We start from the raw sequence: 72,089 nt of genomic DNA on the forward strand, positions 1-72,089 counted from the left end.
ACGAATATATGCACATATTTATCTATGCTATGTATGTATATTTATGTATATATACACGTGTGTACCTACATATATGAGATCCTATACATATTTATATGTATGTATTCGTCCATGCGTATGCGTATGTGCGTGTATCTAATGGTATGTATATACCCATATACTTTGATGTGCGTGTTTGAGCGCGTATGTATAGGTGCGTATATATATATATATATATATATATTGGAAGTATGTATGTATGTATGTATGTATGTATCTGTGTAAGTATATGTGCGTCTAAGCACATATATATACATATATGTATGTATGTATGTATGTATGTATGTATGTATGTATGTATGTATGTATGTATGTATGTATGTATGTATGTATGTATCTGTGTAAGTATATGTGCGTCTAAGCACGAACACACACAAAAAATTTTCGTCTAAGTATTATCTTCCTTTCAACTTTTGCATCCTTTTCTCCCTCTCTTAACGCTTACTACAATGAAGACTCATTAAGTCATTTTCTCTAAACTAGAATGTTCCATATTCATATTTTTCCTTGTTTTTTACTCATTCGCGAAGTTGATGGACATATAGCGGTACGTAAAATCGAATGAGAAAATCTCTAGTAAGACCTTTTACTGATGTACCTGAAGAGACCCATAACGGGTCGAAACAAGTGTCGTACCCAATAAAATGTTTTACTCAATCCATCTATTTTATTAATACTGTTACCCTAACCGCCACTACGAAGTTCCTGCAATAAATCTACGGATTACAACATATAAACAAAACTGTACCGGTGCTTTACTCATCTTTTTATACATTTTGTATAATTTCTCCATTATAGGTAAACATATATGAGAGGTATTCGTATCTAGAAGACCCAAAGAGTAGCATTAACGCTACGTAAATGCTATGGACAGACCGTAGTTAAACTCTTGGTTCGATAATGATACGAGTGAGGAGTCTAAGATGGATCTTGTACTAGCATGCATATATATGTTAGATAGAATGAGATAACAAAGCAAAGTTGTGAGTTTTCAGGACATGTATAATAGAAGTCTTACATATACACACACACACACATATATATATATTCACACACACACACATATATATATATATACATATATATATATATATATATGTATGTATATATATATATGTGCGTGTGTATATATGTATGTATATGTGGGTATATATATATATATATATATATATATATGCGTCCAATAATACCATAATTGACCCACGTCCTCGCGTTGTGCTTTCTCTTTGTTCATGTTTGAAGTGACTATATATATGTGCGTGAGTGTGAGTGTGTGTGTGTATGTGTGTGCGTGTGTATGTGTATGTGTGTGTGTGTGTGTGTGTGTGTGTTTGTGTGTTTTCATCAACGAGATGTCCAATAGATGAGACTGCGACCTCATGCTTTTTAGCTAATGAGAAGAACACTTTCGGGTTGGCATTTATTTAATCATTGGTCCATTTCTTTTCTGCTTTTCTTTAATCGTCAATAACATTTCTCATAAAGGTTTGGTGATGGTGTTTCCTTGATTCTAGTGAGCCTATATCCGCCGTGTGGAAGTGTTCCAAATAGCAATATCTTAGGCGGTTCATTTTTTGATTCGTTCTCTTTATCTTTCGTATGAGTGATTTTCTGGGACGTGTTAGTCCGTATTTTGTCTTGTTCATGAACCATAGTGGGGTAAAATCATATGTTTGTGAAAATGTCCATAAATTGCAGCCATGATGAATCAATGCTTCTTGTTGTAAAGTTGTCTGCGAAAGGCCAATCAATGAGTGAGAGCTCGTGGTTGATTGCAGACCAGTTAGCATTGTGAAGATCCATGAGATTGAAGAGGTGTGAGTGATTGAGATCACTCGGATACGCAATTGGCTGCCAGAATCTGAGGTGACAGAGAACCATAGAGTGGTCGGAAAAAAACGTTTCCACTGTAATATCGTGGATATTGTTTGTGTGGTTGCTTGGCACTAAATCCAGAATGTTCTTGTTGAATCTCGTTGGTACGAGCACGAGTTGCGATAGGACAAATTCATCCATAAATTAAAATAGGTATTCCACTGCGTCTTTGTCTGAAGTGAAACTGTACGCACCGGTTTTCAGGGTATGAGTAGACCAGTTAATACAGGGGAAATTGAGATTGCCCATCATTAAAATATTATCAGGTTGACATTGTTGAATGAAAGACTTGGTGTTCGTGAGGCAGTCCTTGAAGCACAATAGCGGTGCATGAGCTGACCTGTAGAGCCCAATTATTTCTAAATCATTGTGATACTGATTCACAATAGCCCTTGGAAAATGTGACATTTCTTTCTGCAGTAAATGAGTCTTGTAGGAAAATGACACCTCCTACCATTTTTCTACCTATGCGGTCTGCTCTGATTGTGGTGAAATTCCTTACTTTTTACTTTCAGCTTCCAAGTGGGAGTTGTTAAGGTAGGTTTCAGTAAGGAAGAAGAAGGGAATGTGCTGAGTGTGGTCGGTAACCCAATCCTCAATGGATTGCATGGAAGGGTGTGCATATGCCTTGAACATTGGGTAAGAATGTTGAGACTGGAGTAGTGGCCTGGTCAGACCTTTTTAGAGGTCTCGGTAGAAATTTATGGGTTAATGACAGTGACGAGGATAGGTTTTGCACGGAAGATGCAGCAGAGGTTGATTCCGTGTGATAGCCATGATATTCTTCTCGATCTCTTTGGGTCTCTTCTGGATCTCTTTGGATAAAAAATAAGAATTAACCTGGTTAAGGAGAACTCCGTGGCTGGAGTTGTGTCTACATTCACAGTTATGTTAATTGCTTCGGTCCAGATGGAGGATATGTAAACGGAACCCTTTTCCTCTTAAATTTCTTTTTTCACGGAAGCCCACGTTTTAGGCTATAGAGATATTCTAATATCCTTTGAGTAAAATCCAAAAGTCCAACAGGGTTTAATATGAGTCCTTCCAAATATAGAGTTTATAAGCAATGTAAGATTCCATTATGATTGAGATCCATCAGATTTTTAAACTTGGTCATTCCCAGTAGGAAATTTATATAGATTTCTGCAGAGTCAAAGATTTGTGACTTAACTTTCATCTCACACCGTCTCCGATGAAGGGATATTATTAATTAATAACTCAGAAACAGCTGTAAGACCTTCTAGCTATAAATGCTCTAATATCTATACAGCCTTGGTTTTTTTATCACATTACGCAAAAAATTATAATATACACACGCTGACATAGAACCAACATTGAACACTTAATTCGCAATTTCACCGAATCTGGAACATAACTATGGTTTGTCAATAGCACTTATTCAGCATTACCGGATACGTTTGGGTCTCAATGATACCATTATCTCTTAATGTGTGCGTGTGTGTTTGTTTGTCTGTGTTTGTCTCTTCATCATCGCTAGACAACAGACGTTGTTGGATTTATGTCCCCGTAACTTAACAGTTCAGCAAAAGAGACCAATAGAATAAGTACTAGGCTTACAAAGACTAAGACCTGGGGTCCATTTGTTCGACTAAAGGCGTTTTCCACCATGACCGCAGTCAAATGACTGAAATAAATCAAAGAAAAAAGAATAAACAAACGTACAAATATATATATATATAAGTTCAGCAAAATTTACATTCAGATGAATATGGTACCAGAATTTTGTATGGTATGATCCATATAAATCTAATGGGGTGATTATAATCAAAATAAGCAACAAGTATATCCAAAGTAGAGTAGTACAATTGTTTCCTGCTACTTCATTTTATTAAACACTGTAAGTATTACATCAGTTTTAAAATGTCGAGCAATCTTCAGCCAGTTATAGAATATTCCAATCAAACGGACAATACGCATTCTTATCTCTACTTCATTTGCCAACATTATAAAGAGGGTAGATATATAGACAGAGTGGTTAATTTCATTCTTAAGAACATGAAAGCAGTATATTCACTCTCTGACTGTAGATTTTATCATTGAGTTCACTTTGTTATATAGATCTGTCAGTGGGGAGAATGATTTTATTTTTGGTTGGATGGAAACAAAGAATTTTTTCTATTTAAAGATATATGAAGGGGTCGTAAAAATGTCAAAACCATAAACCTATTCCTATTTTGAGGAATTCGGTTTAGATACATTTGAATGTATTATAGCAAAAAGCTGGTTGGGTGAAGTTAGAGGGGTAGGGGAACATAGACTACTAGTGCTCTAGAGGTTTTAATGTTCCTTACCATTTAACATCCAGATTCCATATTAAGAAATTTAAGTAAATATTCTTTAGATAATTTTCTAAAGAATTTCAATAAATTTAGTAACTTATATAGAGATAGAAAATATAGAAATCATTTCATATTTATATAAATATATATATATATATATATATATATCCATTTCTATTAATATATAATCATAATTAGCAAGTAAATGGCGATTTTTTATTGAGTTGAATTAAAAGAAAATTTTGTACATAATATTTACTAACTGTGGTGAAAAACTTTATCACTTTAATAAATATATCAGGAGTCAATAAGATATATTAAAAAGTAATGGAAGGGGGGTACTCGAGATGAACGAAGTACTTTCTCTAGATATATAGAATTTTTACAATTATTTCATATTTATATATATCCATTTCTATTGATATATAATCATAACTAGCTAGTAAATGGTGATTTGTTTTATTAATGAGTCGAATTGAAAGAATATGTTATACATAATATTTACTAACTGTGGAGAAAAACTTTATCAATTTAATAAATATATCAGGAGTCAATAAGACAATATTAAAAAGTAATGGAAGGGAGGTAATCAAGATGAACCAAGTAATTTCCCTAGATATATAGAATATTTTTACATCCTATATAGTATGGTATATTCATTTTTTACCAACAAACATTATCATCTAGCAATGAAATTTTTAATTCTCACTCAAATCATTATAATGTTGCTTTATCTGGAGCTGGATACGACCAGGAAATCACCTTCCTAGTTCTTGATAATATAAATCTTTCAAATGAATAAATGAATGACAACAGCGCAAATAATATAGACTCTTCTATTTAAAAAAAAATATAAATCTATTAAAACGAGTAACCTAGTATATAAACCTGATACAAGAATTAGAAATGGAAAACAGATCATAAATAAGTATAAAAAGTTTAAGCTAGATCAAATATTTATAAATAATAATTTTAAAAATTCTCTCCCACAGAAAAAAAAAACTAATAAACATAAATATAAGACTAAAGAGAATAACGAATCTCTAAAGGATACAAATAACATTAATCTTCCCACCCTTACTCAAATAAAAGAAATTCAAAAGAAAAAATTTTGTATCGTTAAATATCCCCTTCAACTGTAGGATTTCTACGAACATATACGGCGAATTTAGGTCTATACTAGAAAAAACTTCCCTGCTTCCCATAAATATTATAAAATAATTTCTAATATATCAGTAGGAATATCATACTCTACTCTTCCAAATATAGGTACCATAAAAGCTAGACTAAATTGAAAAAAATATCAAGTTAGCTAGAAATGGAATAAATAGTAACAACAACAAAAACAAGAACAATAATAATAATAATAATAATAATAATGATGATAATAATAATAATAATAATAATGATGATAATAATAATAATAATAATAATAATAATAATAATAATAATAATAATAATAATAATAATAATAATAATAATAATAATAATAATAATGACGAAAACAAACTGTTCCCAGAAGAGCAGAAAGGATGCCGCAAAGGCTCATATGGCTGTAAAGATCAACTAATGATTAATAAAGCCATAACTGAAGACAGCCACAGAAAGTAGAAAGGCCTCAGTATGGCCTGGATTGACTACAAAAAGGCGTTTGATAGCATCCCCCACACATGGATCCTCGAAACACTAGCCATTAACAAAGTAGCACCAACAATCATAAAATTCATAGAGCACTCTATGAATAAATGGCAAACAGTCCTACACCTCCAAACAAAAGAGAGACTCATGAAAACCAAAGACATCCCCATTAGAAGAGGATTATTCCAGGGAGATACGCTCTCTCCACTCCTTTTCTGCTTAGCACTGTCACCTCTATCTGATATGCTAAATAGAACTGGATGCGGATATAAATGTTACGGCAAAACGATCAGCCACCTTTTATATATGGATGACCTAAAACTATACGCTGCAAATGACAAACAGCTGGAAACACTATTAAAGACAGTTCATGGATTTACCAAAGAAATAGATATGAAATTTGGATTATAAAAATGCGCCAAAGTAACCATGAAAAGAGGAAAACTAGTTAAGAGTAACATCATCACACTAGATGAAGCAAATGAAATAAAAGAATTAGACCAAAGCCAAACTTACAAATACTTAGGAATCCATGAACTAGATAAGACACAACACACACAAATGAAAGAGAAAATAAAAAAAGAATATTATAGACGAGTTAGATCAATACTAAACACAGAGCTCAATGCTAAAAACAAGATAATAGGTATCAACACTTTAGCTGTCCCAGTTATAAGTTACAGCTACAATATCCTTAACTGGACACTAAATGAACTGACCAAAATAGACAGGAAAACAAGAAAAATAATGACAGGATCTAGGATGCATCACCCAAAATCTGACATAGAAAGACTATATATACAACGTATAGAAGGTGGTAGAGGCCTTATACAGCTGGAAAACTACTATAAAATAACCACCATAGGACTGCAAAAATATCTACTTCAGAAGGAAGGAAAACTGATCCAGATAGCGGCAAAACATGAGCAAAACAAAAAACTGTTCTCAGTATTTAAGGAAGCTGACAAATACAAACAAGAAATCATACCACCTAATAAACATGAAGAAGAAGAAGAAGATGAAGAAACAACAAAAGCTATAAAAAAATGAAATCCAAACTAAAAATAGAACAGCAACGAACCATGATAAAACGATGGCAAGAAAAGCCCCTTCATGGTAAATACTGGACTAAACTAAACGCAAAAGAAATAGACAAAGAAAAATCCCAGCAATGGTTGAGAAGCTCAGGACTCAAAGCAGAAACAGAGGGATTTTTAATTGCAGCACAAGACCAAAGCCTCCCCACCAGAAATTACCAAAAACATGTAATGAAAAGAAATATTACAAGTAACTGCAGAATATGTGGAGATGGACAAGAAACAATAAATCATATTATCTCTAGCTGCCCAGTCCTGGCTAAGAAGGAATATATTCACAGACATGACAGAGTTGGAACTTACATACATTGGAAGCTATGCCAACATTATGGAATAACAACAGAAAAAAGATGGTATAGGCACACACCAGAAAAGGTCACAGAAAACGAGAAAGCAACCATACTCTGGGATATGCCGATACACACAGATAGAGAAATTAAGGCCAACAGACCAGATATAGTTGTCAGAGACCATGAAGAAAAAAAATGCTTTCTAATTGATGTATCAGTACCGGCAGATGACAACGTGTCTCTAAAAGAAATGGAGAAACTCTCAAAATACAAAGACCTGGAAATAGAGGTAACTAGAATGTGGAATCTGAAAACAGAAACAATTCCTATCATAGTAGGTGCATTAGGCATGATAAAAAAATATTCAGACAAATACATAACAAAAACACCAGGACTTACAAACACATATAACATACAGAAAATTGCACTACTAGGCACTGCACACATCCTACGCAGAACACTTTCCATACAATAACCATCAGAGCATCACAACAAATCACAGCACATACCCAAGGCACACAGAGCTGCGCTCGGTAGTGAAGTGAAAGCACGCTATAAAAATAAAAATAAAACTACTGAATAATAATGATAATAATAATAACATTAATACTAGCAATAATAATGATAACATCAATAATATAAATGATAAAAATAGAAATATGGAATGTGAGGAAATTGGGAAAAGATTAATAACAAACAACCCTAACTTACATAACAATATAATTATAGTACGTTTATATATTTGCTGTGCAAGATTTTTTATGTGAAGTCGTGTGTTGAAACAGATATTGTTATATTTCGGAATGGTAATTTTGCCAGTTTAGCCAATATAAACACACGCATTATATATTTGGTGTTACTTTGCTTCAGTGTTATTTATTTTTTACATTAATCTTAATATTATTTCGGCCAGAGTTCTTTCGTCACACTCCTGTGACCGCAATCACACTAATGCTAAAAACAGCTCTAGTAATGAAAATGAAAATAGCTTGTTCCTAAATAATACTAATACCAGGAATCATAAAAGCCAATATGGTATATAAAAGCTAGTATGGTATATAAATTTTTTATTTGGTTACAAAATATTAGGATTTCAAAATTTAGGTATGATCAGAATGTTATTATTTAAAATACTTAAACTTACGGGTAGCACAATGTATACAATATTCCCCTAGTTCGGAACGGTTATTCGATAAGTTTTTATTATTCCTATGTTTAAATCAGCCGAAACGTTGTGGTAACATCAAACATGATGACACATATCCGTCCAGTGTAAATAATGTAAACACAAGTTTTCTTCCTTTCTTAAACTGCCTGGAACCCTATTTTGTATTTTTTCGATCCAAAAATGCACATCGGCTTCTCCCGATTGAACTTTCTCAAGAAGATTACCAAAGCTTCTAGACCAAACTAAATATTCACAATTTTAGCAGGTTTTTTTCATTATTTTTTGTTTACGTATGAATAAATTACTGGGAATTCAAACTTACATTATATTTCAAAATATAATCACAAATTCTCATAACAATCAATCTGTTTTAAAATTCTTTAAAATTGATTCTTCTTTTATTGTTTATTCTTCCACTACCGTTTTCAAATCTTAGATCACAGGCAGAAGTTATCGAAAATGGAACGGATTTTCACAAAAGTCCATCCATTGAAGATTTACTTGATAAACCTTATTACATATTGATATTAATCTATCCGTTAAGGCAACGAGCTGGCAGAACCATTAGCACACAAGGCAAAATACTTCGCAGCATTTCATCCGTCTTTACATTCTCAGTTCAAATTCCCTTACGACCCCTCCTCGGAAATTGTTACCTTTTTGCCAAAATTTGGAATCAATATTACTCTATTGGTTCTTTCATATTTCCTTTCACTTAGCTACCGATTGCTCCCAATATCGACCATTTTGCATTTGCATTTGACTCTCTTCTTCTGTGTGTATACCAGTGACCGTATGTACGATCATATATGCATGAAAAATACATATATGTGTGTGTTTGTGTGTGTGAGAGTATTCGTAAAACTTTACACGCCATACATATTCACTTATAGACCTAAACATCTATACCTACACACACAAACACACACACACACCAGCACATACATACAAAGATACAGGGCAAGCATGAAGTCTATACACAGGGGAAACACAGCTTACTCATTAATATCGCTAATAATGATTGTGTAGAGCGGGTTTCGTCGCTCATATGATATTAGTTCGTTTCACGTCTTTTTCTGACGTATGATGGAGAAGGTGTACTCAGTGAAAATCACAGATGAAAACCATGTTGAAAATGTTATTCTTTAATGAAGTTCAATAATATTATTGAATAATATTATTTTCGCTCATGTATGTAGACTTAACGTTCACACTTTACATGCATAGATGAATAAATAAATAAATAAATTTCTGATTGAACAAACAAGAGAAACATAATTCAGTATATGAATATATCATATTTTTTATTTTCAATCGCAAGAATGTTACAAAAGTTACTCAAAGGCTGAGAGCTTCGTAGGCGGTACATAAAACACTGACTTCAAATCAGAGGACTCGTTACATAAAAAGAGAATATTTCGTGAAGTCTAATATTGGTAGATCACGTGGATATAATGTAATTGTTACAATAATACTCATTAGTATTAACCCTATGCTTGCTAAAAGCAGAATATCATCTGTTCCATCTATGGTATTACGTGTCACTCTATGGGTACTCTTTTACTTGTTTCAGTCATTTGACTGCGGCCATGCTGGAGCACCGCCTTTACTCGAGCAACTCGACCCCGGGACTTATTCTTTTTAAGCTCAGTACTTATTCTATCGGTATCTTTTGCCAAACCACTAAGTTACGGGGACATAAACACAACAGCATCGGTTGCCAAGCAATGCTAAGGGGACAAACACAGACACAGAAACATACACGCACACAGATATATATATACGATGGGATTCTTTCAGTTTCCGTCTACGAAATCCACTCACAAGGCTTTGGTCGGCCCGAAGCTATAGTAGAAGACACTTGCCCAAGGTTCCACGCAGTGGGACTGAACCCGGAACCATGTGGTTGGTAAGCAAACTACTTACCACACAGCCACTCCTGCGCCGGTTATAAAGGTTTCGATATAAATTAAATTCGCTGTGTGCTATTGGATTCCTTACTCGCTTCCATTAATAAATGAGTTTCGCCTCAGTTACTTCCCTTACACTAGCTTCCGTAAATTCACTATTGTTTTTCACTATTAGCTCTAACCAAACAGAAAACAGATCATTATTTCATTAGAATCATTCATATTATGACGTACCTTATCCGTTTAGTTATCATTTTACAAGTCGTATTATTATTATTATTATTATTATTATTATTATTATTATTATTATTATTATTATTATTATTATTATTATTATTATTATTATTATTATCTTTTTTCTTCTTCTTCTTTCAAATTTGCTTCCATTTCTTGCCGAGTGTTTTCCCGACTCCTAGGGCAAAGAAACTCATAGTATACATTGGTAGGCCATTAACCTAAACTCACTAGTTCGTTCATTTTTTTTAAAGTGAAATTAAAATACATGGGTAGTAATAGTTATCACATCGACAATGCTCTTCTCAATATGTGTGATGTACCAGTTAAGACAATCTTTTGCACTTCTTGCAGGGATGGTAAGCCAGGGATATTTCTCATATGATTTTCGGTTCCCTTCTTGATCATTCCTAGTGCTCCTACGATCACTGGTATTGTAACCTCCTTGAGATGGCACATATTCTCAATTTCAATGAGCAGGTCTTTATATTTTCTGAGCTTGTCAAACTCTTTCGCCGAGATATTATGATCACAGGGGATGCTCATGTCGATCAATAAGCAAACCTTATTGTTTTGGTCTTTCACAACAATATCTGGCTTATAGGCTTTGATGGTTCGGTCTGTATGTACTGGAAAGTCCCACAGAATCGTTACAGTTTCTCCTTCAGTTACAGCTTCAGGGTGGTGATTATACCACTTGTCGGCAGTTTTGATATAGTAATGCCGACTTATTAACCAGTGTAGATATTGGCCAACTCTGTCCTGTCTTAATTTATACTCCACTGGTGCTAAGACTTTACATCCAGAGATTAGGTGGTCCACTGTTTCAATCATGTCGTTGCAGAATCGGCATTTTGGGTCTGCTCCATTTTTCATCACATTGGCCTGGTAGTTCCGGGTTAATAGGCTTTGATCTTGAGCAGCCAGGATGAAACCTTCGCTCTCTGCTTTAGCCCTGAGCTCCGTAGCCACTGATGGGTTTGCTTCTGGTCAACATCAGCTTGTTTGCTGCGGGCCACATATTTGCCTTGCAGAGGTTTCTTCTCCCACCGATCAGCCAATTGCTCGTGCGCTTTTTTTGTTGCCATTATTTTCACCTTCTTTGCAACAATAGTTGCCGTACTTCTCTTGGGTTGTTCAGTTTGGGTATCCTGCACGAGATCAATAGCAAATTTTTGCTTTCCCTTATGATAGAATGAAGCTTCTTTCGTCTCTCGTGATTTTCCAAGAGCTTTAGCATCCAGTCATTCGTTATTTCGAGATATTTGGCCAGTCCAATTGTGGTTGTTTTGTAAGCTAGTTCGAATTGGATCAGGCCTCGACCTCCTTTGGCTCTGGGAGGTTAAAGGCGATCTACGTCTGCCTTTGGGTGGTGCATCCTATTACAACTCAGCAGCTTGCGTATATTCCTATCTATATTCTTTACTTCACTCATATTCCAGTTCAACACTTGTAGCTATAAGTAACAACTGGAACTGCTAAGGAATTTATAGGTAACACCTTGTTACGTGCATTTAGTTCAGATTTCAGGACTGCACGAACTCTCCTATAACATTCCTTCCTGATCTTCTCTTTCATGCTTGCAGTCTGAATACCAGAGCCTTCATTTATGCCTAAATATTTGTATGTTTGTTCTTGCTCAAGCTCTCTTATGACCGTGTCAACATCTAACACGACTGAATTTGTGGTCTTCACTTTCCCTTTCTGGAAAGTGGCCTTGGCACACTTCTCAAGCCCAAACTCCTGAATGCTTTCACAGTGCGCAATTGGCCTTCAAGTTCATTATCGTCTTTACCATAGAGTTTTAGGTCATCCATATAAAATAGATGGCTTATTTTTTATTAGCAATTTTATACCCATACCCTGTTCTGTTTAATTCACTTGTAAAGCGTATTAGGGCTATGCAGAATATTAAAGGTGAAAGTGAGTCACCTTGAAAAATTCCACAGTTGATGTTTATATTTTCTAAGGCAAGAACTCCATTAGAGTGGTATAATTGGAGATTCGTATACCACAACGACATATTGTGCTTCAGGAAGCTTGAAATCACAGGGGAAATTTTGAAGATGTCCAGCGATCTCAAGATCCATGGATGCGGTATACTGTCGAAGGCTTTTCTTTAGTCAATCCATGCGGAGCTGAGATTTCTGCGCTTGTTGTGACAGTTCTCCAGGATCATACGATTAATTAGCAGTTGATCTTTGCATCCGTATGGGCCTCGGCGGCACTCTTTTTATTCAATCGGGAAATTATCGTGCTTCTCCATGAATGCATATGTTTTCTCCGCCAGGATAGATGTTAGGAGTTTATACGTGGTGGATAGACAGGTTATAGGCCGATAGTTTTTTTGGAAGGTTGGTTTCGTTATTCTTTGGGAGTAGGTAAGTAATACCACTTGCTAACCAATCAGGTATTTTCTTTGGGTCTCTCATAACTCCATTGAGCAGCTGAACTAGCTTACCGTGTGCACATGGGAGCGATGCGAGCCAGAAATTCGGCACCCCATCTTTACCGGGGGATTTCCAATTATGGGCCTTCGTGAGTGCCTGTCTTAGGTCTGCTATTGTGATGTCTTCCCATGCTTGTTGTTGTAAATTTTGGTAGGATCCTTCTGTTTGTATAATCCAGTCTGCATTTATGTTGTATGTCTTCTTGTCACTCCAAATCCTTTTCCAAAAGTTTTGAACTTCTTCCAGGGGGGGGGGGTCTTTAACGGTTACTTTCTCCTTCGCTATTTCTCTGTAGAATGAATATTTACTTCACACAACATATATTGATTAAGCTTACGTTAAAATCTCAGATAGTTTAGCAAAATCTATTGTAATTCATAGAGCAGTAAATGAAACGGTATTGATTAATAGCTTTGATTTCATAATTATATTAGCGCAAAGGTTTTGCAATTTAGATAATTATAAAAAAGGGACATTTTTTTTCCTTCTAGCAAATTCATATAAATTAGTTACGTAAATGGAAATATACAACACGAGCCGAGCTATCAGAATTAATATTGACTGGACTCGATTCAGAGAACGGATAAGACAAGAAATGTTACGCTTTCCCAACAACATTAGCAATATCAGTTCACGTTTACACAGAAACCTGCAGTAATGTTACTTAAAATCTAATGATAACGTTTATTGAGAAGCTCAAACTATATCGGTAACTTTCGTGGAAGATAACTTTCAAATTTCGTTCAGCATTTGAAATAGCAGCAGGCAAGCTATATTAATAGAAAGAATGACTATAACAGAGAGGCTTTTCAGTCTTCATAAACCTAAAGAGGAACATGGATATTCAACACGTAATAAAAAAAGAAATTTTGTATTTATGAAGTGCTTTTTATTATATTCTCTTTATATAATTTAATATTACAGACATAGGGTATGTAAGTTAAAATGCTCATCATTAATGACAAGATATTATGATTCATTTAATCCCGTTGTTTTACTATGTATTATACAATAAGAATAACGACTAAGGAGTCGACAGCGTCTGATTATTATATGGTATATATATTGTGGTTTGGATAGAATTTATTGTCATTGATTTAACACATTTATATGGAAGTAATACCACAATTAGAAATAGCGTTTACAATAAACTGATTTTGCTCAAGGTGAAACAATTATTTTCTTATGCAAAAAGACCAAAAGATTTGTTGAAAATATTATAAAACTGATGCGATGTTGTCAGCATTCTTTTTAACATCAGATCTCTCCGTAGATAACGTTTTACGGACAGAAAGGGAAACGCCCAGCAACATTTTGCTTGCTGGACAAATAAGAGCTGATTATTAGAGAATTAATTGGATAACTGAAAGCGACGAATAATAATATTTTAATAGAGTCGGCATAGAAATGCGATACATGAGTGGTAGACTATTATCACACACACTAGTGTCTCTACAAATCCCGTTACATGTGACGTAATAAATGTTTTTCAAAGCGTTTTCCAAAACGTATATCGTGATTATTCCAAATGTGTGAGGAAGAGATTATATAATATAGGAAGTGAACGAGACTATTTAAAACCATTTAAAATCGTTTGACCGAACTAAAAGACAGGGAGAGAGACATGAGTGAGCTCAAACTTCATAAAACCCACATATTCGTAAAATGTTAGGTCAACAGAATATAAATGGGATACAAAAAAGGATAGAAAAAAAGGATACAATAAAATTACTAACTATATGGGGTTTTCAGCAAAAAGTGAGTCCGTTCAACAGCTCAGGTGGACGTGAAAATTTTAATATATTGAAGAACAGAAGAAATGGCCAAAAATAAAAGGGCAAGTTCCTGAAAGAAATATGCACGTACCCTTCACACTTGCAAGGCGTTTATCTTATACGAATTCAAATAGAATCTAGAAAACATAACTTTTCTTTTTGTTTTTTCATTTCTTTTTTTCCGAATCGGCATTTTAGGAATTTCATTTCAGAATGTTGTTAATTGTTGAACTTTGTAACCTCAGCTGATTCATAGTGTCGAAGATCTATAGTCAAAAGTATTCTAGTAAGAACCATCATGTCATTTATTAAGATTTAATATATAATTTATTATCCATTATTTCCATCTTCATTCCACTGACGATATTGAGTAACCCACATTGGTTAGCTTGACGGCACACCTACGGAGTTATATTCGTTGATGTTGTTTCATGAGCGAAATTAACATCAACAGATTCTTTTGTGGATGTTTTTGTAATTTTTTGCAGATTCTGAAAAATACTGCGTCGAACAATACTTGTTGATAGAAACGATAAACATATAAGTAATCCAACGAATGAGTTTAAAATACAAAATAATAGAGAAAATTCTTCAATTCTTGTAAACGTATACAGAAATGCGAATGTCCATGTTAGCCCCATGATAAAGAATAGTTTTACACAAATGATAAACTCCAATTTCTTATGTTTTGATAAATATTTCGAAGAGAGTTTGCGTGCCAAATAGAGCCCTCTAGCGGTGAGGTTAAACGCTATGATATTAAGACATAAAATAAACATTACAGGGATTAAAAAAAACCATAGCAGACTTTTTCCATTTTTAATCCAGCAAATATCTTTTCCATACTCTGGGGAAAGTCCGTGATTTCCAGGAATATACTCAAATACCAGTGATACTGTTACTATTACAAGTGGACAGATCCAAGCATACAAGGAATACAATACAAATCTCTTGGTATGTTTTCCTTTATTTCGAAGTTGTGTGAGTCCTGAGAAAGTGTGACAGGCATCAAATGACATGACATTCATCCAGAAGAAAGTGGCTAGAAACGAATAATGCATTACTACAGCAAAAGATTTACACAGCACTGTAGATGTAGTGACTTGTGATGAGATAAGAAAGAGAAGCTCAGCTACAAACAGTGCTGACAAAAGACTAATGAGTAATTTACCTGGTAAGGTACGGAGATCAGGTATACAGAGATAGACTATAATGGTGATTGCTAGAGCTGGAATTGAGATTACGAGTCCCACTAATGTGATATAGCTCCCAGCTACGGAATATTTTGATACACCATTGATATTTGATATATTATTGGTACCATTGTTTACACAGATACTTATTATACCTTGAGAATCACGAGTGAATTCTGATTGGTTTAGCAAACGTTGGGTATTATTTAAGTAGAGAAGACCATCATTAGTGATGTAATACTCAGATTCATTTAATTTTGTTGTCATACATTTTAGCGGCGGATGGTAGATAACTTGTCGACATTTCTTAAATCTCAAATCGTAGATAGTGTATTTTGGACAGGAGGGAGACAGCACATATCTATTTTTCGCTTTGCTTAATTCATTTACCTTTACAGTATTGGTATCATAATCAAAAAGTATTGTTAGAGGAACAGTTCCTCCACTACCAGCTATTTCATGATAATTCACTTCACAAATATCACTGGAAAACCCGTTGCATATAGCACAACCTTTGTTTTTGTAAACTTTAGGAAATTTATACATGCCATTTACAAAGTAGTGTGCGATCGACTCCGTATATATCAATGCCATTGGCTCAGACTCACATGCCATTATTTGTTCCTTATTATTGTTATCTTGAGGACAATTCGAAATATATGGAGTACAATGATGCAAATATTTGATCAAATATGATTGAAGCTCTGCTGTTGGCGTACAGCTATCCTTGAGATAATTTGATATATTTTCAAGTGTGACATTAGAGATTCTGTCGCAGTTATATAAAAGATTGCAGAGAATGAATTCCTCTCCATGACACAGAGCACAATACAGGTTCCTGTAGAGTCTTTTACTTGTTTTACCAAAAGCAGGAATGATCTGCAGTGGATCCTGTGAGTCAGGATTTTCACAGTTGTTAACATACTCAATAACATCGTGGTTATCTGGACAACGGTCAAACTGATAAGCATAATGATCACCAGCTTTTCGGCAACTGATAGTTGGGTAGTTTGTGATAGAAGAGGTCTTATTAATAATGTCAGAACAGCATCCATTGTAGAGGTAGCAGTCTGGTTGACACGAACAACGTTCCGATGCGCCATCTGAACACAAAGCTGGGCTACAATTGTTGAAGTATCCTGCATGTGTTATAACACTTGAGAACAAAAGAACGCAAACTAAAAACAATGTTTCCATTTTAAAAGATATAATTAATGATGCATGAATTAAGCTTTCAAATCCTAGTAGTTCTTTGATATTTTGCTTCACTGCTGTAAATTTACCAGTTCTGACAGGTATTTTTGAAATTTAGCAATGTTTCCTAATGATACAATGACTATTACCTTAACAATATTTTCATTCCGAAGCGGAACAATGAAATTAATTTCGGTAGATTTAGATTCTTGGATTTTATTGGTATTAAATGCTGAATGTTCGCGACTCGGCTACTTTGCGTCACATATATGCATGTATGAATATATATAGATCCGAAGATAGTTGAGGCATCTGCAAAAGAACAAATATTTCATTAAACATACTATTATTGTAAACATTGATACATATTCAAGCACACACATGTACACGCAAAAGCACGCACGCTTATACACAGATAAACACACACGCCTGATATATATATATGTGTGTGTGTGTGTGTGTGTGTATGTGTGTGTGTGTGTGTGTATAAATAATTTACAAGTTAAGGGCAGAAGAAAAATTCTAATGCCAAATATGCCGAAACAAAAAATTGTCGATAACCATTATAATATATGCATCTCGAAACAAACCGATAGAAATCTCTAAAAAATTCGTTAAAAGATATAATTAATGATGCATGAATTCGAGTAAGTATTTCACTTATATCTCGCGTATTTGCCGCTGAAGAGGGGAAAATTTACTTATGAATTAACCCCGAAATTGGACCAATAGGGTAATAACGAAATTTTTAGAGATTTCTATCGGTTTGTTTCGAGACGCATATATTATAATGGTTATCGACAATTTTTTGTTTCGGAATATTTGGCATTAGAATTTTTCTTCTGCCCTTATCTTGTAAATTATTTATAAATTTAACCCTTAAAGGTATTTTTTGATATGCTGGCCATTGATAAAATTTTCTCCCGAAAAAAATGTTATCCTACATTAGTTATAAATTTGAATAGTGTTTACTCTCGGATTCTATCACTCTGTGAAAGTTTCTAGTTCGAATCACACGTGTCTCGAGATATGCCGAAGATTTTTTCTATTTTGGATATATTTGGGGTATTTAAGTCTGCTCAGGACTTGTTGCTTGCTTTTTCCATGGGTATGAGTAAGTATTTCACTTATATCGCGTATTTGCGCTGAAGAGTGGAACATTTTCTTATGAATAAACCCCGAAATTGGATCAATACGGTAATAACGAATTTTTTAGAGATTCGTATCGGTTTGTTTCGAGACGCATATATAATAATGGTTATCGACAATTCTTTTGTTTCGGCATATTTGGCATTAACATTTTTCTTCTGCCCTTATCTTGTAAATTATTTATAAATTTAACCTTTAAAGGTATTTTTTGATATGCTGGCCATTGATAAAATATTTTTCAGGAAAAGAATTTTATCCTACATTAGTTTATATATATATATATATATATATATATATATATATATATATATATATATATATATATATATATATATATATATATATATAAAGTTAATCCAAACAAGAAAACACAGAAAAAGAGAAAAAAACACAGCAACGCAGGACGTGGAACAATTAAAGTATTATTGACGCTCAGGAAAGAAAGGAAGGAGGGTTTAACGTTTCGAGCGGAGCTCTTCGTCGGAAACAAGGAGAAGGAAAGATCCCAGGGAGGGAAGACAGAGGAGAAAATATTTGAGCTGGTGGTGCTTAAGAGATCAGATGTTGAAAGAACAGAATTTGAAGGTAGTTGAAATATGATTTTATATATATATATATATATATATATATATGTATATACAGTTTCCGTCTTCCAAATCCACTCACAAGGCATTGGTCGGCCGGGGCTATAGCAGAAGACACTTGCCCAAGATGCCACGCAGTGGGACTGAACCCGGAACCATGTGGTAAGTAGCTTGCTAACCAACCACATGGTTCCGGGTTCAGTCCCACTGCGTGGCATCTTGGGCAAGTGTCTTCTGCTATAGCCCCGGCCGACCAATGCCTTGTGAGTGGATTTGGAAGACGGAAACTGAAAGAAGCTTGTCGCATGTATGTATATATATATATATATATGTGTGTGTGTGTGTGTGTTTGTGTGTCTGTGTTTGTCCCCCTAGCATTGCTTGACAACCGATGCTGGTGTGTTGACGTCCCCGTCACTTAGCGGTTCGGCAAAAAGAGACCGATAGTATAAGTACTGGGCTGATTTGCTCGACTAAAAGGCGGTGCTCCAGCATGGCCGCAGTCAAATGACTGAAACAAGTAAAAGAGTAAAAGAGTAAGAGTATATATATATATATATATATATATATATATATATATATATATATATATATATATATATATATATATATATATACACATATATACAACTATAAACAGGGGCAAATGAAAAGAGTCCAATGCCAAATATGCCGAAAATAGACTTAATCGTCAATAACCATATAATTTTTCACTATAAGCATGCGTCTCGAAAGCAAGCCAATAGAAATTTCTAAAAAATTTTGTTGTTATCGAATCGGCCCCGATTTCTGAGTTAATTCATTTAGCATTTCTCGTCATCAGCGATAAATTCGATAAGAAAATTAATGAGATACTTACTTGTACCCACGGAAGAAATAAACACTAAGTCCTAAGTAGACTTAAGTACCCTAAATATATTCAAAATACAAATTCCACAGTATACCTCGAGACACGTGTGATTCACTTCGGGACTCTCTCACTCTATGAGAATTTTCAGTCCGATCACATATTTTATTTATTTATTATTATTATTATTATTATTATTATTATTATTATTATTATTATTATTATTACTAGTATTGTTGTTATACATACATACATACATACATACATACATACAAGCATACGTAATGATAATAATAATAATAAGTGGATGTAAACACATGAACAAAATAAGAATAAACAAAAACAGCAATAAAAGCAAATTACACGAACGTATATAAACAGAAGATAGAAATATTACAGGCATCCCTCCACCACACACACACTAACTAAACATAGACGCATATAGAGATATAAGCGTGCGCAAGTGAAGACATACGTTAGAAATACAAAATGGCAGACGGTTAGTAAGGAGAGACACAAATAAGAAAGAAGAAAACAAAGGACCACTGATGCGGTCACAGGAGTGTGACGAAAGAACTCTGGCCGAAATTAAATTAAGATTAATGTACAAAATAAATATCACTGAAGCAAAATAACACCAAATATATAGTGCGTGTGTTTTTATTGGCTAAACTGGCAAAATGACCATTCCGAAATATAACAATATCTGTTTCAACACACGACTTCACATAAAAAATCTTGCACAACCAATATATAAACGTACAATAATACGGCTGAACAAAATAAAAACAAAGAGGCGCAACGAAGTAGAAGGATAGATTTTGTCAGTGTCTTACCGCTGTGCAGAGGAAAACAGTGATATCATTACACAGAAAGCATTGCTTAATTTTAGCATGGTAAAGAATATTGTTCTTACCAATATCCAAACTTGGCTTCGGTGCTCAAACGTTGCAACAACAATTGCCGTTACCTCCTATAGCTAGATGTGAATTGAAAGCAGGATGGGCACAATGTCATTGAAATTGATGGGAAAAGAAGACAGAGAGAGTGAATGAGAACGATAGAGATATCAACTATAAAATGGAATCAAATGACAAGTAGCAAAGTGGTCAATATGTAGCTGCCGTTTTCCGGAAGCAATCTAAGAACCATAATACGGCTGAGTCAGAGAGAGAAACAAAAGAGAGAATACAGTAACATTTTCACTAAGAGAGAGTTCACAAGGAGGACATATACAGTGTATAGTAAATATTTCGAAATACAGCGATATCTTTATGGAGAATACATTGGTTAATTTGCATGGAAGCTTATGCTGCTGTTCCTGATATCCAGAGTTGGTCTAAGAACTGAGATTGTGGAAGCATTTGCACCTGCAGCTGTTAATTGATGTTTAATGAAACCAGAATGGGTAAAATGTCATTAAGAGAGAGAAGGATAAAGATGTTACCGATAGATTAAGACGGATTTTCATTAAAACTAGGATGGGACAAATGTCGTTAAAAGAGAGAGGGGTAGACAGGAGTGACGAGGAAGAAATTGACTATATTTAGGAAACCGTTGCGAAAAACATTGATATCCTTTCGGAAAATACAATGGTTTATTAGAATTGAAAATTATACTGCACTTATCAATAGATTTTAAGTTAAAATGAGAGGTAAAAACAATTATTAAAACAGAGAGGGAAAGACACAGACAGACTGAGAGGGTGCGTGATAATGGCAGAGATATCACCAAGAGAGGGCCAACGAACGAGAAGTTTTAAAGTCATTAGAAGAATTGATTAGTTAATTAACCTGGAAGTCAAAATTGCTGTTACAGCTATCGCTGAGCCGTAATGAGAATTTACGTTACAAGAACTTCCACCTACAGCTTCAGCTAGATTTTTAGTGAAGCCATGCAGTATGTTATTAAGAAAGAAAGAAAAAAGAGAGAGAAAGACAGGAGAAAAGACAGAGACAGAAGGACAAAGATATCAAAGAGGGAGACAATGAAGGTTAGTATGTTTTAGTATGTTTAGTATGTTTTAGTACAATAATACGGCTGAAGGAAAATAAAAGGAGAGAGGCGCAACCAAGTAGAAGGATAAATTTTGTCAGTGTCTTACCGCTGTGCATAGGAAAACAGTGATATCATTACAAATAATTCATTGCTTAGTTTTTGCATGATAAAGAATATTACTCTTATCAATATACAAATTTCGCTTCGGTTCTCAGACGTCGCAACAACAGTCGCCGTTACCTCCTAAAGTTAGATGTGAATTGAAAGCAGGATGGGCACAATGTCATTGAAAGTGATAGGAAAAGAAGAGAGAGAGAGTGAATGAGAACGACAGAGATATCGGCTAGAAAGTGGAATCAAATGACAAGTAGCAAAGTGGCCAATGTGTCGCTGCAGTTTTCCGGAAGCAATCAGAGAACAATAATACGGCGGAGTCAGAGAAAGAAACAGAAGAGAGAATACAGTAACATTATCACTAAGAGAGAGTTCACAAGGAGGATATAATAAGACGGAGTTTCATTAAAACTAGGATGGGACAAATGTCGTTAAAAGAGAGAGGGGTTGACGGGCATATCTCCAAGAGAGTGTCAACGAAGGAGAGGTACGAAGATTTGCTAGTATGTGGCAGATCTGTTGTGTAGTAAACAAAGAACAATGAGAGAAGGAGAAAAAATGAAGAGAAAACAGTGTGATCCATATCGAGGATAAATTTGTTAATTTACATGCAATCGTCAATAAACAAACAATGATTGAGAATTGTGATGTAGCAAAGATTTCCGCCTACGGCAAAATCTATATTTCTACTGAGACCAGGATAGGCCGTATGGCATTAGCAAGTAGGTGGATGGAGAGGAAGAGAAATGACAGATATATCCCCAACAGAGTAGCAACGAAAGAGGGGACGGAACGTCTTCAGTATGTGGCAGCAGTATTGAAGAAGAAAATAAAGAATAATAAGGAAAAGAAAAGAAAAAGGGAGAAAACAGTAACATTAACACTAAGGAAGAGACGACAAGGGACAAATTTACAATACCTAGAAAATATTTCAGGAAAAATTGCTGTTTTTACGGAGAACATATGTATTAATTTGCATGCAAGACAATATTTTTCTTACCGATGCCCAAAGTCGGCAGGAGAGTTCCGTCTACAGATGTAGTTAGATTGTTAATGAAAAGAGGAGGGGCAGAATATCATGAAAGGAGTAAGGCAAAGAGAATAAGAGAATGTGTGAACAACGAAGATATTACAAATAGACGAGCAACTTCTATTGGGATGTCGCAGTTGGGTTGAGGAAAAAAAGACAAAGATAGACAGAGAAAGAAAAGGAGAGAAAACAGTAATATTATCAGTGAGACAGGAGTGACGAGGAAGAAATTGACTATATTTAGGAAACCATTCCGAAAAGCATTGATATCCTTTCGGAAAATACAATAGTTTATTAGAATTGAAAATTATACTGCACTTATTAATAGATTTTAAGTTAAAATGGGAGGTAAAAAGATTATTAAAACAGAGAGGGAAAGACACAGACAGACTGAGAGGGTGAGTGATAATGGCAGAGATATCACCAAGAGAGGGCCAACGAACTAGAAGTTTGAAAGTCATCAGAAGAATTGATTAGTTAATTAACTTGTATAACTTGCATTTAACATATGATCATGCAATCTAGATCCATACATATATATTTACACACACACACACACACACACACACACACACACACACACACACACACACACACACACATACACATATGTATATATATATATATATATATATATATCTGTAAATGTATGCATATATATATATATGTATATGTATGCATGTATATGTGTGTATATGAATATATGTGAATGTGTATGTATGCATGTATATATATATATATATATGTGTGTGTGTGCATGTGTGTGCGTGTTGTATTTGTATATATATATATATGTCTACATCTTCATCTATGCGCATTTGCATTTTTTGTAGGTGTATGTATATATTAGAGTGAACTTGTGTATATATGTACGCGGGCGTATGTTTATATATGTATACCCATACATGTATGTATATGTGTGTGTATGTGTATATCTATACATATCCATCTATGTAATTACGTATGTGTATACGTCATTGTATTAACACGTGTGTCTCAAACTTTGCACAGACGTTTGTATCTTGTTTTACGTTCGAATATATGCACATATTTATCTATGCTATGTATGTATATTTATGTATATATACACACGTGTGTACCTACATATATGAGATCCTATACATATATATATGTATGTATTCGTCCATGCGTATGCGTATGTGCGTGTATCAAGTGGTATGTATATACCTATATACTTAGCTGTGCGTGTATGAGCGCGTATGTATATGTGCGTATATATATATATATATATATATATATATATATATATATATGGATGTATGTATGTATGTATGTATGTTTGTATGCATCTGTGTAAGTATATGTGCGTCTAAGCACGAACACACACAAAAAATTTTCGTCTAAGTATTATCTTCCTTTCAACTTTTGCATCCTTTTCTCTCTCTCTTAACACTTACTATATTGAAGACTCATTACGTCATTTTCTCTAAACTAGAATGTTCCATGTTCATATTTGAATTTTTTGGTGTTTTAATTTTCCTTGTTTTTTACTAATTCGCGAAGTTGATGGACATATAGCGGTACGTAAAATCGAATCAGAAAATCTCTAGGGAGACGTCTTAATGATGTACCTGAAGAGACCCATAACGGGTCGAAACAAGTGTCGCACCCAATAAAATATTTTACTCAATCCATGTATTTTATAAATACTGTTACCCTAACCGCCACTACGAAGTTCCTGCAATAAATCTACGGATAACAACATATAAACAAAACTCTACCGGTGCTTTACTCATCTTTTTATACATTTTGTATAATTTCTCCATTATATGTAAATATTTGTATATATATATATATATGTATATATGTATATATATATGCGTCCAATAGCACCATACATGTTCCACATCCTCGCGTTGTGCTTTCTATTTGTTCATGTTTGGATAAACTTCATATATATATATATATGTGCGTGCGTGTGTGTGTTTGTGTGTCTGTGTTTGTGTGTGTGTGTGTGTGTGTGTGTGTGTTTTCATCAACGAAATGTCCAATAGATGAGACTGCGACCTCATGCTTTTTAGCTAATGAGAAGAACACTTTCGAGTTGGCACCAGTTTTTAGGGTATGAGTAGACCAGTTAATACAGGGGAAATTGAGATTGCCCATCATTAAAATATTATCAGGTTGACATTGTTGAATGAAAGACTTGGTGTTCGTGAGGCAGTCCTTGAAGCACAATAGCGGTGCATGAGCTGACCTGTAGAGCCCAATTATTTCTAAATCATTGTGATACTGATTCACAATAGCCCTTGGAAAATGTGACATTTCTTTCTGCAGTAAATGAGTCTTGTAGGAAAATGACACCTCCTACAATTTTTCTACCTATGCGGTCTGCTCTGATTGTGGTGAAATTCCTTACTTTTACTTCAGCTTCCGAGTGGGAGTTGTTAAGGTAGGTTTCAGTAAGGAAGAAGAAGGGAATGTGCTGAGTGTGGTCGGTAACCCAATCCTCAATGGATTGCATGGAAGGGTGTGCATATGCCTTGAACATTGGGTAAGAGTGTTAAGACTGGAGTAGTGGCCTGGTCAGACCTTTTTAGAGGTCTCGGTAGAAATTTATGGGTTAATGACAGTGACGAGGATAGCTTTTCCACTGAGGTAGCAGCAGAGGTTGATTCCGTGTGATAGCCATGATATTCTTCTGGATCTCTTTGGGTCTTTTCTGGATCTCTTTGGATAACCTCGTTAAGGAGAACTCCGTGGCTGGAGTTGTGTCTACATTCACAGTTATGTTGATTGATTCGGCCCAGATGGAGGATATGTAAACGGAACACTTTTCCCCTTAAATTTCTTTTTTTACGGAATCCCACGTTTTAGGCTATGGAGATTTGGATTCAAAAGAACATTTTTCAAAAATCCGACACTACAAAATTTCAATTTCCACCCCTTCTCCATTTCTTCATTTTGCACCTTTTCCGGTAATATTTTGGCCAAATACGAACAAAAATACGAATATTATGTATCTGAAAAATAAAACTGTTTGTAAATTTTCAATTTAAAAAAAAAAAAATTATCCTCCCTCTCAAGCAGGCTATTTACCTCGTAGAAATAACAGCCGAATCCCAGCATTTATAGAGAGAAGGTCTTACAGCTGTTTCTAGGATATTAATTAATAATATCACCTCATCGGAGACGGTGTGAGAGGAAACTTAAGTCATAGTTAGTTTAAAGAGTGAGGTGGAGGAAAGAAAATATATGTAAGATATGTATGGGTATTGATGTTGTAAATCCGTTTTATAGGCATAATGGTATATATGCAATATTCTAAAATCCTTTGAATAAAATCCAAAAGTCCAACAGGGTTTAAAATGAGTCCTTCGAAATATAGAGTTTATAAGCAATGTAAGATACCATTATGATTGAGATCAATCAGATTTTTAAACTTGGTCATTCCCAGTAAGAAATTTATATACAGTGTTGCAGAGTCAAAGATTTGTGACTTAACTTTGCTCTCACACCGTCTTCGATGAAGGGATATTATTAATTAATATCCCAGAAACAGCTGTAAGACCTTCTAGCTATAAAGGCTCTAATATCTCTACAGCCTTGGTTTTTTATCTTATTACGCAAAAATTTCTTATATACACACGCTGACATAGAACCAACGTTGAACCCTTTATTCGCAATATCACCGAATCTGGAACTTCACTATGGTCTGTCTATAGCACTTATTCAGCATTACCTGATACCTTTGGGTCTCAATGATACCATTATCTCTTATATATATACGTGTGTGTATGTGTGTGTGTGTGTGTGTGTGTGTGTGTGTGTTTGTGTGTGTTTGTGTGTCCGTGTTTGTCTCCCCATCATCGCTAGACAACAGACGTTGGTGGGTTTATATCCCCGTAACTTAACGGTTCGGCAAGAGAGACCAATAGAATAAATACTAGGCTTACAAAGACTAAGTCTTGAGGACGATTTGTTCGACTAAAGGCGTTTTCCACCATGACCGCAGTCAAATGACTGAAATAAATCAAAGAAAATAGAATAAACAAACAAACAAATATATATATATATATATAAGTTCATCAAAATTTAGATTCAGATGAACATGGTACTTAAGTCAAAGGCACCAGAATTTTGTATGGTATTATACACATATATCAAATGGGGTGATTATAATCAAAATAAGCAACAAGTATATCCGAGGTAGAGTAGTACAAATGTTTCATGCTACTTCATTTTATTAAACACTGTAAGTATTACATCAGTTTAAAAATGTCGAGCAATCTTCAGCCACTTAGAGAATTTTCCAGTAAAACGGACCATGCACATTCTTAGACCTATTTCATTTGCCAACATTATAAAGAGGGTAGATATATAGACAGAGAGGTTGATTTCATTCTTGAGAATATGATAGCAGTAGATTCACTCTCTGACTGTAGATTTTATCATTGTGTTCACTTTGTTATTTAGATCTGTCAGTGGGGAGGGGGATTTTATTTTTGGTTTGATGGAGGCAAAGAATTTTCTCTATTTATAGATATAGGAAGGGCTAGTATAAATGTCAAAACCATAAACCTATTCCCATTTTGAGGAATTCAGTTTAGATACATTTGAATGTATTATAGCAAGAAGCTGGTAGGGTGAAGTTAGAGGGGTAGGGGAACATAGGCTACTAGTTCTCTAGAGGTTTTAATGTCCCTTGCCATTTAACATCCAGATTCCATATTAAGTAATTTAAGTAAATATTCTTTAGATAATTTTCTAAAGAATTTCAATAAATTTAGTATCTTATATAGGGATAGAAAATATAGAAATCATTTCATATTTATATAAATATATCTCTATATATCCATTTCTATTAATATATAATCATAATTAGCTAGTAAATGGTGATTTTTTATTGAGTTGAATTAAAAGAAAATTTTATACATAATATTTACTAACTGTGGAAAGAAAAACTTTATTAATTTAGCACATATATCAGGAGTCAATAAAATATATCAAAAACGTAATGAAAGGTAGGTAATCGTGATGAACGAAGTAATTTCTCTAGATATGTAGAATTTTTTACAGTGATTTCATATTTATATATCTTCATTTCTATTGATATATAATCATAATTAGCTAGTAAATGGTGATTTGTTTTATTAATGAGTCGAAATGAAAGAATATGTTATACATAATATTTACTTACTGTGGAGAAAAACTTTATTAATTTGATAAATATATCAGGAGTCAATAAGATATATTAAAAAGAAATGGAAGGGTGATAATCAAGATGAACCAAGTAATTTCCCTAGATATATAGAGTATGTTTCCATCCTATATAGGAGAGTATCGAAAGAATTCTAATTTCATTATATTCAGATTTATATATATAATGAAATTTCTTAGTATTCTATGCAGGTTAAATATAAGCTATAATGGTATATTCATTTTTTATCATCTAACATTATCATCTAACAATGAAATTTTTAATTCTCACTCAAATCATTATAATGTTGCTTTATCTGGAGCTGGATACGACCAGGATATCACCTTCTTAGATCTTGATAATAAAGTTCTTTCAAATGAATAAACGAATGAAAATAGCGCAAATAATATAGAATCTTCTATATAAAAAAAATATAAATCAATTGAAACGAGTAACCTAGTATATAAACCTGATACAAGAATTAGAAATGGTAAACAGATCATAAATAAGTATAAAAAGTTTAAGCTATATAAAATAAATATAAATAATAATAAAAAAAATCTCTCCCACAGAGAAAAAAACAAATAGACATAAATATAAGACTAAAGTGAATAACGAATCTCTGAAGGATATAGATAACATTAATCTTCCCAACCTTACTCAAATAAAAAAATTCAATAGAAAAAATGTTGTATGGTTGAATATCCCCTTCAACTGTTCGATTTCTACGAACATATACGGCAAATTTAATTCTATACTAGAAAAAATCTTCCCTGCTTCCCATAAATATTATAGAATAATTTCTAATAGATCAGTAAGAATATCATACTCTACTCTTCCAAATATGGGTACCATAAGAGCTAGACTAAATAGAAAAAATATCAAGTTAGCTAGAAATGAAATAAATAGTAACAACAAGAACAATAATAATAATAATAATAATAATATTAATAATAATAATAATAATAATAATAATAATAAAAATAAACGCAATAACAACACCAATTATAAACAACATAAACCTAGCCGTCACTGAACTAGCCACTGAAACAAAAAAAAGTTATATCACTGAACTAAATGACTTGATATACGCAGCAGCCACTGCAGCCACAAAAGAAGCTGGATTCTCACCCAAACCCGCCCAAACAGGTGTACCACCACCCAAACAAACCCTGTGGATAAATAACATCCAAAACAAAATAAAAAAAATTAGATAAGACCTGTCGATTCATAATGAAATCAGCAAACAAGCAACGCTACTGAGCAACAAAAAGAGAACAAAAATGCTCCGCAAACATAACATCACAGAAAAAGATTTGCCGGAGATAAAAGAAAAGCTGAAGCAAGATATCCTTGCCAAAGCTCAAAGGATCCGCCGGTACGAGAAACGCCAACGCTTCTTTGAACAGAACAAAAAGTTCAACTCCGACCCCAAAAAGTTCTACCAAGAACTGGGCAAAAATAAAATAGAAGTCACTGCAGCACCAACGGCAGAAGAATTGGAAGAATTCTGGAGAGAAATATGGTCGGCGAACGAACAGCCAAAAAAAAGGAGTATGAAAATATCAAACTCGGCATCTGAACAACTTTGGAACCCCATAACAACTGAAGAGGTCACCCAGGCACTGCAAAAGCTAAGCAACTGGAAGGCACCTGGGCATGACAAGATCCCCAACTTCTGGTTGAAATATCTAACAGGAATGCACAAAAAGCTGGCTGAAAATTTTAACAGCATACTAGCAGAGCCAGAGACAATGCCTGAATGGCTCACGAAGGGGAAAACCATCTTAATTCCCAAATCAAATGAAACAACAAAACCAGAAACTACAGACCAATAACCTGCCTCCCTACTATGTTCAAGGCATTTACTGCAGTGATATCGCAAAGGCTGAACAAGCACCTGGACGAAAACAAACTGTTCCCAGAAGAGCAGAAAGGATACCGCAAGGGCTCATATGGCTGTAAAGATCAACTAATGATTAATAAAGCCGTAACTGAAGACAGCCACAGAAAGCAGAAAGGCCTCAGTATGGCCTGGATTGACTACAAAAAGGCGTTTGATAGCATCCCCCACACATGGATCCTCGAAACACTAGCCATTAACAAAGTAGCACCAACAATCATAAAATTCATAGAGCACTCTATGAATAAATGGCAAACAGTCCTACACCTCCAAACAAAAGAGAGACTCATGAAAACCAAAGACATCCCCATTAGAAGAGGAATATTCCAAGGAGACACGCTCTCTCCACTCCTTTTCTGCTTGGCACTGTCACCTCTATCTGATATGCTAAATAGAACTGGATGCGGATATAAATGTTACGGCAAAACGATCAGCCACCTTTTATATATGGATGACCTAAAACTATACGCTGCAAATGACAAACAGCTGGAAACACTATTAAAGACAGTTCATGGATTTACCAAAGAAATAGATATGAAATTTGGATTAGAAAAATGCACCAAAGTAACCATGAAAAGAGGAAAACTAGTTAAGAGTAACAACATCACACTAGATAAAACCAATGAAATAAAAGAATTAGACCAAAGCCAAACTTACAAATACTTAGGAATCCATGAACTAGATAAGACACAACACACACAAATGAAAGAGAAAATAAAAAAAAGAATATTATAGACGAGTTAGATCAATACTAAAAACAGAGCTCAATGCTAATAACAAGATAATAGGTATCAACACTTTAGCTGTCCCAGTTATAAGTTACAGCTACAATATCCTTAACTGGACACGAAATGAACTGTCCAAAATAGATAGGAAAACAAGAAAAATACTGACAGGATCTAGGATGCATCACCCAAAATCTGACATAGAAAGACTATATATACAACGTATAGAAGGTGGTAGAGGTCTTGTACAGCTGGAAAACTACTATAAAATAACCACCATAGGACTGCAAAAATACCTACTTCAGAAGGAAGGAAAACTGATCCAGATAGCAGCAAAACACGAGCAAAACAAAAAACTGTTCTCAGTATTTAAGGAAGCTGACAAATACAAACAAGAAATCATACCACCTAATAAACACAAAGAAGAAGAAGAAGATGATGAAGAAATAACAAAAGCTATAAAACAAATGAAATCCAAACTAAAAATAGAACAGCAACGAGCCATGATAAAACGATGGCAAGAAAAGCCCCTTCATGGTAAATACTGCACTAAACTAAACGCAAAAGAAATAGACAAAGAAAAATCCCAGCAATGGTTGAGAAGCTCAGGACTCAAAGCAGAAACAGAGGGATTTTTAATTGCAGCACAAGACCAAAGCCTCCCCACCAGAAATTACCAAAAACATGTAATGAAAAGAAATATTACAAGTAACTGCAGAATATGTGGAGATGGACAAGAAACAATAAATCATATTATCTCTAGTTGCCCAGTCCTGGCTAAGAAGGAATATATTCACAGACATGACAGAGTTGGAACCTACATACATTGGAAGCTATGCCAACATTATGGAATAACAACAGAAAAAAGATGGTATAGGCACACACCAGAAAAGGTCACAGAAAACGAGAAAGCAACCATACTCTGGGATATGCCGATACACACAGATAGAGAAATTAAGGCCAACAGACCAGATATAGTTGTCAGAGATCATGAAGAAAAAAAATGCTTTCTAATTGATGTATCAATACCGGAAGATGACAACGTGTCTCTAAAAGAAATGGAGAAACTCTCAAAATACAAAGACCTGGAAATAGAGGTAACTAGAATGTGGAACCTGAAAACAGAAACAATTCCTATCATAGTAGGTGCATTAGGCATGATAAAAAAATATTCAGACAAATACATAACAAAAAACACCAGGACTTACAAACACATATAACATACAGAAAATTGCACTACTAGGCACTGCACAAATCCTACGCAGAACACTTTCCATACAATAACCATCAGAGCATCACAACAAATCACAGCACATACCCAAGGCTCGGTAGTGAAGTGAAAGCACGCTATAAAAATAAAACTACTGAATAATAATAATAATAATAATAATAATAATAATAATAATAATAATAATAATAATAATAATAATAATAATAATAATATTAATAATAATAATAATAATAATGATAAGAATAAGAATAATAACATTAATATTGGCAATAATAATGATAATATCAATGATATAAATGATAAAAATAAAAATGTGGAATGTGAGGAAATTGGGAAAAGATTAATAACAAACAACCCTAACTTATATAACAATATAATTATAGATAAGGGAAATAACACTAATGCTAATAACAGCTCTAGTAATGAAAATGAAAATAGCTTGTTCCTAAATAATATTAATACCCAGAATCATAAATGCTAGTATGGTATATAAATTTTTTATTTGGTTTCAAATTATTAAGATTTCAAAATTTAGATATGGTCAGAATGTTATTATTTAAAATACTTAAACGTACGGGTAGCACAATGTATACAAGATCCCCTAGTTTGGAACGGTTATTCGATGAGTTTTTATTATTCCTATGTTTAAATCAGCCGAAACGTTGTGGTAACAACAAACAAGATGACACATATCCGTCCAGTGTAACTAACGTAAACACAAGTTTTTTTTCCTTTCTTAAACTGCCTGGAACCCTATTTTGTATATTTTCGATCCAAAAATGCACGTCGGCTTCTCTCGATTAAACTTTCTCAAGAAGATTACCAAAGCTTCTAGACCAAACTACATATTCACAATTTTAGAAGATGTTTTATTATTTTTTGTTTACGTAAGAATAAACTACTGGGAATTCAAACTTACATCATATTTCAAAATATAATCACAAATTCTCATAACAATCAATCTGTTTTAAAATTCTTTAAAATTGATTCTTCTTTTATTGTTTATTCTTCCACTACCGTTTTCAAATCTTAGATCACAGGCAGAAGTTATCGAAAATGGAATGGATTTTCACAAAAGTCCATCCATTGAAGATTAACTTGATAAACCTTATTACATATTGATATTAATCTATCTGTTAAGGCAACGAGTTGGCAAAACCATTAGCACACAAGGCAAAATACTTCGCCGCATTTAATCCGTCTTTACATTCTCACAGTTCAAATTCCGTCACGACCCCTCCTCGAAAATTGCTACCTTTTTGCCAAAATTTGGAATGTATATTACTCTATTGGTTCTCTCACATTTCCTTTCACTTAGCAGTCGATTGCTCCCAATATCAACCATTTTGCATTTGCATTTGACTCTCTTCTTCTGTGTGTATACCAGTGACCGTATGTACGATCATATATGCATGAAAAATACATATATGTGTGTGTATGTGTGTGCGCGTGTATTCGTAAAACTTTATGCATACACGTACATACATATTCACTAATAGATCTAAACATCTATACCCACACACACACACACACACATACACATACACACACACACACACACACACACACACACACAAGCACATATATACAAAGATACAGGGCAAGCATGAAGTCTATACACAGGGGAAACATGTCTTACTCATTAATATCGCTAATAATGATTGTGTAGAGTGGGTTTCGTCGCTCATCAGATATTAGTTCGTTTCACGTCTTTTTCTGACGTATGTTGGAGAAAATCACAGATGAAAACCATGTTGAAAATGTTATTCTTTAATGAAGTTCAATAATATTATTGAATAATATTATTTTCGCTCATGTACGTAGACTTAACGTTCACACTTTACATGCATAGATGAATAAATAAATAAATAAATTTCTGTTTGAACAAACAAAAGAAACATAATTCAGTATATGAATATATCATCTTTTTTATTTTTAATTGAAAAAGAATGTTACAAAAGTTACTCAAAGGCTGAGAGCTTCGTAGGCGGTACATAAAACACTAACTTCAAATCAGAGGATTCGTTACATTAAAAGAGAATATTTCGTGAAGCCTAATATTGGTAGATCACGTGCATACAAGGTAATTGTTACAATAATACTTAATAGTATTAACCCTATGCTTGCTAAAAGCAGAATATCATCTGTTCCATCTATGGTATTACGTGTCACTCTATGGGTACTCTTTTACTTGTTTCAGTCATTTGACTGCGGCCATACTGGAGCACCGCCTTTACTCGAGCAACTCGACCCCGGGACTTATTCTTTTTAAGCTCAGTACTTATTCTATCGTTTTCTTTTGTCAAACCGCTAAGTTACGGGGACATAAACACAACAGCATCGGTTGCCAAGCAATGCTAAGGGAACAAACAAAGACACAGAAACATACACGCACACATATATATATACATATACACGACGGGCTTCTTTCAGTTTCCGTCTACCAAATCCACTCTCAAGGCTTTGGTCGGCCCGAAGCTATAGTAGAAGACACTTGCCCAAGGTTCCACGCAGTGGGACTGAACCCGGAACCATGTGGTTGGTAAGCAAACTACTTACCACACAGCCACTCCTGCGCCGGTTATAAAGGTTTCGATATAAATTAAATTCGCTGTGTGCTATTGGATTCCTTACTTGCTTCCTCTAATTACTGAGTTTTACCTCAGTTACTTCCCTTACACTAGCTTCCGTAAATTCACTATTGTTTTTCACTATTACCTCTAACCAAACAGCAAACCGATCTTCATTATTTCTTTAGAATCATTCATATTATGACGTACCTTATCCGTTTAGTTATCACTTTACAAGTCGTATTATTATTATTATTATTATTATTATTATTATTATTATTATTATTATTATTATTATTATTATTATTATTATCTTTTTTCTTCTTCTTCTTTCAAATTTGCTTCCATTTCTTGCCGAGTGTTTTCCCGACTCCTAGGGCAAAGAAACTCATAGTATACATTGGTAGGCCATTAACCTAAACTCACTAGTTCGTTCATTTTTTTTAAAGTGAAATTAAAATACATGGGTAGTAATAGTTATCACATCGACAATGCTCTTCTCAATATGTGTGATGTACCAGTTAAGACAATCTTTTGCACTTCTTGCAGGGATGGTAAGCCAGGGATATTTCTCATATGATTTTCGGTTCCCTTCTTGATCATTCCTAGTGCTCCTACGATCACTGGTATTGTAACCTCCTTGAGATGGCACATATTCTCAATTTCAATGAGCAGGTCTTTATATTTTCTGAGCTTGTCAAACTCTTTCGCCGAGATATTATGATCACAGGGGATGCTCATGTCGATCAATAAGCAAACCTTATTGTTTTGGTCTTTCACAACAATATCTGGTTTATAGGCTTTGATGGTTCGGTCTGTATGTACTGGAAAGTCCCACAGAATCGTTACAGTTTCTCCTTCAGTTACAGCTTCAGGGTGGTGATTATACCACTTGTCGGCAGTTTTGATATTGTAATGCCGACTTATTAACCAGTGTAGATATTGGCCAACTCTGTCCTGTCTTAATTTATACTCCACTGGTGCTAAGACTTTACATCCAGAGTTTAGGTGGTCCACTGTTTCAATCATGTCGTTGCAGAATCGGCAATTTGGGTCTGCTCCATTTTTCATCACATTGGCCTGGTAGTTCCGGGTTAATAGGCTTTGATCTTGAGCAGCCAGGATGAAACCTTCGCTCTCTGCTTTAGCCCTGAGCTCCGTAGCCACTGATGGGTTTGCTTCTGGTCAACATCAGCTTGTTTGGAGGCAAGAACTCCATTAGAGTGGTATAATTGGAGATTCGTATTCCACAACGACATATTGTGCTTCAGGAAGCTTTAAATCACAGGGGAAATTTTGACGATGTCCAGCGATCTCAAGATCCATGGATGCGGTATACTGTCGAAGGCCTTTTTATAGTCAATCCATGCGGAGCTGATATTTCTGCGCTTGTTGTGACGGTTCTCAAGGATCATACGATTAACTAGCAGTTGATCTTTGCATCCGTATGAGCCTCGGCGGCATCCTTTTTGTTCAATGGGGAAAATATCGTTCTTCTCCATGAATGCATATGTTTTCTCCGCCAGGATAGATGTTAGGATTTTATACGTGGTGGATAGACAGGTTATAGGCCGATAGTTTTTTGGAAGGTTGGTTTCGTTATTCTTTGGGAGTAGGTAAGTAATACCACTTGCTAACCATTCAGGTGTTTTCTTTGGGTCCTTCATAATTCCATTGAGAGGCTGAACTAGCTTACCGTGTGCACATGGGAGCGATGCGAGCCAGAAATTCGGCACCCTATCTTTACCGGGGGATTTCCAATTATGGGCCTTCGTGAGTGCTTTTCTTAGGTCTGTTATTGTGATGTCTTCCTATGCTTGTTGTTGTAAATTTTGGTAGGTTCCTTCTGTTTGTATAATCCAGTCTGCATTTATGTGGTACGTCTTCTTGTCACTCCAAATCCTTTTCCAAAAGTTTTGAACTTCTTCCATGGGAGGGGGGTCTTTAACGGTTACTTTCTCCTTCCCTATTTCTCTGTAGAATGTTTTGGCATTGGATGTGAACAGCTTAATTTGCTTGTAAATCTTGTTTCTCTTCTCAAATCTTCGTATTCTTTGGGCTTTTGCTTGGACTTTTTGTTTCAGCGTTTCTTTTATTGATATCAGTTCTTCTCTTGGTGAGGATCCAAATTTTCTCTTCATCTCTCTTCCTGTTCTGGATCTTACATCATTTCCACATATTAAATCATTTAATATTGATATTTCCCCTCTCATAAATTCAATCTCTTTTTCAATTTTACTTCTCCAGGTTTGATTTCTTCCCAGGTTTGTTTTTTTTTGTTTTTCCGGGGGCATACAGCTGGTTTCAATTGCCCTAGCAGAAGCGTAAATAGTTTAATTTAACTCAGTAAAATCAGGTTTTAATTCTTGTATTATTTCATTTGTTACATAGTTGCCAATTTGGATTTGCTTTTTATTTTGGTTTGTATTTGAGAGTTTATGAAGTGGTTCTCTATCATTCATACTTGTATGTCTTACAACTTCAAGCTTATTCAGGATTTTCTGCCTCATTTCTGCCACAGGCTCTCTGTGTTCTTCAGCAAATACGAGATCTTCAGTTACTGTTGTTTTATCATTTTCCTGGCTATCTTTAACAGGTTCAATAGAATTTCTTGTATCTTCAGGCCTTTGCGTACTTTGGTCAGATGGCAGTCTTTCAATTAAGCCTCGTGACGGGCTATACTGTTCATCTGATTCTTCATATCATTTGTGTCTTATATTTATGTCATTTTCCGTTGCGTGCTTGATCGCACTTATTTCACTGTCTGTGAGTCTGTTATTTCTAAGGATATCCCTCCTCACATTTGCCAATTTGTTCTCGTCCAAATAGGGCCTACTGTCTTGATTCCGTGTTCTCCATATACTGTATGAGTTTGCGGTGTGTCTCTCTTGAGATGTCCTGTCTAATGCATAGTAATAAGCGTATAGTACTTCTTTATACTCTTCTCGGGTCCATTTGTTCCGCTTACATTTTCCTTTCTGTGGTGGTTGTGGTGGTAAACTTGGAGGGCTCGAGTTGGGGGATTTCCCGTTCAAGTGACCATCCATGTCCGTATTCGGAGAAGAGTTTGTGTCAGTTGATGACTTTTCGATCCCAGGCTGGCTCTTCCCTGGGGGACGCGCTTCCAGATTAACCATAGGACAAGCGATTTGGTATACTGATTTAGTTTTCCTTTTAGTTTCCAGAAACATTTTGGTGCTACGATAATGTTATCATTTTTGAGCTTTGATTGGCTCGTGGGGAGACGGCCATCATTGCCGTTACAATTATAATCGTATCATTATAGCAGCCGTAGTCGGCTTATTATTGTTATTATCATCACCATTATTAACACTATTATAATTATCACCACTATTACTATCATCATTATCATCATCACCATCACCGTCATCATCATCATCATCATCATCATCACCATCATCAATTATATTCTTTTATGTGTAGCCACAGCAGTATCTTTTATTGATATTTTTGTTTTTTATCATTATCACCATCACAGTAGTGTCTGTCTGTCTCGTTGGCTGACTTGGTGGTTGGCTGGCTGGCTGTCATCAACGCCAGAGTTCTTGCCTGTCAAATAATACTTTCATATTTGGTTAACATCTAAAGAGCCGAGGTGAGGTTTGTGTTGGCTGAACTCTGTGAGTCTGTGCGTGTGTGTGTGTTACGTGTGTGTGTGTACGTGTGTGTAGATAGATAGATAGATTGTCAGCACTATTACTATCATTATTATCATCATAACCATCAGCACCATCATCATCTGTGATATTTTTCATATTTTTTTTTTAGGTGGGGTCCTATCTGTCAAAAAAGTTCAAATGTCTACTCCTACTAGCCTTAAGAAAAATTAAGGAAGGGCTGTATTGTTTGTGAATAGAGAAGTTGTGTTTGGCCAGAGAGAATCTTAGCATCATTATTTTTTTCCATGTGCGTTTGTGTTATTGCAATAAAAAATGTTTGTATATTTCGTGGTAGGTAATATTGTGGAGGTTGAAGTTGACTTTTCTAGAGATGTGTGTATGTCCAGTTAGAAGGTGTGTTTTTGCAATAAAAAGTATATGTTTACATTTATATTTGAATATTCAGGGAGGAAGCAAAGAAAAGTCAGATTTTCATAGAAAGTTTTAAGGTTTTGTAAGTGCACAAAAAGAAAAGCGTAATGTTTTTAGAGAGAAGAAAAAAAAAAACGGATGTTTATAGAGGCAATTGTGGGTATTAAAGTTTTTAAAGCTAATCAGATGTATGTTTGAAAACTGTAGATATGTAAATTTGTAAATTTCTTAACTTATTACGAAGAGAATTTTAAATACTCACAAGATATTGTAGAAGTTCCAGTCTTTGAGAGTTCTTTTTCCCCGTTGCTAAACTGGGTCATATTAGTGTTTCTATGGCTTTCGGCTACAGAATTATCAGAGCAGTGAGGAATACGTCCAGCCGCTGTCAAGGCTGGCACTCCTCTCTTACTATTATTAACGAAATATTTCGTTCAGCATTTGAAATAGCAGCAGGCAAGCTATATTAATAGAAAGAATGACTATAACAGAGAGGCTTTTCAGTCTTCATAAACGTATAGAGGAACATGGATATTCAACACGCAATAAAAAAGAAATTTTGTATCTATGAAGTGCTTTTTATTATATTCTCTTTATATAATTTAATATTACAGATATAGAGTACGTAAGTTAAAATGCTCATCATTAATGACAAGATATTATGATTCATTTAATCCCGTTGTTTTACTATGTATTAGACAATAAGAATAACGGCTAAGGAGTCGACATCGTCTGATTATAATATGGTATATATATTGTGGTTTGGATAGAATTTATTGTAATTGATTTAACACATTTATATGGAAGTAATACTACAATTAAAAACAGAGTTTACAATGAACTGATTTTGCTCAAGACAAAACAATTATTTTCTTATGCAAAAAGACCAAAAGATTTGTTGAAAATATTATAAAACTGATGCGATGTTGTCAGCATTCTTTTTAACAACATCAGATCTCTCCGTAGATAACGTTTAACGGACAGAAAGGGAAATGCCCAGCAACATTTTGCTTGCTGGACAAATAAGAGCTGATTATTAGAGAATTAATTGGATAACTGAAAGCGACGAATAATAATATTTTAATAGAGTCGGCATAGAAATGTGATACATGAGTGGTAGACTATTATCACACACACTAGTATCTCTACAAATCCCGTTACATGTGACGTAATAAATGTTTTTCAAAGCGTTTTCCAAAACGTACATCGGGATTATTCCATATGTGTGAGGAAGAGATTATATAATATAGGAAGTGAATAAGATTATTTAAAACCATTTAAAATCGTTTGACCGAACTAAAAGACAGGGAGAGAGACTTGAGTGAGCTCAAACTTCATAAAACCCACATATTCGTAAAGTGTTAGGTCAACAGAATAGAAATGGGATACAAAAAAGGATAGAAAAAAAGGATACAATAAAATTACTAACTATATGGGGTTTTCAGCAAAAAGTGAGTCCGTTCAACAGCTCATGTGGACATGAAAGTTTTAATATATTGAAGAACAGGAGAAATGGCCAAAAATAAAAGGGCAAGTTCCTGAAAGAAATAGGTACATACCCTTCACACTTGCAAGGCGTTTATCTTATACGAATTCAAATAGAATCTAGAAAACATAACTTTTCTTTTTTGTTTTTTCATTTCTTTTTTCCCGAATCGGCATTTTAGGAATTTCAGTTCAGAATGTTAATTGTTGAACTTGGTAACCTCAGCTGATTCATAGTCTCGAAGATCTATAGTCAAAGGTATCCTAGTAACAGCCATCATGTCATATATTCAAATTTAATATATAATTTATTATCCATTATTTCCATCTTCATTCCACTGACGATATTGAGTAACCCACATCGGTTAGCTTGACGATACACCTACGGAGTTATATTCGTTGATGTTGTTTTATGAGCGAAATTAACATCAACAGATTCTTTTGTGGATGTTTTTGTAATTTTTTGCAGATTCTGAAAAATACTGCGTCGAACAATACTTGTTGATAGAAACGATAAACATATAAGTAATCCAACGAATGAGTTTAAAATACAAAATAATAGAGAAAATTCTTCAATTCTTGTAAACGTATACAGAAATGCGAATGTCCATGTTAGCCCCATGATAAAGAATAGTTTTACGCAAATGATAAACTCCAATTTCTTATGTTTTGATAAATATTTCGAAGAGAGTTTGCGTGCCAAATAGAGCCCTCTAGCGGTGAGGGTAAACGCTATGATATTAAGACATAAAATAAACATTACAGGGATTAAAAAAAACCATAGCAGACTTTTTCCATTTTTAATCCAGCAAATATCTTTTGCATACTCTGGAGAAAGTCCAAGATTTCCAGGAATATACTCAAATATTTGTGATACTGTTACTATTACAAGTGGACAGATCCAAGCATACAAGGAACAAAATACAAATCTCTTGGTGTTTTTTCCTTTACTTCGAATTTGTGTGAGTCCCGAGAAAGTGTACCAAGCATCAAATGACATGACATTCATCCAGAAGAAAGTGGCTAGAAACGAATAATGCATTACTGCAGCTAAAGATGTACATAGTACTGTAGATTTAGTGACGCGTGACGAGATAAGAAAGGGAATCTCAGCTACAAACAGTGCTGACAAAAGACTAATGAGCAATTTACCTGGTAAGGTACGGAGATCAGGTATACAGAGATAGACTATAATGGTGATTGCTAGAGCTGGAATAGAGATTACGAGTCCCACTAATGTGATATAGCTCTCAGCCACGGAATATTTTGATATACCATTGATATTTGATATATTATTGGTATCATTGTTTCCACAGATACTTATTATACCTTGAGAATCACGAGTGAATTCTGATTGGTTTAGAAAACGTTGGGTATTATTTAAGTAGAGACGACCATCACTAGTAATGTAATACTCAGATTCATTTAATCTTGTTGTCGTACAGTTTAGTGGAGGATAGTAGATAACTTGTCGACATTGATTGGTATTGATATCGTAGACAGCGTCCTTTGGACATGAGGTCCTCAGTACACCGATACGATTTGTACTGGTCTGTTCATTTGTTACCATAAAGGAATTCGTGTTGTAATAGAATAGGATTGTCAGTGCAGGAATAAATTTCGAGGGCTCGAAAGTAGTATAAAATTGATTACACGGAGCTAAAACCCCATTACATTTGGCACAGTCATTATTGTTGTAAAACACCCTATTTACATATATTAACGCCATTGGCTCAGACTCACATGCCACCGTTTGTTCTTTATTACTATCTTGTGGACAACTCGAAATAAATGGAATACAAGAATACAAATATTTTTTCAAATCTTCTGGAGGTCTCACATCTAGCCAACACATTTCCTTCTTGAGATAATTTGTTATATTTTCAAAGCTTACATCAGAGATGGAGTCGCATCCATATAAAAGATTCCAAAGAATAAATTCTTCTCCATGACACAGAGCACAATACAGGTTTCTATAGAGTATTTTACTTGTTTTACCAAAAGCGGGTATGTTTTGTAGTTGATCATCTGAGTCAGGATTTTCGCAGTTGTTCACATACTCCGTAACATCATGGTTAGGCGGTCAACGGTCAAAGTTTTACGATCATAACGTTTGCCGAATGTTCTACAGCTGTAATATAGTGATGGATAGGAATGTTTGTGATTAGAAGTGCTCTTATTAATCATGACAGAACAACAATCCATGTAGATGTAACAGTCTGGACGACACGAACAGTGTTCTGATGTGTCATGAGTGGGAGGATCAGAGCACAAACCTGGGCTACAGTTGTTGAAGTTATCTGCATATGTTACAATATTTGAGAACAATAAACGACAAACTACAACCAATGCAAAAACTGTTTCCATTTTCAAAGACATAATGAATAATGCATGAATTGACCTTCCAAGTCCCGGTGATACTTTGATAATTTACTTCACTGCCGTAAATTTAAAGGTATTACTATGTACTTTCGAAATTTAGCAATGTCTCCAAGAGATGTAATGATCAATACCTTCACAATATTTTCATTCCGAAACGGAGCAGTGAAATTGGTGTCGGAAGATTTAGATTCTTTGATTTTATTGCTTATTAAATGTTGAATGTTCACGACTCGGCTACTTGGTTCACATATATGCATGTATGAAAATACATAGATGCGAAGATAGTTGAGGCACCAACAAAAGAACAAATATTTCATTACACATACTATTATTGTAAACAGGTCGCAACGTGCTTTTTGGAAGAAAGCAGAGAATATTAATACGGCTGAGACAGAAAGAGAAACAAAAGGTTGAATGCAGTAACATTATTACTAAGAGAGAGATCACAAGGAAGATATGTATACAATGCCGAGCAGGTGCTTCGGAATACAACGATATCCTAACGGAGAATACATTGGTTCACTGGCATGGAAGCTCATGTTCCTGTTCTTGATATCCAAAGTGTTAATAAGAATTTATATTCTGGAAGGATTTCGCCCTGCAGCTGTAACTAGATTTTCAGTGAAACTAGGATGAGAAGAATGTCATTAAAGGAGAGAGAGCAAGACGGAAATATTCCCAACAGAGTGTTAGCGAAGGAGAGGTGCGGAGATTGCTAATATGTCGCAGATGTGTCCACTATATATCGCTGATGTTTTGAGTGCTAAACAAAGAACAAAATAATTCGGCGGTAAGAGAAGGAGAAAAAAATGGAAAACAATGTAATCCTTTTTAAGGATAGATTTCTTAATTTCCATGCCGTTACCGATAGACAAACAATGATTGGGAATTATGAAGTAGCAACGATTTTTACCAAGGGCAGAAGCTATAGTTCTACTTACATAAGAAAGGACGAGAGGAAGAGAAATTACAGAGACTTCGCCAACAGTATAGCAACGAAAGGGAAGAACGAATTTGGTCGTTATGTGGCAGCAGTGTTGAGTAAGAAAATAAAGAACAACGATAATCTCGCTCATAAAACAACATCAACGAATATAACTCTGTAGGTGTGCCGTCAAGCTAAATGAGGCAGAAAATCCTGAATAAGCTTGAAGTTGTAAGACATACAAGTATGAATGATAGAGAACCACTTCATAAACTCTCAAATACAAACCAAAAAAAAAGCAAATCCAAATTGGCAACTATGTAACAAATGAAATAATACAAGAATTAAAACCTGATTTTACTGAGTTAAATGAAATTATTTACGCTTCTGCTAGGGCAATTGAAACCAGCTGTATGCCCCCGAAAAAACAAAGAAAACCAAACCTGGGAAGAAATCAAACCTGGAGAAGTAAAATTGAAAAAGAGATTGAATTTATGAGAGGGGAAATATCAATATTAAATGATTTAATATGTGGAAATGATGTAAGATCCAGAACAGGAAGAAAGATGAAGAGAAAATATGGATCCTCACCAAGAGAAGAACTGATATCAATAAAAGAAACGCTGAAACAAAAAGTTCAAGCAAAAGCCCAAAGAATACGAAGATTTGAGAAGAGAAACAAGTTTTACAAGCAAAATAAGCTGTTCACATCCAATGCCAAACAATTCTACAGAGAAATAGGGAAGGAGAAAGTAACCGTTAAAGACCCCCCTCCCATGGAAGAAGTTCAAAACTTTTGGAAAAGGATTTGGAGTGACAAGAAGACGTACCACATAAATGCAGACTGGATTATACAAACAGAAGGAACCTACCAAAATTTACAACAACAAGCATGGGAAGACATCACAATAACAGAAATCTTAGCTCCGCATGGATTGACTACAAAAAGGCCTTCGACAGTATACCGCATCCATGGATCTTGAGATCGCTTGACATCTTCAAAATTTCCCCTGTGATTTCAAGCTTCCTGAAGCACAATATGTCGTCGTGGTATACGAATCTCCAATTATACCACTATAATGGAGTACTTGCCTTAGAAAATATAAACATCAACTGTGGAATTTTTCAAGGTGACTCACTTTCACCTTTAATATTCTGCATAGCCCTAATACTCTTTACAAGTGAATTAAACAGAATAGGGTATGGGTATAAAATTGCCAATAAAAAATAAGCCATCTATTTTATATGGATGACCTTAAACTCTATGGTAAAGACGATAATGAACTTGAAGGCCTATTGCGCACTGTGAAAGCATTCAGGAGTTTGGGCTTGAGAAGTGTGCCAAGGCCACTTTCCAGAAAGGGAAAGTGAAGACCACAAATTCAGTCGTGTTAGATGTTGACACAGTCATAAGAGAGCTTGAGCAAGAACAAACATACAAATATTTAGGCATAAATGAAGGCTCTGGTATTCAGAATGCAAGCATGAAAGAGAAGATCAGGAAGGAATGTTATAGGAGAGTTCGTGCAGTCCTGAAATCTGAACTAAATGCACGTAACAAGGTGTTAGCTATAAATTCCTTAGCAGTTCCAGTTGTTACTTATAGCTACAATGTGTTGAACTGGAATATGAGTGAAGTAAAGAATATAGATAGGAAAATACGCAAGCTGCTGAGTTGTAATAGGATGCACCACCCAAAGGCAGACGTAGATCGCCTTTACCCTCCCAGAGCCCAAGGAGGTCGAGGCCTGATCCAATTTGAACTAGCTTACAAAACAACCACAACTGGACTGGCAATATATCTCGAAATAACGAATGACTGGATGCTAAAGCTCGTGGAAAATCACGAGAGACGAAAGAAGCTTCATTCTATCATAAAGGAAAGCAAAAAATTTGCTATTGATCTCGTGCAGGATACCCAAACTGAACAACCCGAGGGAAGTACGGCAACTATTGTTGCAAAGAAGGTGAAAATAATGGCAACGAAAAAAGCGCACGAGCAATTGGCTGATAGGTGGGAGGAGAAACCTCTGCAAGGCAAATATGTGGCCCGCAGCAAACAAGCTGTTGTTGACCAGAAGCAAACCCATCAGTGGCTACGGAGCTCAGGGCTAAAAGCAGAGAGCGAAGGTTTCATCCTGGCTGCTCAAGATCGAAGCCTATTAGCCCGGAACTACCAGGCCAATGTGATGAAAAATGGAGCAGACCCAAAATGCCGATTCTGCAACGACATGATTGAAACAGTGGACCACCTAATCTCTGGATGTAAAGTCTTAGCACCAGTGGAGTATAAATTAAGACATGACAGAGTTGGCCAATATCTACACTGGCTAATATGTCGGCATTACTATATCAAAACTGCCGATAAGTGGTATAATCACCACCCTGAAGCTGTAACTGAAGGAGAAAATGTAACGATTCTGTGGGACTTTCCAGTACATAGAGACCGAACCATCAATAAACCAGATATTGTTGTGAAAGACCAAAACAATAAAGTTTGCTTATTGATCGACATGAGCATCCCCTGTGATCATAATATCTCGGCGAAAGAGTTTGACAAGCTCAGGAAATATAAAGACCTGCTCATTGAAATTGAGAAAATGTGGCATCTCAAGGCGGTTACAATACCAGTGATCGTAGGAGCACTAGGAATGATCAAGAAGGGAACCGAAAACTATATAAGAATGATCCCTGGCTTACCATCCCTGCAAGAAGTGCAAAATATTGTCTTAACTGGTACATCAACATATTGAGAAGAGCATTGTTGATGTGATAACTATTACTACCCATGTATTTTAATTTAACTTAAAAAAAAGAAATGAACGAACTAGTGAGTTTAGTTTAATGGCCTACCAATGTATACTATGAGTTTCTTTGCCCTAGGATTCGGGAAGACACTCGGCAAGAAATGTATGCAAATTTGAAAGAAGAAAAAAAAGATAATAATAATAACAATAATAATAAAAATACGACTTGTAAAGTGATAACTAAACGGATAAGGTACGTCATAATATGAATGATTCTAAAGAAATAGTGAAGATCGGTTTGCTGTTTGGTTAGAGGTAATAGTGAAAAACAATAGTGAATTTACGGAAGCTAGTGTAAGGGAAGTAACTGACGCGAAACTCATTAATTAAAGGAAGCAAGTAAGGAATCTAATAGCACACAGCGAATTTAATTTATATCGAAACCTTTATAACCGGCGTTATAACCGGAGTGGCTGTGTGGTAAGTAGCTTGCTTACCAACCACATGGTTCCGGGTTCAGTCCCACTGCGTGGCACCCTGGGCAAGTCTCTTCTATTATAGCTTCGGGCCGACCAAAGCCTTGAGAGTGGATTTGGTAGACGGAAACTGAAAGAAGCCCGTCGTGTATATGTATATATATATATGTGTGCGAGTATGTTTCTGTGTCTTTGTTTGTTCCCCTAGTATTGCTTGGCAACCGATGCTGTTGTGTTTATGTCCGCGTCACTTAGCGGTTTGGCAAAAGATAACGATAGAATAAGTACTGAGCTTAAAAAGAATAAGTCCCGGGGTCGAGTTGCTCGAGTAAAGGCGGTGCTCCAGCATGGCCGCAGTCAAATGACTGAAACAAGTAAAAGAGTACCCATAGAGTGACACGTAATACCATAGATGGAACAGATGATATTCTGCTTTTAGAAAGCTTAGGGTTAATACTATTACGTATTATTGTAACATTTACATTATATGCACGTGACCTACCAATATTAGACTTCACGAAATATTCTCTTTTTATGTAACGAGTCCTCTGATTTGAAGTCAGTGTTTTATGTACCGCCTACGAAGCTCTCGGCCTTTGAGTAACTTTTGTAACATTCTTGCGATTAAAAATAAAAAAGATGATATATTCATATACTGAATTATGTTTCTTTTGTTTGTTCAATCAGAAATTTATTTATTTATTTATTCATCTATGCATGTAAAGTGTGAACGTTAAGTCTACATACATGAGCGAAAATAATATTATTCAATAATATTTTGAACTTCATTAAAGAATAACATTTTCAACATGGTTTTCATCTGTGATTTTCACTGAGTACACCTTCTCCATCATACGTCAGAAAAAGACGTGAAACGAACTAATATCTGATGAGCGACGAAACCCGCTGTACACAATCATTATTAGCGATATTAATGAGTAAGTCATGTTTCCCCTGTGTATAGACATCATGCTTGACCTGTATCTTTGTATGTATGTATGTGCTGGTGTGTGTGTGTGTGTGCGTGTGTTGGTATATATGTTTAGGTCTATAAGTGAATATGTATGGACGTGTATGCATAAAGTTTTACGAATACTCTCACACACACAAACACACACATATATGTATTTTTCATGCATATATGATCGTACATACGGTCACTGGTATACACACAGAAGAAGAGAGTCAAATGCAAATGCAAAATGGTCGATATTGGGAGCAATCGGTAGCTAAGTGAAAGGAAATATGAAAGAACCAATAGAGTAATATTGATTCCAAATTTTGGCAAAAAGGTAACAATGTCCGAGGAGGGGTCGTGACGGAATTTGAACTGTGAATGTAAAGACGGATGAAATGCTGCGAAGTATTTTGCCTTGTGTGCTAATGGTTCTGCCAGCTCGTTGCCTTAACGGATAGATTAATATCAATATGTACTAAGGTTTATCAAGTAAATCTTCAATGGATGGACTTTTGTGAAAATCCGTTCCATTTTCGATAACTTCTGCCTGTGATCTAAGATTTGAAAACGGTAGTGGAAGAATAAACAACAAAAGATGAATTAATTTTAAAGCATTTTAAAACAGATTGATTGTTATGAGAATTTGTGATTATATTTTGAAATATGATGTAAGTTTGAATTCCCAGTAATTTATTCATACGTAAACAAAAAATAATGAAAAAAACCTGCTAAAATTGTGAATATGTAGTTTCGTCCAGAAGCTTTGTTAATTTTCTTGAGAAAGTTCAATCGGGAGAAGCCGATGTGCATTTTTGGATCAAAAATATACAAAATAGAGTTCCAGGCAGTTTAAGAAATGAAGATAACTTGTGTTTACATTATTTACACTGGACAGATATGTGTCATCATGTTTGTTGTTACCACAACGTTTCGGCTGATTTAAACACAGGAATAATAAAAACTTATCGAATAACCGTTCCGAACTAGGGGAATCTTGTATACATTGTGCTACCCGTACGTTTAAGTATTTTAAATAATAACATTCTGATCATACCTAAATTTTGAAATCCTAATATTTTGTAATAAAATAAAAAATGTATATACCATACTAGCTTTTATATACCATATTGGCTTTTATGATTCCTGGTATTAGTATTATTTAGGAACAAGCTATTTTCATTTTCATTACTAGAGCTGTTATTAGCATTAGTGTTATTTCCCTTATCTATAATTATATTGTTATGTAAGTTAGGGTTGTTTGTTATTAATCTTTTCCCAATTTCCTCACATTCCACATTTTTATTTTTATCATTTATATCATTGATGTTATCATTATTATTGCTAATAATCATGTTATTATTATTAATATTATTATTATTATTGTTGTTGTTGTTGTTACTATTTATTCCATTTCTAGCTAACTTGATATTATTTCTATTTAGTCTAGCTCTTATAGTACCCATATTTGGAAGAGTAGAGTATGATATTCTTACTGATTTATTAGAAATTATTTTATAATATTTATGGGAAGCAGGGAAGTTTTTTTTGTAGTATAGACCTAAATTCGCCGTATATGTTCCTAGAAATCGAACAGTTGAAGGGGATATTTAACCATACAAATTTTTTTCTTTTGAATTTCTTTTATTTGAGTAAGGGTGGGAAGATTAATGTTATTTGTATCCTTTAGAGATTCGTTATTCTCTTTAGCCTTATATTTATGTTTATTAGTTTTTTTTTCCTTGGGAGAGAATTTTTTAAGTTATTAGTTATATTTATTTAATCTAGCTTAAACTTTTTATACTTATTTATGATCTGTTTTCCATTTCTAATTATTGTATCAGATTTATATACTAGGTTACTCGTTTTAATTGATTTATACTTTTTTTAAAATAGAAGAGTCTATATTATTTCCGCTATTTTCATTCACTTATCCATTTGAAAGACTTATATTATCAAGATCTAGAAAGGTGATTCCCTGGTCGTATCCAGCTCCAGATAAAGCAACATTATAATTATTTGAATGAGAATTACATATTTCATTGTTAGATGATAATGTTAGATGATAAAAAATGAATATACCATACTAGCTTATATTTAACCTGCATAGATTACTAAGAAATTTCATTATATATATAAATCTGAATATAATGAAATTAGAATTTTTTTGATACTCTCCTATATAGGATTGAAAAATATTCTATATATCTAGGGAAATTACTTGGTTCATCTTTATTACCTCCCTTCCAGTACTTTTTAATATATCTTATTGACTGCTGATATATTTATTAAATTGATAAAGTTTTTCTCCACAGTTAGTAAATATTATGTATAACATATTCTTTCAATTCGACTCATTAATAAAACAAATCACCATTTACTAGCTAATTATGATTATATATCAATAGAAATGGAGATATAAAAATATGAAGTAATTGTAAAAATTCTATATATCTAGAGAAATTGTTTCGTACAGCTCGATTACCTCACTTCCATTACTTTTCAATATATCTTATTGACTCCTGATATATATATTAAAGTGATAAAGTTTTTCTCCACAGTTATTAAATATTATGTATAACATTTTCTTTTAATTCAACTAAAAAAAATCACCATTTACTTGCTAATTATGATTATATATTAATAGAAATGGATATATATATATATATATATATATATATATATATATATATATATATATATTTATATAAATATGAAATGATTTCTACATTTTCTATCGCTATATAGGATACTAATATTTATTGAAATTCTTTAGAAAATTATCTAAGGAATATTTACTTAAATTTCTTAATATGGAATCTGGATGTTAAGTGGTAAGGGACATTAAAACCTCTAGAGCACTAGTAGTCTATGTTCCCCTACCCCTCTTACTTCAACCTACAAGATTTTTGCTATAATACATTCAAATGAATCTAAACAGAATTCCTCATAATAGGAATAGGTTTATGGTTTTGGCATTTATACTACCCCTTCCTATATCTTTAAATAGAAAAAAATTCTTTGTCTCCATCCAACCAAAAATAAAATCCCTCTCCCTACTCACAGATCTAAATAACAAAGTGAACTCAATGATAAAATCTAGTCAGAGAGTGAATATACAGCTATCCTGTTCGTAAGAATGAAATTAACCTCTCTGTCTATATATCTACCCTCTTTATAATGTTGGCAAATGAAGTAGAGATAAGAATGTGTATCGTCCGTTTGACTGGAAAATTGTATAAGTAGCTGAAGATTGCTCGACATTTTTAAACTGATGTAATACTTACAGTGTTTAATAAAATGAAGTAGCATGAAACATTTGTACTACTCTACCTCGGATATACTTGTTGCTTATTTTGATTATAATCACCCCATTTGATATATGTGTATAATACCATACAAAATTCTGGTGCCTTTGACTTAAGTACCATGTTCATCTGAATCTAAATTTTGATGAACTTATATATATATATATATATATATATATATATATATATATATATATATATATATATATATATATATATATATATATATCTGTATGTTTGTTTATTCTTTTTTCTTTTATTCATTTTAGTCACTTGACTGCGGTCATCGTGGAAAACGCCTTTAGTCGAACAAATCGACCCCAAGACTTTGTCTTTGTAAGCCTAGTACTTATTCTATTGGTCTCTTTTGACGAACCGTTAAGTTACGGGGACATAAACCCACCAACGTCTGTTGTCTAGCTTTGATGGGGGGAGAAACACTGACACACAAACACACACACAAACAGACAGACACACACATACACACATATAAGAGATAATGGTATCATTGAGACCCAAAGGTATCAGGTAATGCTGAATAAGTGCTATAGACAGACCATAGTGAAGTTCCAGATTCGGTGATATTGCGAATAAAGTGTTCAACGTTGTTTCTATGTCAGCGTGTTTATATAAGAATGTTTTGAGTAATGTGATAAAAAAACCAAGGCTGTATTGATATTAGAGCATTTATAGATAGAAGGTCTCACAGCTGTTTCTGTGTTATTAATTAATAATATCCCTTCATCGGGGACGGTGTGAGATGAAAGTTAAATCACAAATCTTTGACTCTGCATCACTCTATATAAATTTCCTACTAGGAATGACCAAGTTTAAAAATCTGATGGATCTCAATCATAATGGAATCTTACGTTGCTTATAAACTCTATATTTGGAAGGACTCATATTAAACCCTGTTGGACTTTTGGATTTTACTCAAAGGATATTAGAATATTGCATATATACCATTATGCCTATAAAACGGATTTACAACCTCAATACCCATACATATTTTGCATCTATTTTCTTTCCTCCACCTCACTCTCTATTTTGTATCACATCGAAACTAACTATGACTTAACTTTCCTCTCACACCGTCTCCGATGAAGGGATATTATTAATTAATATCCTAGAAACAGCCGTAAGACATTCTCTCTATAAATGCTGGGATTTTGTCTGTTATTTCTAGCATGTAAATAGCCGGCTTGAGGGGGGGGGGATAATTTTTGTTTTGTTTTAAAAAATTGAAATTTTACTAAGAGTTTTGTTTTTCAGATTCATAGTCTCTGTATTTTTGTACGTATTTTGCCAAAAAAAATTTCTGGAAAAAGAGCAAAATGAAGAAATGGGGAGGGGGTGAAATGGAAATTTTGTAGTTTCGAAGTTTTGAAAATTTTTCTTTAGAATCGAAATCTCCATAGCCTAAAACGTGGGCTTCCATGAAAAAAGAAACTTTAGAGGAAAAAGGTTTCGTTTACATATCCTCCATCTGGACCGAAGCAATCAACATAACTGTGAATGTAGACACAACTCCAGCCACGGAGTTCTCCTTAACGAGGTTATCCAAAGAGATCCAGAAAAGACCCAAAGAGATCCAGAAGAATATCATGGCTATCACACGGAATCAACTTCTGCTGCTACCTCAGTGCAAAAACCTATCCTCGTCACTGTCATTAACCCATAAATTTCTACCGAGACCTCTAAAAAGGTCTGACTAGATCACTACTCTAGTCTCAACACTCTTACCTAATGTTCAAGGCATATGCACACCCTTCCATGCAATCCATTGAGGATTAGGTTACCGACCACACTCACCACATTCCCTTCTTCTTCCTTACTGAAACCTACCTTAACAACTCCCACTCGGAAGCTGAAGTAAAAGTAAGGAATTTCACCACAATCCGAGCAGACCGCATAGGTAGAAAAATGGTAGGAGTTGTCATTTTCCTACAAGACTCATTTTCTGCAGAAAGAAATGTCACATTTTCCAAGGGCTATTGTGAATCAGTATCACAATGATTTAGAAATAATTGGGCTCTACAGGTCAGCTCATGCACCGCTATTGTGCTTAACGACTGCCTCACAAAATCAAGTCTTTCATTCAACAATGTCATCCTGATAATATTTTAATGATTGGCAACTTCAATTTCCCTGTATTAACTGGTCTACTCATACCCTAAAAACCGGTGCGTACAGTTTCACTTCAGACAAAGCCGCAGTGGAATCCCTATTTCAATTTATGGATGAATTTTTCCTATCCCAACTCGTGCTCGTACCAACGAGATTCAACAAGAACAATCTGGATTTAGTGGAAAGCAACAACAAAAACAATATCCACGATATTACAGTGGAAAACTCTTCTTTCCGACCACTCTATGGTTCTCTGTCACCTCAGATTCTGGCAGCCAATTGCGTATCCGAGTGATCTCAATCACTCAAACCTCTTCAATCTCATGGATCTTCACAATGCTAACTGGTCTGCAATCAACCACGAGCTCTCACTCATTGATTGGCCTTTCGCAGACAACTTTACTACAAGAAGCATTGATTCATCATGGCTGCTATTTATGGACATTGTCACAAACATATGATTACACCCCACTATGGTTCATGAACAAGACAAAATACGGACTAACACGTCCCAGAAAATCACTCATACGAAAGATAAAGAGAACGAATCGAAAAATGAACCGGCTAAGATATTGCTAGTTGGAACACTTCCACATGGCGGATATAGGCTCACTAGAATCAAGGAAACACAATCTCCAAATCTGTTTGAGAAATGTTATTGACGATCAAAGAAAAGCAGAAGAGAAATGGACCATTGATTAAATAAATGCCAACCCGAAAGTGTTCTTCTCATTAGCTAAAAGGCATGATGTCGCAGTCTCATCTATTGGGGATCTCGTTGATGAAAACATACACACACACACACACGCACGCGCGCACACGCACATATATATATATATATATATATATATAGTTACTCTAAACATGAACAAAGAGAAAGCAAAAGGCGAGGACGTGGAACAAATATGGGGTTATCGGACGCATATATACATATATATATATATACATATATATATATATATATATATATATATATATATATATATATACCGGAGTAAACACATAAATGTGAAACAAGGTGGAAAAAAGAGTACTCAAATACCAGTGGTAGAGTAATATGCTTTATTTTAAGCAGCAGAAAATACAACAAAATCTGTTACTCTGAGTTTCTCGTTGCCGTTCATCAGACAGTTTTTGCTAGAATGGAACATATATATTAATTCAATCTATACTCTTACAAACGCTACACCTTTAAAAAGAAATGGACTTGTTTGATTGGCCCTTTAGAAAAAACGGTCAATCTTCGAGCGATAAACAAAAAGGTCAAAAATATATGTATATATATATAAAAACTTATAAAAATTATAAAATCCGAGGAAAATACCGAGGAAAAAACCTGTTGCCGTTAATGAAGACAGTACAAATTAATGCATAGAAATTAAACCTGTTATAAATACTGCAATACATATTTATATTAAAATCCACATATATATATCAACATACACAAAAGGATGCGCGTAAACGCCATACATACATATACAGACGTATGAATATGAATCTAAATTATACACATAAAAGCATGTGTACATATATTCACGCAAACCGTCTCGCACGCAAGCTAAAATTCATCTATGTAGCAATTCTCATATACTGAGCAAGGAGGGGGAACGAAAGAAAGGGAAAGAGAGAAAAAGGAACGGAGGAGGGGTGGGGAAAAAACTTGTAGCGATGTTATTTGGCATCTATAGAGGCCAGTATACATACACAAGTTTGAATTGATACATATACATACCGTCGTGTATATGTGTGCTTAAGCACAAGCATACTTTCACTTACACATACACAGATACGCATGCTTACAAATACATATGCTTTGCTATACACAAACTTATATAAACATTCTAAATTTGACAACATTGCTTTTTTTATAAAAAAACATTGCTTTAAAAAAAAAAAAAATGGGTGCATTAATAAAAATATATACGAAAGACCTATAAAATAAAATATAACATCCTATTTTGGGTCATTTATAAATAATCAAGGTAATATAAATAATCAAGGTAATCTTATGCAATACAATAACATGAGTTTCACACAATTCGACATTATTGACTTTTACCCGTCGATATCTAGGACGTTGCTCCTAAGGGCATTGGACTTCGCCAAGCAGTATGTCAACATCGATAGCTCGGAAATTGAAATTATTATGCATGCGAGGAAATCGCTTCTGTTTTTCGAGGATTCCACCTGGATTAAGAAGACTGAGGATTCTCTTTTCGATGTACCGATGGGGGCATACGACGGGGCTGAATTATGTATGCTCATAGGAGCCTTTATTCTCCATAATCTAAAAATAGAATTCCCATTTATAGATGCAGGTCTATATAGGGATGACGGCCTTATAGCCACGCATAATCTAAACGGCCATGAATCAGATAGACTTAGGAAGGACCTTATAGCTTTCTTTCAAAGGATGGGCTTACAGATTACGATAGATACTAACCTGAATAGTGTAGATTTTTTAGACGTAAATTTTAATGTAAGATCGGATAGATTTAAACCTTTCCGTAAGCCCAATGAAAAGCTATCGTATATTAGCAAAGATTCGAACCATCCACCAGTTATCCTTAGCAACTTAGTCAGCAATGTAGGTAGAAGAATATCTTCAATTTCTTCGGACGAGGCAGCATTCCATAATGCTGCACCTTATTACGATAGCGCATTAAAGAATAGTGGATTCTCGGAGAAGATCCAGTTCAACCAGCTAAATGCTAATAATAATGCTGCACGAAGAACTAGGACTAGGAAAGTTTTGTGGTTCAACCCGGCTTTCAATTTGGCCGTAAAGACTAATATAGGTAAGGAATTTTTGAGATTAGTCTCTAAGCATTTTAGGCAGGGTCATAAATTCTACAGAATATTTAATAGAAGAACCCTGAAGGTTAGCTATTCTTGTTGCGGAAATTTCGCCTCTTACATTAGCCAACATAATAGGAAGCTAATTGAGATTAGACATGGTGCCGAGCCCATTAAGAAATGTAATTGCAAAAACGAAAGCTCCTGTCCGTTAGAAGGGAAATGTCTAGTGAAAGGAGTAGTTTATAGAGCCAAGGTGCAAGTGGAAGGCTCATCGGAATACAATACATACACAGGGGCTTCAGAAAATTCATTTAAAACAAGATTTTATTCTCATAAGAATTCTTTTAAATACCCAGAGAATAGAAAGAAAACCAGCCTAGCAAAATATGTCTGGGAACTAAAAGAAAAGGAAGCCCCACCTTTCAACGTGACATGGAGCATTCTGGACAGGGCGGCACCATACAGGCATGGAGCTTACAAATATAATTTCAAGTGCAGGCTTTGCTTATTAGAAAAAATGCACATATTATTCAAAGACAATAATTCTTTGAATCAAAGAAGTGAATTAATGAATTTATGTAGGCACAAGGCTAAATTTAAAATGTCGAATATAAATATACCATATGGATAGAGTATATATTTTGTATTTTGATTTTTTGATTTTGATTTTGACTCTTGAGCGCTACAACGGACCTATAGCAAAGTCTTATTGTTTCTACATATATATTAGGAAAAACCTACAAACTTTGTTTTCATGTTATTGTATTGCATAAGATTACCTTGATTATTTATATTACCTTGATTATTTATAAATGACCCAAAATAGGATGTTATATTTTATTTTATAGGTCTTTCGTATATATTTTTATTAATGCACCCATTTTTTTTTTTTTTTAAAGCAATGTTTTTTTATAAAAAAGCAATGTTGTCAAATTTAGAATGTTTATATAAGTTTGTGTATAGCAAAGCATATGTATTTGTAAGCATGCGTATCTGTGTATGTGTAAGTGAAAGTATGCTTGTGCTTAAGCACACATATACACGACGGTATGTATATGTATCAATTCAAACTTGTGTATGTATACTGGCCTCTATAGATGCCAAATAACATCGCTACAAGTTTTTTCCCCACCCCTCCTCCGTTCCTTTTTCTCTCTTTCCCTTTCTTTCGTTCCCCCTCCTTGCTCAGTATATGAGAATTGCTACATAGATGAATTTTAGCTTGCGTGCGAGACGGTTTGCGTGAATATATGTACACATGCTTTTATGTGTATAATTTAGATTCATATTCATACGTCTGTATATGTATGTATGGCGTTTACGCGCATCCTTTTGTGTATGTTGATATATATATGTGGATTTTAATATAAATATGTATTGCAGTATTTATAACAGGTTTAATTTCTATGCATTAATTTGTACTGTCTTCATTAACGGCAACAGGTTTTTTCCTCGGTATTTTCCTCGGATTTTATAATTTTTATAAGTTTTTATATATATATACATATATTTTTGACCTTTTTGTTTATCGCTCGAAGATTGACCGTTTTTTTCTAAAGGGCCAATCAAACAAGTCCATTTCTTTTTAAAGGTGTAGCGTTTGTAAGAGTATAGATTGAATTAATATATATGTTCCATTCTAGCAAAAACTGTCTGATGAACGGCAACGAGAAACTCAGAGTAACAGATTTTGTTGAATTTTCTGCTGCTTAAAATAAAGTATATATATATATATATATATATATGCGTCCAATAACACCATATTTGTTCCACGTCCTCGCGTTGTGCTTTCTCTTTGTTCATGTTTGAAGTAACTATATATATGTGCGTGTGTGTGTGTGTGTGTGTGTGTTGTGTGTCTGTGTGTGTGTGTGTGTCTGTGTGTGTGTGTGTGTGTGTGTTTTCATCAACGAGATGTCCAATAGATGAGACTGTATATATATATATGTATGTATGTATATGTAAGACTATTCCATTATACATGTCTTGAAAACTCACAACTTTGCTTTGTTAACTCATTCTATCTAACAAATATATGCATGCTATTACAAGACCCACCTTAGACTCCTCACACGTATCATTATCGAACCAAGAGTTTTACTACGGTCTGTCCATAGCATTTACTTAGCGTTACCTGCTACCATTTGTGTCTTCTAGATACGAATACCTCTCATATATGTTTACCTATAATGGAGAAATTATACAAAATGTATAAAAAGATGAGTAAAGCACCGGTACAGTTTTGTTTATATGTTGTTAACCGTAGATTTATTGTAGGAACTTCGTAGTGGCGGTTAGGGTAACAGTATTAATAAAATAGATGGATTGAGTAAAATACGACACTTGTTTCGACCCGTTATGGGTCCCTTCAGGTACATCGGTATAAAGTCTCAGTAGAGAGGTTCTGATTCGATTTTACGTACCGCTATATGTCCATCAACTTCGCGAATGAGTAAAAGACAAGGAAAAATTAAAACACGAAAAAACTTCAAATATGAACATGGAACATTCTAGTTTAGAGAAAATGACTTGATGAGTCTTCACTGTTCAGAGTGAATATACTGCTATCATGTTATTAAGAATGAAATTAACCCCTTTACACAGACACATACATACATACAGACATACATACATAGATGCATACATACATACATACATACACACATACATACATACATACATACATACATACATACATACATACATACATACATACATACATACATGCATATATATATATATATATATATGTACTGTCTTATATTCCTCTCCAACACTACAAACTCAATACCACTATAAAATGGTCAGAACTCCTCACACAGGAACTTAGTTTGATTTGAAAACCCCACTAGAATGGGAGAAAGCGCGTATACATGATCTAAGTTATATGATATATAAGAAATGTAATATACAAACAAATATCTGTTAATACTAACCATCCGATTTTCTGAGTACCTCATTTCTTCTGATATATATATATATATATATATATATATATATATATATGTAACAACAATGTTACAACAACAAAACAACGAAAACTTCGGCCACTCCTCGATACAATTAAGGAAATATGAAACTCCACAGTCAAGAGCCCTTCTCTGTGTAGCTATTTCATTCTCTCGAAATAGCACAATGACTCTTCATCACCATCATCATCATTGTCATTACGTTCTACTGCTCTTACTCTTACCACAACTAAACAATTGCAACGACAACATGATCGCCATTGGCAGTCACTTTTCAATGGTAGAACAATTGATGGCCTATTATACAACACAGTCTCTAGATTTTCCACGACGACGACGACGACAACGACGTCGACGACGACAACGACGACGACGACGACAACGACGACGACGACGACAACGACGACGACGACGACAACGACGACGATGACAACGACGACGACGACCACGGAGCACCAGCACCAGCACCAGCACCACCAGCACCGCCACCACCACTAAATGCTAAATGACGCTTAATAACTACTACATATATTTTCTTTACTACCCACAAGGGGCTAAACACAGAGGGAACAAACAAGGACAGACAAACGGATTAAGTCGATTACATCAACACCAGTGTGTAACTGGTACTTAATTTATCGACCCCGAAAGGATGAAAGGCAAAGTCGACCTCGGCGGAATTTGAACCCAGAACGTAACGGCAGACGAAATACGGCTACGCATTTCGCCCGGCGTGCTAACGTCTCTGCCAGCTCGCCGCACATATGTAACCCGGAATCTATTGTTTTCGCAACACGAAAGATTATTTCTGATATATGACTGTCCCTTCACCAATCCTTTAGGGACTCGATGCTCTAGTAAAAGCATGACTTCAAACCACAACCAAATCTACAGAAAACGCAACTGACCCCAGACATATTGGATGCGGAAATACATATGTCAGGTTTTGTACTATTCAGAACTTATCACAGAATATGGAACTAAGGAGAAATAGCAATTTTTACCCAAGAAGACCTGGCAACAAATGTCCTCCTTCCCCACCCCAACATAATGCGCGATACACTAATAATGCACGTGATTGGCCCCAATTTGATCTTAGGTATTACTTACTGTCTTCCTGATGTAGATAGCCATGGAGATCACTTCAAAATTTTTTGTCGCTCATAAGCCAAAGCTCTTTGAGGACAACTGATTAGTTTTCCTAATCTCAGCTAGCCTGAGGGTTATATCCAACCTGAAATTATGCAAGGGAAGAGGAGAGATATGAATGCTTTTTTCGATACTATTAAAAGACTTTCTCATACCACAGATCCTTATTAGTCCAACCAGAAGTAAAATACTCGACCCAGTCATTACCATTAATACAGACTTCACTCACAATGTTTAAATCATTCCGATAGTTATTTCCGACCACATTATACAATTATCTGTATATGGTACAAAGAGGGTAACACACAAAAATAACATCCAGCCTGACTCACTCCTCATGAACTTGAATTTCAGGAAGGTCAAGTGGAATGAAATCGAAACTGAAATCTTGGAAACAAATCGGCAATCTCAATGTTAACGAGGGAATGAAGTTTCTGTACGAGGAATTAATCAGGATCTGTTGAAAGCATGACTCATATAATCACGCCTATTCCCACGAGCCCTTGATCCTGTGAGATAGACGGATACCAGTGTGTAACAGAACCAAACCAAGAAAACAACTAAAAACCAAACTATCTCAGCAGATGAGATTGAGTAAAACAAAAAACAAAAACAACAAACAAACAAACAAACAAACAAACAAACAAACAAACAAACAAACTGGACTTAAACTATGTCATGAAAAAGAAACTTCGCTAAGAGAACATCGAGCAGTGTAAATTATAAAATATACTTTTAAGTTCTATAATATTTCTCCTTTGCTAAACAAAAATCAGCTACGCGTAACCAGATTGGTTATCTAATGAATCAAACTGGATCATATACTAATGATTCATCAAACATATGCACATTCTTCAGTCGACATTATGACAGAGCTTCTTCCCAACAAAATAACATTTGGGTCAAATGAATTCTTTGGTTCCCAGAACTCAACTTACAGCAAACTCAGCATCTGGACCAGACGGCCTCCCAGCTATGTTACTAAAAACGTGCAAAGACAGCCTCGTGAAACCATTAAACATGCTATTTCAAAAGTCGCTAGTTACCGGCGAATTCACAGAACTATTAAAAGATGTAGTAGTAATACCTACACACAATACACAAAGGAAGGTAGCGAGTCTGAAGCTAAAACTACACACCTGTTTCACTCCAATCTCACACATAAAATTCAAACGCATTGTCTGAAATAGAATCAGTACATGCCTTGTTGAAAACAACTTCGTAGATGGTTTTTGGGCTAGACGAAGTTACCTTTCATAACTATTACAGTACCGTAGCATAATTCTAATAATCGCTCGAGAGGAAAGGATATTGATTGTATATACCTTGATACGTTAAGGTATCTCAGGAAAACTCAGCGAATGGCTCTTTGACTTCCTACATGGTTGGAGTCATCTGTTGCTGGAAATGGTTTTTCTTTGCAAAGTACCCTGTAATAAGTGGCATGCCCCAGGAGAGAACGGTTCTAGGACTTTTATTATTTAGCATCAACCTATCACAAGTGCACTCATCCGAAACAGTGCAACGGGATCCGCTTAGTAATCAAGTCCCTGATGCCCCACTTGATTGAGGCCACCATTGTTACAGGGTGCGGGAGGGGTGAAAATGTTTTCATTTCAAGGGAGCAACTTTATCCCTTGGGGTCAGACATGCCGTTTAACTTCAGTTTAACGCAGTTCCTGGTGAGACCATGCTTCGCCATGTCCACCAACAGATCCCAAAGCTAAACAATATCAATGGCAGGCATCCATTTGGGGTTTTCCATTGAATCAGGATCATAAATTGATAAACCGATTCCTTATAGGATTTCCCACTAAAATTAGCTACATCACATTTTCAACATTAACATACTACATGGCTTCACTAAAAATCTAGCTGAAGCTGTAGGTGGAAGTTCTTGTAACGTAAATTCTCATCACGGCTCAGCGATAGCTGTAACAGCAATTTTGACTTCCAGGTTAATTAACTAATCAATTCTGATGACTTTCAAACTTCTCGTTCGTTGGCCTTCTCTTGGTGATATCTCTGCCATTATCACTCACCCTCTCAGTTTGTTTGTGTCTTTCCCTCTCTGTTTTAATAAATTTTTTTACCTCTCATTTTAACTTAAAATCTATTAATAAGTGCAGTATAATTTTCAATTCTAATAAACTATTGTATTTTCCGAAAGGATATCAATGTTTTTCGGAATGGTTTCCTAAATATAGTCAATTTCTTCCTCGTCACTCCTGTCTCACTGATAATATTACTGTTTTCTCTCCTTTTCTTTCTCTGTCTATCTGGGTCTTTTTTCCTCAACACAACTGCGACATCCCAATAGAAGTTGCTCGTCTATTTGTAATATCTCCGTTGTTCACACATTCTCTTTTTCTCTTTGCCTTTCTCCCTTGATGATATTCTGCCCCTCATCTTTTCATTAACATTCTAACTACATCTGTTGACGGAACTCTCCTGCCGACTTCTGAACTCTCCTGCCGATTTTGGGCATCGGTAAGAAAAATATTATCTCTCATGCAATTTAATACATATGTTCTCCGTAAAAATAGCAATTTTTCCTTCAATACTGCTGCCACATACTGAAGACCTTCGGTCCCCTCTTTCGTTGCCACTCTGTTGGGGATATCTCTGTCATTTCTCTTCCTCTCCATCCACCTCCTTGTTAATGCCATACGGCCCATCCTGGTCTCAGTAGAAATATAGAATTTGCCGTAGGCGGAAATCTTTGCTACTTCACAATTCTCAATCATTGTTTGTTTATTGACGATTGCATGTAAATTAACGAATTTATCCACGATATGTATCACACTGTTTTCTCTTCCTTTTTTCCCCTTCTCTCATTGTTCTTTGTTTACTACTCAACAGATCTGCCACATACCAGCAAGCCTTCGTACCTCTCCTTCGTTAACACTCTCTTGGAGATATGTTCGTCTACCCCTCTCTCTTTTAACGACATTTGTCCCATCCTAGTTTTAATGAAAATCCGTCTTATTATATCGGTAACATCTTTATCCTTCTCTCTCTTAATGACATTTTACCCATTCTGGTTTCATTAAACATCAATTAACAGCTGCAGGTGCAAATACTTCCACAATCTCAGTTCTTAGACAAACTCTGGATATCAGGAACAGCAGCATAAGCTTCCATGCAAATTAACCAATGTATTCTCCATAAAGATATCGCTGTATTTCGAAATATTTACTATACACTGTATATGTCCTCCTTGTGAACTCTCTCTTAGTGATAATGTTACTGTATTCTTTCTTTTGTTTCTCTCTCTGACTCAGCCGTATTATTGTTCTTAGATTGCTTCCGGAAAACGCCAGCTACATATTGACCACTTTGCTACTTGTCATTTGATTCCACTTTATTGTCGATATCTCTGTCGTTCTCATTCACTCTCTCTGTCTTCTTTTCTTATCACTTTCAATGACATTGTGCCCATCCTGCTTTCAATTCACATCTAGCTATAGGAGGTAACGGCGACTGTTGTTGCGACGTCCGAGCACCGAAACCAAGTTTGGATATTGGTAAGAGCAATATTCTTTACCATGCAAAATTTAAGCAATTAATTATTTGTAATGATATCACTGTTTTCCTCTGCACAGCGGTAAGACACTGACAACATTTATCCTTCTACTTCGTTGCGCCACTCTGCTTTTATTTTGTTTCAGCCGTATTATTGTACGTTTATATATTTGTTGTGCAAGATTATTTATGTGAAATCGTGTGTTAAAACAGATATTGTTATATTTCGGAATGGTCATTTTGCCAGTTTTAGCCAATAAAAACACACGCACTATATATTTGGTGTTATTTTGCTTCAGTGATATTTATTTTGTACATTAATCTTAATCTAATTTCAGCCAGAGTTCTTTCGTCACACTCCTGTGACTGCATCAGTGGTCCTTTGTTTTCTTCTTTCTTATTTGTGTCTCTCCTTACTAACCGTCAGCCATTTTGTATTTCTATTGTATATCTTCATTTGCGCACGCTTATATCTCTATGTGCGTCTATGTTTATTTAGTGTGTGTGTGGTGGAGGGATGCCTGTAATATTTGTATCTTCTGTTTATATATGTTCGTGTAATTTGCTTTTATTGTTGTTTTTGTTTATTCGTATGTTGTTCATGTGTTTACATCCACTTATTATTATTTTCATTACGTATGCTTGTATGTATGTATGTATAACAACAACACTAGTAATAATAATAACAATAATAATAATAATAATAATAATAATAATAATAATAATAATAATAATAATATTAATAATAAATAAAAAAAAATATGTGATCGGACTGAAAATTCTCATAGAGTGAGAGAGTCCCGAAGTGAATCACACGTGTCTCGAAGAATGCTGTTGAATTTCTATTTTGAATATATTTGGGGTACTTAAGTGCAGACAGGACTTAGTGTTTACTTCTTCCGTGGGTACAAGTAAGTATCTCATTAATTTTCTTATCGTATTTATCGCTGATGACGAGAAAATTCTAAATGAATTAACCCAGAAATCGGGGCCGATTCGATAATAAGGAAATTTTTTAGAAATTTCTATCGGCTTGCTTTCAAGACGCGTGCTTATAGTGATAAATTATATGGTTATTTTCGGCATATTTGGCATTAGAATTTTTTCTTTTGCCCTTGTTTTTAAGTTGTATATATATATATATATATATATATATATATATATATATATATATATATATATATATATATATATATATATATATATATATATATATATATATATATATATCATGCGTGCGTGTTTATCTGTGTATATGCGTGTGTTCTTGAATATGTATCAATGTTTACAATAATAGTATGTTTAATGAAATATTTGTTCTTTTGCAGATGCCTCAATTATCTTCGGATCTATATATATTCATACATGCATATATGTGACGCTAAGTAGCCGAGTCGCGAACATTCAACATTTAATACCAATAAAATCCAAGAATCTAAATCTACCGAAATTAATTTCATTACCCCGCTTCGGAATGAAAATATTGTTAAGGTAATAGTCATTGTATCATCAGGAAACATTGCAAAATTTTAAAAATACCTGTCAGATCTTGTAAAATTACAGCAGTGAAGCAAAATATCAAAGAACTATTAGGATTTGAAAGGTTAATTCATGCATCATTAATTATATCTTTTAAAATGGAAACATTGTTTTTAGTTTGCGTTCTTTTGTTCTCAAGTGTTATAACACATGCAGGATACTTCAACAATTGTAGCCCAGCTTTGTGTTCAGATGGCGCATCGGAACGTTGTTCGTGTCAACCAGACTGCTACCTCTACAATGGATGCTGTTCTGACATTATTCATAAGACCTCTTCTATCACATACTACCCAACTATGAGTTGCCGAAAAGCTGGTGATTATTATGCTTATCAGTTTGACCGTTGTCCAGATAACCATGATGTTATTGAGTATGTTAACAACTGTGAATATCCGGACTCAGAGGATCAACTGCAGATCATTCCTGCTTTTGGTAAAACAAGTAAAAGACTCTACAGGAACCTGTATTGTGCTCTGTGTCATGGAGAGGAATTCATTCTCTGCAATCTTTTATATAACTGCGACAGAATCTCTAATGTAACCTTTGAAAATATATCAAATTATCTCAAGGATAGATATAGGCCAACAGTAGAGCTTCAATCATATTTGATCAAATATTTGCATAGTTGTACACCATATATTTCGAATTGTCCTCAAGATAACAATAATAAGGAACAAATAATGGCATGTGAGTCTGAGCCAATGGCATTGATATATATGGAGTCTAGCACAGACTACCTTGTAAATGGCATATATAAATTTCTTAAAGTTTACAAAAACAAAGGTTGTGCTATATGCAACGGGTTTTCCAGTGATATTTGTAAAGTGAATTATCGTGAAATAGCTTACAGAGTAGAACCTTTTCCTCTAACAATACTTTTTGATTATTATACCAATACTGTAAAGGTAAGAAATGAATTAGGCCAAACGGAAAATAGACATGTGCAGTCTCCCTCCTGTCCAAAATACGCTATCTACGATTTGAGAGTTAAGAAATGTCGACAAGTCATCTACCATCCTGCACTAAACTGTACGACAACAAAATTAAATGAATCTGAGTATTACGTCACTAATGATGATCTTCTCTACTTAAATAATACCCAACGTTTGCTGAACCAATCAGAATTCACTCGTGATTCTCAGGGTATAATAAGTATCTGTGTAAACAATGGTACCAATAATATATCAAATATCAATGGTATATCAAAATATTCCGTAGCTGAGAGCTATATCACATTAGTGGGACTCGTAATCTCTATTCCAGCTCTAGCAATCACCATTATAGTCTATCTCTGTATACCTGATCTCCGTACCTTACCAGGTAAATTACTCATTAGTCTTTTGTCAGCACTGTTTGCAGCTGAGCTTCTGTTTCTTATCTTATCACAAGTTACTACATCTACAGTGCTGTGTAAATCTTTAGCTGTAGTAATGCATTATTCGTTTCTAGCGACTTTCTTCTGGATGAATGTCATGTCATTTGATGCTTGGTACACTTTCTCGGGACTAACACAACTTCGAAGTAAAGGAAAACATACCAAGAGATTTGTATTTTGTTCCTTGTATGCTTGGATCTGTCCACTTGTAATAGTAACAGTATCACTGGTATTTGAGTATATTCCTGGAAATCATGGACTTTCCCCAGAGTATGGAAAAGATATTTGCTGGATTAAAAATGGAAAAAGTCTGCTATGGTTTTATTTAATCCCTGTAATGTTTATTTTATGTCTTAATATCATAGCGTTTACCCTCACCGCTAGAGGGCTCTATTTGGCACGCAAACTCTCTTCGAAATATTTATCAAAACATAAGAAATTGGAGTTTATCATTTGCGTAAAACTATTCTTTATCATGGGGCTAACATGGACATTCGCATTTCTGTATACGTTTACAAGAATTGAAGAATTTTCTCTATTATTTTGTATTTTAAACTCATTCGTTGGATTACTTATATGTTTATCGTTTCTATCAACAAGTATTGCTCGACGCAGTATTTTTCAGAATCTGCAAAAAATTACAAAAACATCCACAAAAGAATCTGTTGATGTTAATTTCGCTCATAAAACAACATCAACGAATATAACTCCGTAGTTGTGCAGTCAAGCTAACCAATGTGGGTTACTCAATATCGTCAGTATAATGAAGATGGAAATAATGGATAATAAATTATATATTAAATCTGAATAAATGACATGATGGCTGTTACTAGAATACCTTTGACTATAGATCTTCGAGACTATTAATCAGCTGAGGTTACAAAGTTCAACAATTAACAACATTCTGAAATGAAATTCCTAAAATGCCGATTCGGAAAAAAAGAAATGAAAAAACAAAAAGAAAAGTTATGTTTTCTAGATTCTATTTGAATTCGTATAAGATAAACGCCTTGCAAGTGTGAAGGGTACGTGCATATTTCTTTCAGTAACTTGCCCTTTTATTTTTGGCCATTTCTTCTGTTCTTCAATATATTAAAATTTTCATGTCCACCTGAGCTGTTGAACGGACTCACTTTTTGCTGAAAATCCCATATAGTTAGTAATTTTATTGTATCCTTTTTTTCTATTCTTTTTTGTATCCCATTTATTTTCTGTTGACCTAACATTTTACGAATATGTGGGTTTTATGAAGTTTGAGCTCACTCATGTCTCTCTCCCTGTCTTTTAGTTCGCTCAAACGATTTTAAATGGTTTTAAATAGTCTCGTTGACTTCCTATATCATATAATCTCTTCCTCACACAAATGGAATAATCCTGATGTACGTTTCGGAAAACGCTTTGAAAAACATTTATTACGTCACATGTAACGGGATTTGTAGAGATACTAGTGTGTGTGATAATAGTCTACCACTCATGTATCGCATTTCTATGCCAACTCTATTAAAATATTATTATTCGTCGCTTTCAGTTATCCAATTAATTCTCTAATAATCAGCTCTTATTTGTCCAGCAAGCAAAATCTTGCTGGGCGTTTCCCTTTCTGTCCGTTAAACGTTATCTACGGAGAGATCTGATGTTGTTAAAAAGAATGCTGATAACATCGCATCAGTTTTATAATATTTTCAACAAGTCTTTTGGTCTTTTTGCATAAGAAAATAATTGTTTCGCCATGAGCAAAATCAGTGTATTGTAAACGCTATTTCTTATTGTGGTATTACTTCCATATAAATGTGTTAAATCAATGACAATATCCAAACCACGATATATATACCATATAATAATCAGACGATGTCGACTCCTTAGCTGTTATTCTTATTGTCTAATACATAGTAAAACAACGGGATTAAATGAATCATAATATCCTGTCATTAATGATGAGCATTTTAACTTACGTACTCTATATCTGTAATATTAAATTATATAAAGAGAATATAATAAAAAGCACTTCATAAATACAAAATTTGTTTTTTATTACCTGTTGAATATCCATGTTCCTCTATAGGTTTATGAAGACTGAAAAGCCTCTCTGTTATAGTCATTCTTTCTATTAACATAGCTTGCCTGCAGCTATTTCAAATGCTGAACGAAATTTGAAAGTTATCTTCCATGAAATTTACCGATATAGTTTGAGCTTCTCAGTAAACGTTATCAGTAGATTTTAAGTAACATTACTGCAGGTTTCTGTGTAAACGTGAACTGATATTGCTAATGTTGTTGGGAAAGCGTAACATTTCTTGCCTTATCCGTTCTCTGAATCGAGTCCAGTCAATATTAATTCTGAAAGCTCGGCTCGTGTTGTATATTTCCAGTTAGCGTTGCTGTTCCAATCTTCATTTATTCCATTTATGTAACTAATATATATGAATTAGCATGAAGGAAAAAAATGTCCCTTTTTTTATAATTATCTAAATTACAAAACCTTTGCGCTAATATTATGAAATCAAAGCAATTAATCAATACCGTTTCATAAACTGCTCTATGAATTACAATAGATTTTGCTAAACAATCTGAGATGTTAACGTAAGCTTAATCAATATATGTTGTGTGAAGTAAATATTCATTCTAACCATATTTTGTATTATTTCTCCCCTTCCAAAAAATAAATAATAGTTAGGATTAGTGAAAATTTATTAAAACGTAAGTAAATTTGCAATATAAGCTAACTGGGTTAACTTATGTGTACTTTCATCTACGTGATTTGTAAATAAGGAATCTTATTTGGAAATAATGAAAACTTTTCTAAATAAATGTGCGCATTTTACTGCTAATTTGTTTCTGGGATTAAATAATCTGAAAGTACAAGTAAGGATATGGAATGATTCTTCCAAGCAGAGATCACGTTTCGAATACCCAACGGTATGTTTAGTGTCCATATCATTTAAAGTCCAAGTGAGCCCACTCAAAGCCGTGTAATTTACTTTTTTTAAACCCTAATCGGCAGAATATTTGTTTAGCCCAAATTATTGCATCACACAAGTTTAAAAAAAATTAGTGTATTCAATAGTTGGAGCCTATTAACCACATATAATAGAACTGATATAAATAATAATAATAATAATAATAATAATAATAATAATAATAATAATAATAATAATAATAATAATAATAATAATAATAATAACTCTGAAAGACTGGAACATCTACAATATCTTGTGAGTATTTAAAATTCTCTTCAAAATAAGTTAAGATATTTACAAAGTTACATATCTACAGCTTTCAAACATACATCCGATCAGCTTCAAAAACTTTAATACCCACAACTGACTCTCTAAACACCCTTTTTTTTCTTCTCTCTAAAAACATCACGCTTTTCTATTTGTGGACTTTCAAAACACTAAAACTTTCTTTGAAAATCTGACTTTTCTCTGCTTCCTTCCTGAATATTCAAATATAAATGTAAACATATAATTTTTATTGCAAAAACACACCTGTTCTTCTAACTGGACATACAAACATCTCTAGAAAGTCAACTTCAACCTCCATAATATTACCTTACACGAAATAAACAAACACTTTTTATTGCAATAACACAAACGCATATGAAAAAAAAAATAATGATGCTAAGATTCTCTCTGGTCGAACACAACTTCTCTATTCACAAACAATACAGAACAGCCCTTCCTTAATTTTTCTTAAGTAGTAGTAAAAATTTGAACTTTTTTTGACCGATAATACCCCACCTGAAAAAAAAAAAATCACTGATGGTGATGGTGATGATGGTGATGATGATAATAATGATAGTAATAGTGCTGATAATCTATCTATCTATCTATCTACACACACACACACACACTCACATAGTTCAACCAACACAAACCTCACCTCGGCTCTTTAGATGTTAACCAAATATGAAAGTATTATTTGACAGGCAAGAACTCTGGCGTTGAAGACAGCCAGCCAGCCAACCACCAAGCCAGCCAACGAGACAGACAGACACTACTGTGATGGGGATAATGATAAAAAACAAAAATAACAATAATAAGATACTGCTGTGACTACACATAAAACAATATTATTGATGATAATAATGATGATGGAGTTGATGATAATGATGATGGTAATGGTGGTGATAATAATGATGATAGTGATAATAATGGTGATGATAATAACAATAATGAGCCGACTACGGCTGCTATAATGGTACGATTATAATAGTAACAGCAATGATGGCCGTCTCCCCACGTGCCAATCAAAGCTCAAAAATGATAACATTATCGTAGCACCAAAATGTTTTTGGAAACTAACCAAATCACTTGTCCTATGGTTAATCTGGAAGCGCGTCCCCCAGGGAAGAGCCAGCCTGGGATCGAAACTGACACAAACTCTTCTCCGAATACGGACATGGATGGTCACTTGAACGGGAAATCCCCCAACTCGAGCCCTCCAAGTTCACCACCACAACCACCACAGAAAGAAAATGTAAGCGGAACAAATGGACCCGAGAAGAGTATAAAGAAGTAATATACGCTTATTACTATGCATTAGGTAGGCCATCTCAAGAGAGACACACCGCAAACTCTTACAGTATATGGAGAACAAGGAATCAAGACAGTAGGCCCTATTTGGACGAGAACAAATTGGCAAATGTGATGAGGGATATCCTTAGAAATAACGGACTCACAAACACTGAAATAAGCGCGATCAAGCACGCAACGGAAAATGACATAAATATAAGACACAAAGGAAATGAAGAATCAGATGAACAGTATAGCCCGCCACGAGGCTTAATTGAAAGACTGCCATCTGACCAAAGTACGCAAAGGCCTGAAGATACAAGAAATTCTATTGTACCTGTTGAAGATAGCCAGGAAAATGATAAAACAACAGTAACTGAAGATTTCGCATTTGCTGAAGAACATAGAGAGTCTATGGCAGAAATGAGGCAGAAAATCCTGAATACGCTTGAAGTTGTAAGACATACAAGTATGAATGATAGAGAACTACTTCATAAACTCTCAAATACAAACCAAAATAAAAAACAAATCCAAATTGGCAACTGAAATAATACAAGAATTAAAACCTGATTTTACTGAGTTAAATGAAATTATTTACACTTCTGCTAGGGCACTTGAAACCAGCTGTATGCCCCCGAAAAAACAAAGAAAACCAAACCTGGAGAAGTAAAATTGAAAAAGAGATTGAATTTATGAGAGGGGAAATATCAATATTAAATGAACTAATATGTGGAAATGATGTAAGATCCAGAACAGGAAGAACGATGAAGAGAAAATTTGGATCCTCACCAAGAGAAGAACTGATATCAATAAAAGAAACGCTGAAACAAAAAGTCCAAGCAAAAGCCCAAAGAATACGAAGATTTGAGAAGAGAAACAAGTTTTACAAGCAAAATAAGCTGTTCACATCCAATGCCAAAAAATTCTACAGAGAAATAGGGAAGGAGAAAGTAACCGTTAAAGACCCCCCTCCCATGGAAGAAGTTCAAAACTTTTGGAAATGGATTTGGAGTGACAAGAAGACGTACAACATAAATGCAGACTGGTTTTTACAAACTGAAGGATCCTACCAAAATTTACGACAACAAGCATGGGGAAGACATCACAATAGCAGACCTAAGAAAGGCACTCACGAAGGCCCATAATTGGAAATCCCCCGGTAAAGATAGGGTGCCGAATTTCTGGATCGCATCGCTCCCATGTGCACACGGTAAGCTAGTTCAGCTGCTCAATGGAATTATGAGAGACCCAAAGAAAACACCTGATTGGTTAGCAAGTGGTATTACT

General features: G+C 34.6%; 2 protein-coding genes and 1 long non-coding RNA gene across 6 annotated transcripts in view; 1 reads left to right on the top strand and 2 right to left on the bottom strand.

Moving 5' to 3' along the window:
- Positions 1-13,339: 13,339 nt before the first annotated feature.
- On the bottom strand, positions 13,340-38,909 carry LOC115216817 (G-protein coupled receptor Mth-like). Of its 4 annotated transcripts, none has more exons than XM_036506844.1 (2): positions 38,790-38,909; positions 13,340-17,475 (listed from the first exon to the last, which is right to left on the bottom strand). In XM_036506844.1, the coding sequence occupies exon 2, from the start codon at positions 17,164-17,166 to the stop codon at positions 15,178-15,180; it is 1,989 nt and encodes a 662-aa protein (XP_036362737.1). In that variant the 5' UTR covers positions 17,167-17,475; positions 38,790-38,909; the 3' UTR covers positions 13,340-15,177. The 4 variants fall into 4 exon arrangements, with proteins under 4 accessions (XP_036362737.1, XP_029642259.1, XP_029642261.1 ...); XM_029786399.2 differs by lacking the exon at positions 38,790-38,909 and adding an exon at positions 21,848-21,976; XM_029786401.2 differs by lacking the exon at positions 38,790-38,909 and adding an exon at positions 20,660-20,709.
- A 26,102-nt stretch (positions 38,910-65,011) lies between these two features.
- Positions 65,012-67,601, top strand: LOC115216262. The gene has a single exon (XM_029785461.2). It carries the CDS (start codon positions 65,012-65,014, stop codon positions 67,001-67,003), a length of 1,992 nt encoding a protein of 663 aa, XP_029641321.1. The 3' UTR covers positions 67,004-67,601.
- A 1,262-nt stretch (positions 67,602-68,863) lies between these two features.
- Positions 68,864-72,089, bottom strand: part of LOC118765183 — a 21,292-nt gene continuing 18,066 nt past the window's right edge. The window contains exon 3 of the long non-coding RNA XR_005001046.1: positions 68,864-68,937. This is a non-coding gene — a long non-coding RNA (uncharacterized LOC118765183). The remainder of the gene's footprint in view (positions 68,938-72,089) is intronic.

The sequence above is a fragment of the Octopus sinensis genome, linkage group LG10, assembly GCF_006345805.1.
Source record: "Octopus sinensis linkage group LG10, ASM634580v1, whole genome shotgun sequence".
Taxonomy (NCBI): Eukaryota; Metazoa; Mollusca; class Cephalopoda; order Octopoda; family Octopodidae; genus Octopus; species Octopus sinensis.

Bases quoted from the DNA above. Each gene is read 5' to 3' on its own strand.
- LOC115216262 (XM_029785461.2), top strand. From the start codon at position 65,012: ATGGAAACATTGTTTTTAGTTTGCGTTCTTTTGTTCTCAAGTGTTATA.
- LOC115216817 (XM_036506844.1), bottom strand. From the start codon at position 17,166: ATGGAAACATTGTTTTTAGTTTGCGTTCTTTTGTTCTCAAGTGTTATA.